The 72,089-nt window shown below is 41.1% G+C and overlaps 1 protein-coding gene and 1 long non-coding RNA gene across 8 annotated transcripts; one reads left to right on the top strand and one right to left on the bottom strand.

Annotated features, from left to right (window-relative positions):
• The first annotated feature begins 19,255 nt into the window (after positions 1-19,255).
• LOC131237113 (uncharacterized) lies at positions 19,256-32,931 on the top strand. Of its 7 annotated transcripts, XR_009167045.1 has the most exons (8): positions 19,256-19,506; positions 19,596-19,843; positions 20,670-20,806; positions 20,892-20,931; positions 21,633-22,384; positions 22,517-22,628; positions 23,717-23,789; positions 32,857-32,931. It is a non-coding gene; the product is annotated as an uncharacterized LOC131237113 (long non-coding RNA). The 7 variants fall into 7 exon arrangements; XR_009167043.1 differs by lacking the exon at positions 32,857-32,931 and having other exon boundaries at positions 19,596-19,813; positions 23,717-23,995; XR_009167047.1 differs by lacking the exon at positions 32,857-32,931 and having other exon boundaries at positions 22,568-22,628; positions 23,717-23,995.
• Positions 32,932-54,721: 21,790 nt separating this feature from the next.
• LOC131237112 (acetylserotonin O-methyltransferase-like) lies at positions 54,722-58,745 on the bottom strand. The gene is made up of 2 exons (XM_058234769.1): positions 57,915-58,745; positions 54,722-55,308 (listed from the first exon to the last, which is right to left on the bottom strand). The coding sequence occupies exons 1-2, from the start codon at positions 58,671-58,673 to the stop codon at positions 55,012-55,014; spliced, it is 1,056 nt and encodes a 351-aa protein (XP_058090752.1). The 5' UTR covers positions 58,674-58,745; the 3' UTR covers positions 54,722-55,011.
• Between the last annotated feature and the right edge of the window lie 13,344 nt (positions 58,746-72,089).

The following is a 72,089-nucleotide window of genomic DNA, read 5'->3' as shown; positions in this document are numbered from 1 at the left end:
CCATATTGCATAAATCTCTAGTGAGCATCTGTTTTTCTGATTCAGAGGGTTTTTCAGATAATGCATGAATAGGAATACCCTCATCATTAACAAGGATTTCCATGAGACCAGCTATTAAATGTCGATCTACTTCAAATAGACCTTCTCTAGTATCAATTTTAAACGTTAAATTCTCATATGAAAAATCAGAGATGTATGCTAACATGGATTGAGCAATAGACTGGTATGCAGGCCCACCCCAATGTAACATGTTATCCCAACCTACAGATTGGAGTAGAGGTAGGATACCAAATTGAGCAATGTGGTTAAGATCAACTGGACGTTCAATGATGACATTGCGCATACGCAAATCCTGTACATCGGATGGATCATTTTCGGGAGACCGAAGATGGCGTTGTGTGATAGGAGTTGATCTAAAAGAAGATGGACCACGGGAAGATTTCTTTTTTCCTTTGGGATCTATTTGCAACACCAGATACAAGAAAACAACTAGATTCAAAAAATATGAAATGGGTTTTGATAGATCAGATTTTTGAAAAGAAAAACCTCAATCTTGCACTAAAAGACCAAATAAAGTGCACAAGAGTGAAAAATGAGATACAATAAGCAAGATTCTACAAGAAAAATGCAAAAGAACCACTAACCTTGAAGGAAAATGATGGTGGGTTCGACCGGTCGGGCTTAAGCTCATTGGAGAGTGAAATGGAAATGAAGAAGAAGAAGCTTTTCCCCAATTTAAAGTGATTTCACAAGTTTCACGACTGGTCTTGGATATACACGACCTGTCGTACCAAGACTGGTCGTGTATACTCACGACTAGTCGAGTACCGGCCAAAAATTGCATTTTACAACTAATTTTAAAATTCAACCAAAAAGATAAATAAACATATATATAATATGATACAATAATGCAAGAATATTCAATTTAAATTCCACATACCAAGATCAAACTTTAATTTGTTAAACCTACTTTTGTGAAGCGATTTAGTGAAAATATCCGCAAGTTAAGTCTCGGTAGGAATATATTCCAAAGAAATTATTTTTTCTTCCACTAATTCACGAATGTAATGATACCTAATGTCAATGTGATTGGTACGTGAATGCTGGATTAGATTTTTAGAAATATTTATTGCACTAAAATTATCGCAATATAAAACCATTGAGTCCTGTGTAATTCCATAATCGCTTAACATACGTTTCATCCAAACAAGCTGAGTATATGCATTTCCAGCTACAATGTATTCAGCCTCAGCAGTTGAGAGCGATATAGAACTTTGCTTCTTGCTAAACCAAGAAACCAAGCAATTTCCAATATAAAAACAACCACCACTGATTGATTTTCTATCATCAATATTACCAGCCCAATCAGCATCTGAGTACCCAGCCAACTGGACACTAGTATCATATGGATACCAAAGACCCAAATGCACAGAACTTACAACATATCTAATAATCCTCTTAACAGCAGTTAAATGAGATTCTTTAGGATTAGACTGATATCTAGCCCAAATACCAACACTGAAAGCTATATCAGGTCTACTAGCAGTTAAATAAAGCAAATTGTCAATCATGCTACGATACAATTTAGGATCTACATCTTTACCTGTAGAGTCTTTTGAGAGTCTTAAAGATGTACTCATGGGAGTATCAAAATTCTTACCATTCTCAAATTCGAACCTTTTAATCAAGTTCAAAGCATACTTGGTTTGAGAAATAAAAATTCCATCAGGTTGTTATTTTCCTTGCAACCCTAGGAAATAATGTAATTCCCCAACCATGCTCATCTCGAACTTAGATTTCATTAAATCTGCAAACTCAATAGTCATGTTAGTACAAGTTGATCCATAAATAATGTCATCAACATAGATTTAAACCATTAAAATATCATTATTGTGTTTCTTAACAAAAAGAGTCTTATCGACACTGCCCATTTGAAAATTATGACTGAGTAAAAACTTAGTCAATTTCTCATACCATGCTCTGGGAGCTTGTTTTAGACCATAGAGAGCCTTTTTAAGATGGTATACATGATCAGTAAACTTAGGGTCTTCAAACCTTGTAGGTTGTTCAACATATACCTCTTCATGTAAATTGCCATTCAAAAAAGCACTCTTTATATCCATTTGATAAATCTTAAATTTTCTATAGCATGCAATGGATATAAAAAGTCTGATTGATTCAAGGCATGCAACTGGGGCAAAGGTTTCATCGTAATCGATGCCTTCAATTCGAGTTTACCCTTGTACAACCAGTCTTGCCTTGTTTCGAATTATATTTCCAAGTTCATCAGACTTATTTTTGAAAATCCACTTCGTTCTTATAATATGTTTATCTTTAGGTCTAGGAACGAGATACTAGACATCATTACGAACAAATTGATTAAGTTCTTCCTGCATGGTAACTATCCAGTTTTCATCAGAAAGAGCTTCTTTTACGTTAGCCGGTTCAATTTGGGATGTAAAACACACATAGTTACATATGTCTTCTAATTGTCTACGAGTGTGCACACCAGTGAGAGGGTTTTCAAGAATCTGAGTACTTGGATGACCTTTAACAGTCCTTAATTCAGAATTTACTTGATTTAATGAAGTATCAGGTTTGTTAATGAAAAGAACTTCATCATAATCTGGACTAGGGGCAGGTGTATTCAATTGATCATCAATGACCACATTAATGGACTCTTGAATCACACTGGTCTTGTTGTTCAGTACACGATATGCACATCTATTTAAAGAGTATCCTAAAAAGATCTCTTCATCACTCTTAGTGTCAAACTTTCCTAAATTTTCACAGTCACGTAAAATATAGCACTTGCTGCCAAAAACTCAAAAGTATTTGACAGTAGGCTTCTTATCAAACCAAAGTTCATAAGCTGTTTTATTATTAGATTTACAAGTATAAACCTGGTTAATAATATAGCAGGCAGTATTCACTGCTTCAACCCAAAGAATTCTAGGGAGCTTCATACTATTTAACATTACGTTTCCCATTTCTTGAAGCACTCTATTTTTCCTCTCCACAATTCCATTTTGTTGTGGTGTTTTGGGCGCAGAGAATTCATGCGATATTCCTTGATCGCTACAGAACTTTTTAAAACTACTATTTTCGAACTCAGATCCATAATCACCACAGATCTTAGTGACATGAGAACCTTTTTCAATTTGGATTCGTTTAATGATCTTTTTCACTTCATCAAGGGTTTCTGATTTGTCCCTTAAAAACGTAACCCAAGTGAATCTGATATAATCATCTACGATAACCAAGATGTATTTTTTGTTACCTCGACTCTCCATTCTGGTTGGTCCTACAAGATCCATGTGAAGCAGCTCGAGTGGTCCTGATGTGGCATTGGAGTTCACCTTTTTGTGAGAGCTCCTAGTTTATTTACTATACTGGCATTTACCACATATTTTGTCTACTCTTTGCAACTTTGATAGACCTCTAATTAGTTCTCCTTTGCTCAATCTGTACAAATAACGGTAGTGTACATGTCCAAGGCATTTTTGCCATAATTCTGTCTCATCGGTATGGACCATGTAGCACTGTTGATTAGATGAGCTACCATCGCTTATAATATAGTAGTTTTCAGAAGTTCTGCGACCAGTTATTATTACAGAACTCTTTTTGTTTGTGATTTCACAACCTTGATTGGAAAATTTCACACTATGGTTGTTATCGCATATTTGGGATATGCTTAACAAGTTGTGTTTTAGCCCTTCAACATATAAAATGTTCTTAAATAAGGAAAGATTATATAGTTGAACCGTACCTTGGCCAATTATCTTGCAATTGCTTCCATCACCAAAAGTGACTGATCCATCAGTCATATCTTTAAGATCGGTGAATAAAGCCTTGTCACTTGTCATATGCCTGGAGTATCCACTTTCTAGGTACCACTTTGAATGGCTTTTAGCTTTGAAAGCAGTGTGGGCAACCAAGCAGGCAACCTTAGGAACCCATTTCTGTTTTGGGTTTGGGAATATAGTTGGTCTTCTTCTGTTTGTTGTTGTAAGAATGACCTACTAAGTTAGATTTTAAGAGCTCCTTGAGTAAATCAACTATCTTTTCAGCTAGTGGGTTTCTGTTCTAATTTTTAAAGTTGACATAGCTGCTTTTAGGTTTTTGAAAAGTTTTTGTATTTTTAGAAAAACCTTGACTGGTATTTTTTCCTTTTGAGTTAGAGGATTGTCCTTTCACAAACTTAGGAGGAGTATACTTTTGTTTAGGAGGAACATTTTTATCATAGCCCAACCTAGATCTGTCGCCACATTTTCTAAATCCGGATAAAAGTTTTTCTAACTTTGGATCTCCTTGGGCATACCTCCATGTATCCTTTAAACTCAGAAGAGAAGATACTTCATTTTTAAGTTTCTCATTTTCAGATTTCAGATTTTCAATCAGGGAGGTTTTAAATTCTAAATCGCATTTTGATTTTTCAAAACAATCTGAAATTTGAGATTTTTCTAAAATAAGAGATTCAAAACATTCTTTGAGTTTAAAAAACTTTTCTTTTTGAAGTTTAATTTTGACAGCAATTTTATAACTTTCCTTGTATAGCGTATTCGAAGCATCTTAAGGATCATATTCATTTTCATAATTACTATTCAGATTTTCTTCACTAGTTGAATCATCATGATCTGAAAAAGTGAATTTAGCTAGAGTCATAAGGGCTTTAACTTTACTGCCCGACTCGGTTTCAGAATCTTCTGATTCAGAATAAGCTTCAGAATCAAACGATTCATCCCAAGTAGCCAACATACCCTTCTTTTTGGATTTGTCCTTTTTAGGACATTTGTTTGCTAAATGCCCATATTCTTGGCAGTTGTAACATTGACTATCTTTTAAAGACTTCCAATTTTTAGATTTAGGTTTTGATCTTTTCTTATCATTTGATTTTTGAAAAGCAACCCTCTTTTTACTCTTGAAAATCTTGTAAAACTTTTTCGCTAAAAGAGCCATATCATCTTCAGAATAAGAGTTTTCTTGAGAAATACATTTAGAAGATTTAAGAGCGATAGATTTACTTTTAGGAGCTTTAAAGTTTAACTCATAGGTTTGTAAAGAACCAACTAGTTCTTCTACCCTCATATTATCCGTATCACGAAGTTCCTGGATCGCGGTTACCTTAGAGTTGAACCGTTCAGGAAGTGAGCGTAGTATCTTTGCACACACTTTACTTTCTGGGATTTTATCACCAAGACCCCACATTGAGTTTACAATGTCATTTAATCTTGTGTAAAAGTCCATAAACATTTCATTTTCCTCCATATGAATTTCCTCAAATTTGGTTGTAAGGAGTTGGACCTTAGATTTCTTAACAATTGATGTACCCTCGAGTGTCATTTCTAAAATATCTCAAGCTTGCTTTGCAGTATCACAAGATATAATTCTTTTGAACTCATCCGATGATAATACGCAAGTGATTGCATTTAGTGCTTTTGCATTGGCACTACTCTCATTTTTCTGAAGAGTGGTCCATGAGAAATACGGTGTTACTCTCATTGATTTTGAACCATCGATACCAGTCACTTCAGTGGTAGATGGGTTTCATTCAGTCACTATGGCTTGCCACACACTCTCATCCAATGATTTGAGGAAGATCCTCATCCTGGCTTTCCAATAAGCATAGTTGGACCCATCAAAGGGTGGAGGCCTAGTGACTGATAGGCTCTTAAAATTTGACATCTTTTAAATAACTTAGATCGTTAGCTCGGGAAATAAATCCAAATAAAAAGTAATAAGAGCGAGCTATTAGGCTCTAATACCACTTAAAATGACCTAGCTATACATCCTAGAGGGGGGGTGAATAGGACGATGCCAAAATAAAACTTTAACAGCAGAATAAAAGAATATGATAGCCAAATAAAATAAATCAATTCACAATGCTGAAATAAAAGCAACCTCAATAAACAAGAATTGAGAGGTTGTTAGGAATTCAGTTCTAAGGACAACCTTACACCATAAAAACTAAGGGTTTATGGCAGGACAACCTTATTTCTAAAACATCCTTTGTATCAATAACTCAAATTGGAGAGGAATAAATAAATAGCAAGGAATTAAAATAAATTACAGGAATTTAAATCTAAATTATTACAACATTCCCACTGTGCTTTGAAATGTAAATTTTACAACATTCACATCCAAACATACATTCCACAAATCTGAATGATAAAAGATATAAAACTTAAGCAAGCATTCAAACCACAAGACAAAGAATTATAGTGGTTCACCTGTGTGTACATCAACTATTCAACAACAGCTACACAGAATGCTACTCCACTCCTAATATCCTCACATAGGGGATATTAGTGTTCACTAACAAAATAGGTTTCACAGGTTCACCTAAAACCTTCACAATTGTGTCTTTTTAACTTGGGCTTACACAATCCAAAAACCCATACTATCTGAGTTTTCTGGCTCTCCTCAGATAACCACATAATGAGATTTTTCTGGCGAATCTCAAACAAAAACCAAAAGAATAGAAATTTTACATAAACATAAAATACTTGGATTTCTCCTTTCGTAACAACCCGGAAGAACTAATCAGAGTAGAAGTTCGAATCAACGTTTAATGTCCAATATACACTTAAAATGGTTCTAAGTTCTAATTAATTTTAAATTAAATCAAATGGGCATAGCTATATTTGATTTTGATTCCAAGAAGAAGGAATACAACAATTCCTCTTTTCAAATAAGATTGAAATATATGAATAAAATCAAATAAACAAGCTAACAAAAAGAGAATATTAATTATGCACAACGTAGCTTAAAATGAACACTAACTTATCTCAGAATGGAGCTTTGATTTTCTTGAAGTGAGTTATCAAACTTTGAGATTCGTGTTCAATTTATAGTTGCAGAAATCACGTCTACGACTGGTCTTGAGAAAGCTTCGACTGGTCGTAGCAACAACGGCATTTTGAAATTTTAAGCGCGATCTTAAAAAAAACCGTTCTATGACTAGTCGTAGGGATTCTACAACTGGTCGTGGACCACCTACGACCAGTCGTAGCTGACCTAGGATGGGTCGTAAGAAACAAGATTTGCACGCTGTAGTTCGAGTCGTAGATACATGACTGGTCGAAGGTCGAGTCATGACCCTCCTATGACCGGTCGACTAGTTCTCAGGACTGGTCGAAGCTTAACCAAAAAATTCTAAAAATCTTCAACAACTTAGGACTGGACAAGGAATTTCTTGGATTGGACGAACTAGTGCTAGGACTAGTCGAACAAGGTCCAGGACTAATCTTAGAACAGACCAAAATCATATATAAAGATTCATCTTGAATTATATAACCAAAATGACCTACCCTAAGGTCAATCTAAGGTCTATCATACCTGGATCATTAAGTATAAACATTGAACTTCATTCTTTTCAGATAATGTTTGACCTTTGAACCTTATGAAGCTTGAGATCTCTACTTGATGTAGCTTGATCTTCAAATCTTCTAAAGCTTGAAATTAAACTTCATCTTGAGTTGCACTTGAGTTATGAAATGTACTTATGTCTTGAAGTGTTTATCGATGTAGCTCTGAACATTGATGTTTACTGAAGTTGACAAAGTACATGGCTTGACTTGGCTTGAAGTAGTTTGTCGTTCTTGACAGAAGCAATGTCTTTATAGAGTCGATGCGATATCTTAAACAATGTCTTGAACATATGTATATCATCATACAAACACAAGACATAGAGTTTTGGCACAATAAAATTTGACAACCAAAGAAGCATAAGACCATAACACTTACATAAGGTAATTGGAAGAATTTAAACATTTGTTCGTTAGGGAACATATCATTTATCGTTGTTAGCTTAAGGGAATCGGGGAATTGAAGTCTTGAAAGATGGTTAGCCACTACATTCTCTACTCCTTTTTTGCTTCGTATGTCTATTTCGAATTCCTGGAGTAGAAGGATCCATCTTATCAGGTGAGACTTGGCATTATTCTTAATTAAAAAGAAGGTATTTCAACGTCACATGGTCAGTGTAAATGATGATCTTGGATCCGATCAAGCAGGACCTAAATTTGTCCGAAGCGAATATTACGGCTAAGAGTTCTTTCTCTATAGTAGAATAGTTCACTTAAACAAAATTTAGAGTTCTACTCGCATAGTGAATCACATAGGGCTTCTTCTCTTTTCTCTGGCCTAACACCGCCCCAATAGCATAATCAGATGCATCACACATAATCTCAAAAGGGATGTTTAAATCGGGTAGTTGCATGATAAGAGTGGTAGTTAACATCCCCTTAAGCTTAGAAAAAGCTTTCTGGCATTCTTCACTCCACTCAAATGGGGTATCCTTTTGGAGAAGATCACATAAAGGACGAGAGATGTGACTAAAGTCCTTTATGAATCGTCTATAAAATCTAGTATGTCCTAAGAACGATCGCACGTCACATGTGCTCTTGGGTGGAGGTAGGTTAGAGATAAGATCAATTTTAGCCTCGTCTACCTTAATTCCCTTAGATGAAATTATGTGTCAAAGAACTATTCCCTTAGGAACCATGAAATGACAATTCTCGCAATTCAAAATCAAATTCTTTTCTTCGCATCCCTTCAACACATTTTTTAGATTTTTCAGACACTCGCTGAAGAATGGACTAAAAACAGAAAAGTCATCCATAAAAGCATTTAAATATTGCCCCACCATGTCAGAAAATATACTCAACATGCATCGCTAAAAGGTGGCGGGAGCATTACACAGTCCGAATGGTATCCTTCGATAAGCAAAAGTGCCAAAGGGACCTGTGAATGTTGTCTTTTCTTTATCTTTAAGGGAGATCTCTATCTGATTGTAGCTCGAATATCCATTAAGGAAATAGTAGTAAGAGTGACCAGCTAGCCTTTCCAAAATTTGATCAATGAAGGGTAAATGAAAGTGGTCCTTTCTTGTGACAGTATTTAATTTTCTGTAGTCAATACACATTCTCCAACCGATAGTGACTCTAGCTGGCACGAGTTCATTGTTGGCATTGGCTATGATGGTGAATCCAGACTTCCTAGGAACCACCTGTGTCACGCCCCAAACTCGGGAACCGGGCTCACAAAATTTTCGATTGCCGAATCCGGCGCCGACAGCCTTCGTAATATCCCATTCTCGGCTCCCGACATCTATACACCAAGTTCCGATCCTGGGATCCTACAAGGAGGATTTCAAGCATGATTTTGATTCAGTATAGGCATAACCATAAGTATAACCCACGAACAATAACCACGAGAACACCATCACAAAATCCACTATGATCAAAAACTTTGAATACAGTGCGTATGAAGGGAAATACAAGATAATGATAATAATAGAAACTCCAAAAGCTCAGCTGCCCACTCCAACTGCGACAAGGTTACGGCTGCGTCTTGGCGTCACCTGCACGCATCAATCATGCATAAGCTTATAGAAATCTTAGAGGGTGATGTAAGTGTGTGCGCAATATGAGCGTGCTTAGAATGCGAGGTCAGAGTAATGCAGAATCATATTGATGAGTACATAAATGCAAGCAGTCGTACCAAGGCTATGCGGTACAAGATATGAATGCTATCGGCCATATCAAGACGATGCGATGCATGATGCAACTCAAGCATACCAATCCTCATCCAAATCCACATATAGCTCATTAGATATCAGTACAGTTCTCATTCTGGATAATCACCGGCGTCTAGTACACTCTAAGTCAGCTTGCCGCCCCTATCCGAACGTACAACTGGGAGAGTGGAAGAAACCTCACTATCCGCCTACCAATATTGGGCCCGGCTTCTCGATAGCGGACTGATTCTTCAAGCTGGTCAAACTCAACCTAGAAATTGCTCCCTCACTCGGGCGGGTAAGGTCACACCCCTTTCCAACCGACCATAACACAGTGGAAGATGCAGCCTACTAGTATACGGTCCTCGCGCGCTCATGTATCCACTCAGTCTCGACATTGAAGTCATCCTCTGGTACCATCAGGTTTAGGGATTTTCACCCAGGGACATCTATGGCGCCCCAATGCTAAAGATAATATTTTCGGCATCCAATCCAGCCACCCACGATGTGTCTGTGGAGGCAATGGCCCTGATGTCGCTAGGGCATACAGTAATCATGTCATACAAATGTGAAGTGCATGAATCACACTACCAGTCATGCAACAATCCTGCGTGTACCGCGCGCTCGTGAAGGGCGACTCCGCCTATCAGGGAGCCCATAAACAATCTGCCCGAAGGCATATGCTATGATCAGTCACTCCTCATATCAAGCATACATATGATGCGTATGAGCATGAATCATGGATCTATACTAAACATATTATATGGTGATGGACTTTGCTCATAACGAAGATGGGCCTAGACGGCCTACACGCTACAAGTATAGGCCTATCAATGGGCCCTAGGGAGAGTGACAATGCGGATATTTAACCAACATCATCCTTACAATGTGGACATCAAACCATCATTTATCCCCAAGGCACGGCCTGCCATGAACATCATTACATAAACCATGGAGGAATCACATATTGCAATGGGCCTTATGTACATCTTATTGGGCCTCGACCCAAGGGCTCCAAATACATCAAATGGGCCGCTTCACATAGGCCTTATATTCATCAAGTGGGCCGCATCCATGGGCCGCACTAATGAGCCTTATGTACATTACAATGGGCCATAACCCATGGGTCTTGAATACATCAAATGGGCCCTCATATGGCAAGTGGGCCACATCACATAGGACATACGTACATCAAATGGGCTACGCCAATAGGCCCTATGTATATCAAATGGGCCACATCCAAATATAAGTGGTGATAATGATTTCCACCATTAAAATTCCCAAGACCCACCATAACATTTATTTCCCATCCAATCCGATCATAGGGTCACACAGTCCTGAATTTAGAGGAAAAATAAATTTCTTACTAATCTAAAACTTTGACATTCCCAAGGGATTCCAATGGTAGACGTTCAATCCTCATTGTGCAGTGTGGTCCACTTGACAAATAGATCTATCTTATTTTTGTCTCAAGCCTTAAAATTATCTTTCAAAAATGGTTGGACGGTTTGGATGCAACACATGCACTATGGTGGGTCCCATAGGGATGGACGGCATAGATGAATCACATACCTCATGGTGGAGATCCACATTAATGAGAGGTGTGGATAAAATACATACATCAATGGGTCCCATGTGGGGCCCACTATAATGTTTATTTTCCACCCAACCTGTGGATAAGGTCACACAGACCTGGGGCCCATCGTAATGTTTATTTTCCACCTATCCTATTGATAAGGTCACACAGACTCGGGGCCCACCATAATGTTTATCTATCATCCAATCTGTTGATAGGGTCACATGTACCCTGAAGAAGAGGAAAAACAAATTTCAAAATGATCCAAAACTTCTATGATAACCCAAAAGGGTTTCAACGGCAGACATTTAATCCTCATTGTTCCCTATGATGTGGGCCACCTAAACTATGTACACGGCTAATTTTTATGGCGGCCCGCTGCCCTGAGGGGGGCCCACCAAATGCAAGGTGTTGATGTACGGCACATATCACGGTGGGGCCTACGAATGGAACCCCTGCCTGTCCATCTGTTAGTGGCGCAGGACGCCGTTGGCATCCTCTGTTGTAGCAGCAACAGACGCTGCTGTTGTTGATTTTTTTTAAAATCATGTATTTTTAGGGTTTTTCATACGTGGGGCCCGCATCAGTTGAATCCACTCCAGCCATTACATTCCATGGCTCAAGACCGACAAGACTAGCCCAATATTAGGTATGTTTCAGTGTGTGGAATCATCAGGTGGGTTTTAACGGTAGAAAACATTATTTCTTATGCTATGGCCCGCCAAATAGTCGGATTGAGTTCATTTTTTCAGCTCAACGTCTAAAATGAGCTGAGGAATGAGATGGACGGTGTGGATCAGCCCCATACATCAAGGTGGGTCATACATGGGTGGCCCACCCCAAACGAATATAAATCCTCTTTTTTTTTTGCTCGTTAGTACATACCCATGTCAGTACACGCACTCCATGTTAGCCACCACACCCTGTCCAGCGTCCAGGACACTGGACGGCATGGATAAACACATCATTATGGTGGGTCCCACATGGACGTGGCCCACACATCAAGGTGGGTCCCACATGAATGTGGCCCACCTAATTGGAACCAATCTGATACTTGTGTTTTTCCCTCATCTTGACCATCCAATAGACCTGCTATAAGGTGGGCCTCACGATCGGACAGCCAAGATCGTCTTGCACATGGTGGCCACAAGACATCACACCAAAGAAAAAGAAGGAGAGAGTGAGAGAGAGAGAAAGAGAAGACTGGTGCGATAGAGGGACCCCGCCACTATGGGCCCCTCACTACATTACATACGTCATTGTGGGTCCCACAACAAGTGGTCTCTAAATAAAATGAAATCTAACAGTCGATCACCCACTTTATTGGCCTCCTTCTTGCTCCCTTAGGCTTGTATGCTCCTATGCCCAACTTTTAATGGTGGTTGATGGGTTTTTGATAGTGGGGATGAGAGATGAGAGGGTGGGCCACACTTGTTGTTTGGGAGAGGGAGAGCTTGGACGTGGGATGTTGTTGCTTGGGAGAGTGTTTAAGAAAATGAAAGAAAGAGAATAATAAGAGGGATGGATGGAATGGTGGGTGTAAGGAAAAGGGATGGGGAAGTAAGGTGTTGTTTGAAATTTATAAAAAGAGTGATGGTTAGGGGAGAGAGAGAGAGTTGACTTATGGAAAAGGAGAGATGCGTTGTTATACTTAGGGTATGGTGTGTACTTGACTTGGGTGACTGATTGATTGATGGAACATGATGTAGAGATTCTATTGAAATTCGCAACGCTCGGTGTTTCTTTGGAGTGAATGCAGGCCGACAACTTCTAGCCTGGGTATCGGATTGGTGCGCGAGTCACAACGTTAGAACCGCGGTGACGGCGCGCTTGCTAAGGTACAAGTTTCAGTTCAAGCCGACTTCGGTATGCGGGACCCGGCTTAGGATCGCACGCAAACGTCGGATACAGGTCGAGGATTGTCGAAATTCGACCAGAAGGATCGCGAAAACCTACAGAACGATACGTACTAGGATACAGGTCATACAACCTAAGTTGGATCCATCCATTAACTATCGAATATAGAGTATATGATACCCATATCCAACAACTTAAGGACCTCTCCTTTAATCACTTCTTCATATTTGGATTTAACTGACTTTGTGATTGTTGGGAGGTCTTCACATTATCCTCAAGATGAATGCGATGAGTACAAATCAAAGGGTCAATTCCCTTAAGGTCCACAATCGACCATCCAAGGGCTCCTTTATGCTCAATGAGAGTAAAAATAAGCATACTCTCTTGTTCTTTCTCAAGGTGGGAAGAAATAACCACCGGGTATGTCTCATCTTGACATAAGTAGGCATATTTAAGATTAGCGAGCAAAGGTTTTGAAGTCAAGCTTTAATGCTTTGAGGTTAGATGGTAGATGCAATACATCAATTTGGGGCAAAGTTTCAAATTGTGGCCCCCACCGATTAACTTCAAGTAGGGCGTAGGATCAAGCAAGGCATCCATCTCCCTAATCATGTCATCATCTAAATCAGGGGCGTGGGCCAAGCACGTCTTTAGAGGGTCAAAGTATAGAGTCAAGAGTGCTCTATCTTCCACGAAAGAATCGATCGTGTTAATGTTGTGGGTATCGTCAACATCCTCTGACTGTTTACTCATGTTGAAAAAAGATATTGAGCTCCAACGTCATATTTTCGAAAGATAAATTTATGACTCCATTCCTACAATTAATTATGGCATTTGACATAGCAAGGAATAGACGACAAAGAATGAAGGGAATCTGAGTGCTCACATCTATGATAAGTTGAGTATCCAGGACAATAGAATCTATTGGATAATAGAATTTATCAACTTAGACCAACACATCCTCAATCATCCCTCTCGGTACATAAACCGAATGATTAGCCAGTTGTAATGTGGTCCGGGTGGGTTTTAATTCACCTGAACCTAATTGTTCATATATCGAGAAAGGAATCAAATTAACACTCGCTGCCAAGTCAAGAAGTGTGTGCTCAATCTGGTTATTGCCGATTATACAAGTGATAATTAGGCTACTAGGATCTTCATATTTTTGTAGCACATCTTGCTTGAGGATGGCACTCACTTTTTCTGTCAGAAAATTTTTCTTTTAAATACTCTGCCATCTCTTGGTTGTACATAAATCGTTCAAAAATTTGGCAGAAGAGGGGATTTGTTTCACATCGTCCAACAGAGTGATATTGACTTTCACTTATTTCAGCACCTTTAGAATATCCTGTGAGTTAGTTAGAGGTTTTGGTGCAATCAACCATTGGGGGAATGACGCAATCGACTTAATCACTTTTTCTGGTTCTTCCTCATATGGGGCATTGCTAGTCTATCATTCTCAGTTTCTTCCGGGTCCTTAGGCTTTTAAGCCCTCGCCATAATAGTTTTGTCAATGATCCTCCCACTCCTAAGAGTGGTGATAGACTTAGTATAATACCCTAAACTTTTCAATACCCAAGTATTGAAAGTTCTCGAGTGTTACCATGAAATTTAACTTATTATGCACATGTGTACAATACCAATCTAGTTATCCTAACCTTACATCCATTCTCTAACACGAATATGACCGTTGGGAATAATCTCCATTCATAGATCAAGTCATCTGACCATTGATTTTAAGATAAGATCATCATATACCTAAGTATTTTCACTTGTCCATCATAACCAACTATTTAATCAATTATTCACCGCTAAGTAAAGATATCTGACCATCCACTCTGAGTTTGGACCACTTGATCATAGTAAATTAGCTATGTAAACTCAGCATCCACTCGAACACATCAAATTGAGATTTTGATCCGTTCATCTTGTTCACCACTTATGAATATGATTAACCTACCATCAAAACTACAATCTAAGAAACTTTTACATGTGAACAAGTCACTTGAACCTAACGGTATACACGTTATACATCTTGATCACTCAAAAAATTCACTTATGATTATCCGTTTACAAAACTAATCATACACTCACTTATATACATGATCAAAGTACTAACCATCAAGTATTTCTATTTTTAACATGTCATCTGACCATTTATTATGTTGGTTGATATATCTACATTCCCTTAATTAGTTTGGTGAATAATTCCTTATTCATAATGATTTAGATATAAATTCATCTATAAGAATTACTTAGAAAGGTGCCTACAACCATATAGAACTATTAGATTTTTCAAAACTCTGATATCAGCAATAATTACGAAAATGTCATTAATCTAGACCCTTGAATTCTAGATCATATGATTCCCATGATCTGTTTGATATAAAATTTTATACCATGCTTATGTATCATAAGTTAACCATACATGTCAAATTTTGGCCCTTAGATCATTATAAAAGTAACCCAATTGACAAATCAGTTCCTTAACCATTAATTTTAATGTCTATCAAGTGAAGAAACCTCGTGAGTAGTCATAGTAGGATATTTCCTTTCATATGAACGACTTGAATTGCCCATCATATAGACCAAGTGTGAAATATAAAGACTCAACTTTAATAGGCTTTTCCATAGGCACGAGAATTTTCGATTTAACCACGTCCTTCCATCCATCGCAACTCAAATTTGGACCACGCTCTGGTCTCATATGACTACGAGTTTATACAAAATTTAGACACTGATCTATGATCCTACACTGTTGAAGGTTAAAGTCAGTTCCCTCCTTTTAGTACAAAAGGTAAAATTTTAAATTTAGGCTTTTTCCACCATCGATCAACCACCAATTTTTGCCCAACCGTTTGCCTATCCTGACTACATATTTCCCCCCAAAATTAGACTCTAATCATTAAATGTAGACCATTAATTGAGATCGAGTTCGTTTTAGCACCCGTCAGGAGAATTTTCAAGATAGATCAATTTAAATTTCCGATCACTAAGAAAATCATATACTCTGGCTCTATTCGACGACCCTGACACAATGGACGAATTAGATTTAAAGAAAGATCGTCAAAAAAGAGAAAATTGAAGAAACTCAATCCAAGTGGGATGTGAAACACACCCCTCTCACGTGCCCACCCCTTTTAAAAAAGGTGTGCGTTTCCCTCCTCACACACGCCTAATCTCCCAACGCCCAAAGAGAGAGAGAGAGAGAGAGAGAGAGAGAGAGAGAAAGAAAAAGAAAAATAAATAAAGAGAATGAGAATGAGAAGCCTAGACGCCATCTTCCTTCTCCATATATATGGTGTCTCCCTCTTGCTCAAGAGATATCGTGATTCATGTGGAAGCTTTTCATATAGAAGCTTTCTTACATGGATATCTACCTAGGGTTTAGATATAAGGCTAAGGTAAGGGATTCCTTTAAGCTTACATTAATTTAAGTTAATATGATTTATCTTGCCTTTTACATGCTTTCATATTATTATGATTCTCTCCCTGTAATTATTTAATTTACCACTAACAATTATTTATCATTTGGGAATTACGGTATGATGTTAATTCGTGTGATCTTTATTAATTTATGTGGGGTGATGATACAATCATTGCCCTTGCCTTTACTAAATTTATGGATATCTACCTAGGGTTTAGCCATTGCTACTATTTGTTTTGTTGAGTTAGCAATTGCTACTCTCCTTTTTTGTTGAGTTGGTCATTGCTATTGTTCTCTTTTGTTAAGTTGACTTATTACTACTCTTATCTTTTATTATGTTAACCATGTGTTACCTTCCTTTATGACTTGGGTATGTGTCTTGAAATTTCAAAACTCTCATGATACAAATTATTGATGCAAGTGATGTATTAAAGGTATCATAACTAGTGATTCAAATATTTATCGTAGACGTAATTCGTTACGGGTAGCGGCCCTTTTGGTCGGCACGTAATTCCGTAGGTTGGTTGGTGTGGTACACAATCGATGTAAGTAAATCGTTATACGTATTACATTACTTCTCAAGATTGGATGTCGCAAATAATCGCTCAATGAACATATCATGTTACGTAAATCCCTCAATCGTGTTGTTGTGTTACCTTGAGATGTTCGCATAAATCCACGTTAATGTTGGATATATCGGTGAATCTTCGTAGTATGAGAATGCGGGGCGAGTCGAATATTTTGAACTACTTTCCACATTGTAATAATGATCACCACGTATGATGAGCTGCACACACTTTGTTAGGCATGCATTCATATATATTGGTTGCGCATATTGATACCCTACGTGGTAGTGGAGTACGAGGCGTATCAGAACTCTTACATTACTTTTATGAGTAGGGCATTGACCATTTCCAACTGTACCGATGATGCAAGTGATGTATAGATTGAAGACCTCGAGGACCATCTCCGTATAGAAGATTATACTGAATGAATAAGAAGATAGTTTTATGATTTAGTTTTATATTTTCGATTTAAACTTGATAATGTAATAAGCTCCCATTGAGAGAGCATTTGATAATTTGTTGAATTCTTTTACTCTAATGGAATGATAAATACAATTAATTTACTCTCGTGAATGGTTACCATCGTGAATGTATCTGGATGTGTTCTAAATGAAAAAAATAGGGTGCAATTTCGAAGTATCCGATTCATTCAATTATTAACACTCGATTTTCTCGGGCATGAGTATAAACTCTGACCGTGAAAATTTGGGATGTTGCACTTAGCCTATTCCATCTGATTTGAAGAGCTTGAGTCATTTATTTCATATTGCGGTTTTGGGTTGGGGAGAGACTGGCCCAGAAGGATCATTTTCTCCCCAATCGAATTGTTTGCCCAAGCCTTTGTATGGCCTTTGTAAGGACTTAAATGGTTTGCAGCATACCCTGATTAAAAAAACTCTTAATTTTGAATATGTTTTAAGACCAGATCCTCTTGAAGTTTCCTTTTGATCCAGAAATTGGTTCAGGATCTCTTGAGTAGCAGTTTATCCGTTCCTCCAACTGAAATTTGGATGATTCCTTTAACTTTAGTTATATTTATTTAGGTGGGTCCACTAAAAGGTCTTTAGTAGTTGTTTATGGCATTTGATTGCTCATTCAATATCTCTTGAAAAGCAGAAATAATTGAGTAATTTTCAGTTGTATGTATGTTGCAAATACAAATATCACAAACAACTTCCATAGCCTTGTCGGATTTGATAGATATTGCCTTCTTAAGTTCCATGACCTCGATTTTCCTTACCAGATTGACCACTTTAGCATTTATATCATCTTCCTCTTTCAAAATATATATTTCGCCCATTTCCTTTGATTGAGTAAGCTTAGAAGTGGTATTAAGTCTTGAGGAGATGTCCCATGATTATGCATTTTGAGCAAGTTTGTCAAAGTTATCCCACATATTGTTGACATTCACTACAAAAAAAAAAAAAGACACCAAAGTTGATAGTCGTGCGGTGGTTTTTCCGACAGCTAAAAGCCATCGACGAATAAGAAAAAGCCGTCGGTAAAAGCAAGGGATTATAAAACCCTATCTCAATGTAGAAAATAATAGAAATTTGTCTACCATCGATATATGGTGTGGTCCACTTGGAGCTTCAATCAACCTCTTTTATGGGATCATGCCCAAAATTGAACTGTCAAAATGAATATATTGAGCGAATAAACCACATACATCACGATGGGCCCCACAAGCCCCTACCAGGACCGTCCGTCTCTGTTTGTGCCCCAACAAAAAAAAGAGCGCAATATTTTTTTTTCATTGTGGGCTCGAAGCAAATTGGCTGGTGTACTATCTTGCTACTGTGTTGACTTCAGCAAATTCTGTGGGTCCCATTATAAAGTATGTGTTATATCCAAGCTGTCCATCCATTTTCTGCGATTGTCTTAAGGCTTGAGCCGAAAAATAAGACAAATCTCAAGATCAAGTGAACCACACTGCAAAAGGTAGTGGGGGATTAAACATCTACATTGAAACCATTTCGGGGGTCACAGAAGTCATGGATCAATATAATATTTGTATTTCCTCTTTATTCAAGTCTTCATGAACATATTGGATGGAAAATAGACGTTATGGTGGCCATATGATTGTTTTAAGGTGAAAATCATTCGCTAGCTGTTATTTGTGGTGTGGTCCAATTGACCTTTGAATATAATTCAGTATTTGGCTCATGCTCTAAAATGATCTCGAAAAATGGATGAACGGTGTGGATATTATAAATACATCATTTTGGGCCCAAGTAACTTTGATCTCATTTGAACCGTTCGTATAACTCGGAGTGCGAGGAGCGTCAGCGCTCATCTTCGCACGACACGTACCCACGGCGGCTAATCCGCTTCTGCGGGCTCGAAGGTCTCTCTCTTTCACAGCTGTAACACGCTCTCCTCTCCTCAATTCTAACCTTCCAAATCGTAAAAAATCGCATTCTTTGGCTGGAATTTCTCGAGGGCTTCTTTCATTTCAGCGGTTCTGCTTCTTATCATCTTCGATCCATAAGGAGTTCGACAAGCTAGAAAGGATTTCCGCAATCCGTTATGAATTTGATGGATAGGGAAGGATTTTGAGGTATTTTATGGTTTATTCATCTTATTTTCTATTCTAGGGGTTGTTGTCGGATTCAAGATTGAAATCCATTGGGATTTTGGTATTTTCAGGAATTTTGGATTGATTTCTGGGATTACAACTCTGATCCGTCAGGATTTGAGGGATTCTTAGGTTTTCTCCCACAGATCTAGTGAATTTCTGAAGAGAAAGCTTGAGTTTATAGCTTTTCGTGAGGGATTCGAGGAAAAGGGAAGGGATTTTTGCTTCCCTATGTTCGATCTGCAAGACAAAGGATTCTAGGGTTTCAATTTGAATGGGGAGGTTTTAAGTGAGTCGTGGCAGCAACTGTTTAACTAATGTAGTTCCTGATGTTCTCTCTTTTTTTTTTTTTCTTTTTTTTTTTTTTTTCATTATTTCTTCGTATCCATGTGCTGTTATTCTGTATCTAATGGCATGTAGCAATGATGTCAGCTTTTCTCTGTTCTGTTGATTTAGTGAAATGCTTCAGCTTCATTCAGTAGAAGTAAAAGGTAGGCTGGTTGTGTATGCACCAGAATTTTGATAGAAAAACCATCTCGGATTGTACTGGTAGGACAACTTAGCTTATGTATGCAAACTTAATCAAGGTTTGATGGTGAAGACCAAAGACAAGCTTACATTGTGGCTCACTTGCACCAAGAACTAGACATGCCAATTGTATTTCGCCTTAACGTTAATTACTGGCCTTTTAAATCTTGGAGCAGCTTCTTGATGGTCCTTTGCCTCTTTATACAGTGGTGTTTAAATAATTGCTAGAACTAAGTATATAGTTGTGTGGCGAATTTGATCTGTTTACTTTGAATACTTTGAAAATCAATTGATCTAATGTCAAGAAAAAATGCAAATGATCAGAGAAAGACTGTTGTTTGCAATTCATGTCTCGAAGCGTGGGCTTGCGTTGGCATGTATACCACCATTACCATCGCTTCTGCCAGTGAGGCAATGGGCATGCCGCTTCCCTACATGTAGAAATTATGTCTTAGCTGAATATTGAAGCATTGGGACATGCAAACAGCATTAATATACACTGACAAGCAACATTGCTCTCTGCAATTTTCAAAGTTTATTTGAGATTCGAGCTGTCAATGTCATGTGATATCTTCCCTTTTTTTTTTCTCTCTGATATTTTTCCATATATTGAAAAGCTCCTCAACACCAGCAAAGGACCCATTGTTTGGTTGGGAAATACCTTTTGTGGTTACTAAAACTAGACCATGATGGTGATTGTTATGGCCCTTGATGGGTCTACCAATGTTGTGTTGCATTTGGTTTCCATTGCTAGGTGAGGATACATTACAATTGTTCCATGTATTTTTATACAAAAACATATGTTTTGTGGCAATTTTTACTGGTTTCACCCTTGGCAGGTCTGGTGGTTGGTAGTTGACTCTTGATGACTTTCAAAAGGTTTGATAAATACAAGTGCTTGATATGTTTATTCATCTAAAGCTGACGATCGTGTTTGATTGATATTGGACTGAATTTTCTCAATCCAGTTTGCTTGTGCATCCAAATGTGGCTGAATCATGATTAATAATTTGGAAGCATGTTATCTTATTGCTCTTGTATTGTTTTGCCAGAATGTATCTACTTTCATCTGTGACTGTCATGCATTCTTTTATTAGTTTTGCAAGTTAACATAAATTTAACTCTAATCAATGCCTATACAACATGTTAGGTGCCATGCTCTGAAAATCATTTGATCTATAGTTTGGACCCTGAATGTGTCTGCTGATATATACAATATGTTAGGTGCCATGCTCAGGATTCTCTTGTATTCTAATATCTTCATTTGCATTTCTTTTATGATTTATCCATTTCGTTTGCATCTTTAGGATTCTCTCGTCTTTTCAATTGTTTCTTGTGGGTATGCTTGCAATGGAATAAAATTTAGGCCTGCGTCAAATCAACTCAGTTTTGGCGGTCTGCAAACCAAGTCAACCCTAAAACACATGTATTCATCCTAGCGTGAGTTGTAATGGTTTTGGTATTTGGGCAAGTTGCACTCTGAAACTGAGTTTCGATTCCTTGATGCTGGCATTCAATCCCTGACAATAAAACTCGTAGCGTTTTGCTAGTTTCATTCAACTTTGCTTCTTTCTGCATAGGAAAACAACTTCGTACAGAGAGTTGGACATTAAAAAGAAGAGACTTAACCACCTGGAAAAAGCTGTATATGGACATGACCTTGCAGAAGGAACTACAGGTGTTTAAATCTTAAAATTCATCCTCTTCCCTTTTTCCTAGGGACATAGCTCAGGCGGGATGGGTTGGATTGAGGGTCAACCCCAACCTGAAGGGGATTGAACCTGCAAACCTGGCTCGCCCCGAATTCCAATCTGAAATATAGCCGATGTCCTTTATTCTTGACCTAACCCGACATCAACCCAACCCAAACATGTGATTATTCCCAACCCGACCTAACCTGACACAAATTTGCTCAACGTGAACCCAACCTGATGATAACCTTGACAACCCGACCCAAACTTTGTTGCTTCAATCGGATCTGGGTTGACCTGAACCTGAGTTGCAGCCTTACTTCTACCTCTTTTCTTATTTCATTGGTAATTTCCTAGATGGCTATTATCATGTAGTAATTGCATAGCATTTATTTATTGAAAACACAAAAAGGGTCAGAAGCGGAAGCTCCGTGAACACAAACTTGCATACCTGACTACCTGACCCATCCACAAATGGCGTACAGAGCGGAAGCGGTGATCAGGTATGGACATGTTTCTGAGTGCAAGTTCCAGAGAGCTGTTTTTGTACATTTGGAGAATTTGAAAACTGATAGATGTAGCAAGAAAAATCTGGCTGAATTGAAGAATGTGCTAAAACTGCATGCAGAATTCTGCTCTAGGTACTTGCCATCACTCCTCAATCTTTTGGGATTTCCATGTAATTCCAAAAATTACATTTGTACCAAGTAATTCTAAAAATTACGTGTATGATTATGGAAGAAACTTGAACAGATGAGTTTTTTTATGGGCAGGAATTTTTTTGGGTCTTCATTGAAAATTACATTGTCTTTATTCATATTAAGGGAGTAAGGCCAAATTGCAATGTCGATACTCTAGGTGTGCATGCTCATCCTGAATACTAAGGTAACTGCAATTTAATCATTTGCTTTTGGTTCATTTGTTTATCAAAGACAGCCTTACTCAGTTGGTTAAACACTTCTTAAACCTTTGATATTCCATGCGTGTATGATAAATCTCAACTAGATGTTGCTACTTAATGCCAATGTTTTATTTCAAAATCTTGAAATTGAATTTCACAAGGTCAGTACTATAGCATTCTCTAGATAATATTTGTTCCCAAATATATTCACTTTCATGCCTATGTTCCTAGAATCGAGCATTTCTTCTATTGGAGAATACTTGTGTTGCTGGCACTTAGTAGGCTTATATTCAGTTAGAGATAGGACTAAATTGTTTTGAACCTCCTTGGTCTTCACTGTAGGTTTGCTCCCTACAGGTGAGGGTCCGATTCCCCTCTTTGGCTTTACCCAATACACATGGTTGTGGGTGATTGCGTGTATCCATGTGGAGTAGTCTCACTTCAAAAAGAGGTGGGGACACTCTGTGTCTTCAAAAAAAAAAAAAAAAATGTTTTGAACCTCTATGTATTCTAATCTCAATGATATCTTCCTTTTCATTAAACGTGCTCTAGCAGGAAGAACGAGTGTCCATCTGAATGGAATTAACAGCAATGAAACCCTCTGTTCGAAAAGGACACTAAAATTGAGGTGGGGGCACATGAAACCCTCAGTTTTTAAAAAAATAAAATTGGATCCTTGTTATCTTCTACTCTAGTAAGAAGAACAAGTGTCCATCTGAATGGTTATGCTTATGAGTTGTAACTCGTCCTTGTATACCTATATTCCAAGAATTTGGGCTTAGAGGAACACCATTCCCTATACCTGCACATTATCATCATTAACATCTAAAGCCATATCCCAAATAAATGTTTCAAGCTACATGAATCCTGTTACGCCATTCCACTCTACCACATACCATATCCTTAGTTAAATTGTGAGTCCTCAAGTCTCGATTGTTTCTACAAATAGCTTTAGATCAAGACCTTAATCAATGACAATTTTTGTTTTTTTTTTGTTTTATTTGATTTTTTTTTTTTTTTTTAAAAGTTTATTGATTTGATTTTATCTTTCCTCTCTTGTCATTGATTTCAGGTAATTCATTGAGAATTCAGAGGTTTGCTCGCTGGTTTTGAAGCTTCGGATTCAACTGCAGTAATCATTTCAGGTAGTTTAATCTAAACTACCTAAAGTTTATTTCGTGATCAAACTTTGGCTTATACGTTAGTTTGAATGTAATTATTATCGTCATTAAGAATGTGAGAATTAGCTTATAGCTTGAAAGATTTACCTCATGATTTGTGAGAATTGAGATATATATTTTTTGTTAGCATAGATTTAATTATTGTATCAACGTTCTTAAGATTGCTTTTAGATGGAGTTGTCATAATCCGTCATGGTCATGTGGCAATCTGGGATTGGGTAATATATAATCAATTTTTATTTTTATTTTTTTAAAATTTATGGAAATACAAATTTTATATGTTTGGGATTTGGATGATAGATCTGATATTGATTTCTTCCTTTTCTTGTGTAGACTTATCTTTTCAAATAGGTTGGTTGGTTTGGGGCTTTGGAGAAGTAGGTATAGCTAGTTTTGAAGGTGTACATTGATTAGCCAGTTTTTTTTTTTTTTTTTTCAAATTTAATAAGAAACGCCGGCCATCGAAAATGCCAATGGTTTTGATTGTCGAAATTAGTTGTTGAAAAAGACGACGGTCTTAGCCATCGGAAACGCTGACAGATTCTAACCGTCGGCGAGCAATGCCAACGCTCCCTTTCTTGACGGCCTGTTTAATGGCTTGAAGTCGTTGTGGAAGGTCAATGCCGATGGTTTTTAGCAGTCAGCGTTGCCCTGTTTGTTGGTAGTGATTCTTGTTCATGAATTCCCCATTACACCATCTTGACCAATTGACGCATAGGAAATGTCAGTCCATCATAAAAGAATTTTGTTATGCGCCACGTTTTAAATCCATGTTGTGGGCATGAACTGACAAGATCCTTGAACCGTTCCCAACATTGGAAGAAAGTCTCATCTTCCTTTTGGGCGTAGTTCATGATTGACTTCCTTATGGTGTTCATCTTATGATATGGAAAGAATTTCTTTATGAATTGCCTTGTCATGTCGTTCTATCAAGCAATGGATTGTGGTTGTAGTGACTGCAGTCATGTCTTAGCTTTCTCTTTTAAGGAGAAGGGTAAGAGTTTCAACTTGATTGTGTCCTCGGACACAAAGGAGGTGTAGAGTGGCTATTATCTTATCAAACTCTCTCATGTGTAAATATAGATTTTTAGATTCAAGTCCATGGAACTTTGGAAGGAGTTAGATCATTCATGGTGTAATATCCATACTACATGTCTGGAAAAATTATGTAGAAAGGTGTGCTCACCCCCGCCGGTTGTAAATAATCTCATAGATTATGAGGCGTGGGTGCATTGTGCACCTCATTCTCATCATGGGCTTCCTCAACTGGGTGTTGAGGTTGATATGCAGTCATCACTCATATTAACTTAGAGGATCTCAAGTGGTGACTAATCCGGTGATGGATAGGCAACCCTTCGATTAATCCTCCTTCACTCAAAAGACGTAAAGTGTTATTACGAACCTACTTGGGCATGAAACACTCTCAGCCCACAAATTCTAAACAATTAAAACTTAAGGAAAACAGAACTAAAACTAAACTAAAGCAATTTAGAATTATGAAACTTGAGAAGAGTTGGAACAAAGTTACCGATTATTAGAGCTCCTATATTAAGATAAAGTCCTACAAAACAAAACAAGTTAGTTCTTGAAATAAATTCTTAAAACCTAATACAAGAACACAAAAGAAGAACTAATCATAATCCTAAACTAATTCCAAAACTAATTAATCTCCGAAAAACGCAACCGTAGTCCTCGATAATGGTGCCAAAAACTTGTTCACAACCCTAAGTGTAGGGTCGCAATGTAGTAATAACTCAGTGAGACTAAGGTTGAATCCACAGGTACTAAACTTGTACGTTTTCTGAAAGTAACTAGAAGTAGAACTAGAATAAAAAACTAATCTAAAATTTGGAATAGTTGGAGTAAGTGTGAATGATATTAACTTAAACTATCAATTAAAATGTAGGAACTAGAGTGCCAAGGATCCACTTGTAGCTATCAAGATGTTACCTTGATTTAAGTAACACAACTAGAATTGGAGTTATATCCTATCCAGTGGAATATAAACTATTTAAACATAATCTGAACTTTCATTAAGATAGTTCACACATGATGTAACGTCCCGGATTTTCACTGTTTTGAATTTTCAAAAATCCTTAATTTTTTTTATATAATTAAATTATATTATCACTTACTGACTATTAGCATTCAATGTTAATTTATACACGGGTGGTACCAGTAAAAAACCGCACAAGTCCGATTAATCAACCGTAGGAAGCTAACGAATCTGCCTGATCACTTAAACACCGAGTTTAGCCATATGATTTGCTCATACAAATCCTAGATTTAACCGACCTACCACTAATTAATCAAGACAATCGTAACTAAATTAAAAGATCTACCCGAAGCTGAGTCAGATAAGGCCTGAATCTTGACTAATAGACCAAATCAACCCCATTATTCTTTTAGCCTAAAACCGACGGTTTAGAGTAATCATAACTAAATCTTAAGTTTCACTAATTTTAAATAGGCCACACTATGAACATAGTTAATCCAAACCCTAATCATTGCTCATGAGAAATTTTAATACATAATTCATTTTAGAAATGCCCCGATTTTCTAAACAAGCTCTACACTGCTCGTTAGTGGGCCACTAGTTTTGAAACTAAAGAATAATGTCCGTCTCACTGGGCTTGACGCTCATCACGGGTGGCGAACTAAGAAAGTGTCTAGAACGACTCAGCTTGGGCCAGAAGCTAAGTGCTTACAATGCGCGAATCTCTTAGGCCGAAATTTGAAACTTAAGTGAAATAAACCTTTCGCTCTTTCATGAAGTTGTGGCTTTCCGACCGTGAGATCACAATCAAACTCGAGTCATGAGTTAATGATATTTCCCTGCTCATATCCGTATAGCCGTGACCCCGATCGACTATCGGTGACTGTTAAACAGACTTCTGATCATATCCGTTAATTGACGCATCCAAATGGCGGGCCGATCATATTCATATGTAGATCACCATTTATACCAAATCTGGCATTATATAAGGGCTTCATTTGGGCACACCATCTCTCCATACGAATTTGCATTTTTTAAAGGAGAGAGAGAAGAAGAATAGTAGGAGTAGGAGTGGGAGGTTTTGGTGCTTCCTTTCATCGGTCTCCTCCAACCAAGGCTGTAACCTCGATCATTTTCTTCCACCAAATCTACCCTACTTGCGATTGGGAAGTAAGAAACAAATTCTACTTCATAACCTAGGTTTTTCTAAAATGAATTCTATAAATCTCATGTAGTTTTTAGTGTTTATATAGGAATTTATAATTTTCCCCAAATCCTTAACCCTAGGAGCTAAAAATCGATTATTCCTTCTTAAGGTGCGGACCATTATTTCTAAGTTTCCATTTATCGACCATCGAGGGTCTCAGTTAATGATTAAAAATGCTTGTAGATGAATTTGTGTATGTTAATATATTGACATTTTGATTTTGATTATATATATAAATATAATATGTTATTGGTTGCATATGGATGCTTACATGTTTGATAAAATGTATAGGTGATTGAATATATTGTTTTATGGATGCTCATATGCTTGATTGAATGCCCAACTGAATGTGTTGTTCCATTGATGCTTACATGTTCGATGAAATGCATAGGTCGTTGCGTAGTAGTATATATGTTATAAATTGCATGATGTATTGTTTAGTTCACAATGATGCTTGAGATTCCTACGATGTTGGATCAGTCGGTAAATCGCCTAAATCAACGGGTGGCCCGAGTTAGGGTAGCCACCCTAAGCTTATTTAATCGACCCAGGTTGAACACGGATGACCGACAGTAGCTGGACTACATGGGCTGCTTGCACCCAATGCCGGTTATGTCTTAGTTCTTCAAGGTCAATCAAATTAGCTTACTAGCCGACTGATCATGTATGTTCACAATGTATGACACGATTAAATGAAATATAAGATATCTCGTTCCTGATGGATGTGTCCATTCATAACTGTTAGTGCATTATGATCCCACTAAGATTTATGAGTCAGGTATGGTGGTATGGGACACCGTGTTTGAGCTGTCGGCCTACGCTGGGGTAATGGGCCTCCCCGTAGTGACCAGTGAGTAACTAAGACTCATGAGTTGGGCATAGTGGTATGTGACACTATGTTCGAGCTGTTGGCCTATGCTGAGGTGACGAGCCTCCTCATAGTGACCAGTGAGCATTGATGGAGGTGATAAACCATTGTTCGATTGACCCCATCAAATTACCTGGCTGATGTTTGCGTGCTAGAGTATCGTTTGAACGACTCGGGCGTTAATGGAATTGGGTGACGAGCCCCTTTCCTTTATGTATTTTTTTATTTTATGTGACAAGCCCACACATCGAAACTAAGTGATCATACTCAGTTTGGGTGATGATCCATATCGGGTTGATCCTCATACAGTTAGGTATTATACTATAACATCCTGGATTTTTGCCAACTTGGAAATAGACGTCCTTGGGCAATGGATCGATCATAACATCTTATTAACTTCTTAGAACTCAATCCCAAAGCGTCAAATCTCTTTTTAACCCATTTCCTTCGAAATCTCACCATTCACCATCTTATTCTTCAAATATCTCTAAGTACTATTATATTAGACATGAATCTTAAAGTTTAGGTGATGAAGAATAATACTTAAACTAAAATTTACTATAAATAGTAGTTAAATAAATAAAATGGGTTTTTGACCCTAACCTTTTGGAATCTCACGAAATACATGGGTTCTTTGGATAAATCAGCTTCTCCTACCCTAAAATCATATATTGCACGTTAAACAACTCATTCCGGTTTACAAAAAGGACCCGAAAACACATCAAACGGACTCGGTGGGCAAACGATGCAAATCAGGGGGATCCGAGGTGGGCCTCGCATTTTTCCGGCACCCCCCCGCGGCGGGGGGGGAAGGACCTTGCCCCACTGGCGACCCCTCGCTGGAAGGTCCAGAGACCGACGAGGACCTCGCCGGTTCTGTGAGGCCTCGTCGGCCAACGGGCCGCAGCGGGTCGGGTGGCTTGTTTTCTGCCCCATTTTCACTTTTCGTTTAATTTCGAAAAGTCATATCTCCCTCGTTATAACTCCGATTTAGGTGATTCAAGAGCCACATTGAAGCTTGATAAGTCTAGTTTCATATAAAAATAAGTGAAAAATATAATAATATAGTTATGATAGTTAAATATATGTCGTTGGGGCAACTGTCTGAAAATCATTAGTTTGGATAGCTGCTGCTTCTGGAATTTTTAGAATTTTTCTACAACAGGAAATCTAATGAAATTTGGTAGGGATGAAGTAGATTTGATGACGAACTACTAAAAAAATAATTAAAATAATATACTAACTAAAAGTGCCAGAAAGGGACGTAAAACTGCCCTAGGACCTTATTCTATCATAATTAGGGCACGATTAAGTTAAGTGTTAAATTGAACAATCAATAGAATTAGCTCGAACCACTTTAAACACGAACTGCAAGACTCAAAACGTGTAAAATCATTAATGCTACATTATCTTAAAACTAAGGATCCATCTCAAAACCCAGTTACTCTCAGGAGCACCTTGAAACTTCGTATCGGACCTGGACTGCACGTCGAAAGTCCGGTTACTACGAAACCATACGGTTAGAGCTGCCTCACTGGACTTAACATCCATCTCGGAAATCAAGTCCTAATGATACCCAGAAATGCACAACTTAAGTCCGGATCGAAGTGTGTGAGAAATGCGAATATCTTTAGAAAACGAACTGAAACTTAAGTTAATTGAGTCGGTTCACTTGGAGGCCAAATTTAAGGATTCTGACCGTCAGAATCTGACCCAACTACACCCTCGGATTAGGAAAAATTTTCAACACATGTCAGTACACCTGTGGCCGTAATCGAGTACCGGTGACCGTTGAACTGAAACTGGTCCGCCACGGTCGATTTGTAAATCCGATTAGACCGAAAACTTAGCTTGACCTAGATCCAATGTCAAGGAGTTTAAGTCTGACCGCACGCAGAAAAGGGGCTTCCAGAAGTACTCCGTTGGACTGAAATACCCATTATTTGGCTATAACATAAGTATACCATGGCCCTGGGGCCATTGACATCGATTCTGGGCTTATAAAAAGCCCTTAAACCCGCCTCTCTCTCTCTCTCTCTCTCTCTCCCATATGAATTTCTCCAAACCCTAGGAGAGGAGAGAAATTGAGAGAAAAGAGTGAAGATCGAAGGGAGATCTTTGAAGTTTGCTATCGTCTTTCTGTTCTGCTACTCCATGCCTCGATTCACCCTCCCACATCGCTACACCGTTGATTTTAACTCCATTTTTGGGTAAGAAATCATAATCTTAAACTGATATAAATATCCAAATAGAGCAATAGGCAAAATAGCTAACTTATTTCATGAATCAGGTAGCCGTTGTGCCGTAGACAAAGACTTAGCTTTTAAACTGATTTCGATATGAGTCTACTGGTGAAAGGTGCGGACTATAAACGTTTAGGTTATGGTTTTCAAGGCTTTTAATGTCAGTAATGATGTATGACTGACTTGATTGTTATCTCATATGCTTAGATACGATGTTTCCCGTATATTACACATGTAAACTATGTTGATTTTAATGTATTCTAAGTGTTTGTTGAAATGTTTGAATGAGTATGGAATTATGATTTGTGTTTGCCATGATTTATGTTTGAGGTTACATGATGGTTGTACGTGTGACAATTCTTATGTGGAAGGATTTGCTACGATATGTGTTTTAGCTAATTTATTTCAAGTATGTAATATGTGTAGTTTAAGTGTTTGTTAAAATGCTTGAATGAGAATATGCTTATTGAAATGTCTTTAATTAGGGTGTTGAGATATGATTCTCAATTCTCTTATCTATAGTTACAATTCCCTTCATATAACCTATTTTACTACTATGTGTTTTATGGATGAATGTCTATATATGTTAACTTGTACTCCAGGTGCTCGTTTAAATGCTTATATGAGATTTATATTTGAATTTGTTGCTACATACTGTTTTGACTAGTACATATGAATGCCTATTGTATTTGAAGTGTGATTGGGGCTATGATGTAGTCCAGGCAATCGGTAATGGTTTACGATCGGTGACTGAATTGATTTATCCACGATGGATACGTTCGACGAATCCGAGTCGTACGTTATTTGACGGCAGTGGTTAGGCCACGCGGAATGCTTACGCACTCCATGTCGATCAAGTCAACGTGCACTCATACCAGTCGAGCTTGTCAAGTAACCCGATTGACCCGATGTATGTTCACCATGTATGGACGCTACTGCTTGAATGTAAGGTACCAAACTCACTAGTGGAAAATCCCTTTAATCTTGTTACCTCGATCCGCTAAGACTTATGAGCCGGGCATGGTGGTATGGGACACCGTGGTCGAGCTGTCGGCCTACATTGGGGTGACGAGCCTCCCCGTAGTGACCAGTGAGCAACCCAAACTCGTAAGCCGAATACGGTGGTATGGGACACTGTATTTGAGCTGTTGGCCTACCCTTGCGTGGCCTGGCTGTGGTCCCCAGTCGGGTTGGTGACGAGCCTTCGAAAATAGACTGCTAGTTGGTAGGGTGTAGGTGGTAGTGATCTCGAGTGTAATCTGAGACTGCGTTGAGGCGACGAGTCTTTCCGTAGCAACCAGAGTACAAACTAGGCCTACACTGATCAGGTGACGAGCCCTTTGTAGTGACTTAGAACTGCAACATCGTATGAGATTTGTTAAGATTGACGACCCTAGAATGGATCATTGTTTGGGAATTGATATAAGGTAGGTACCTTAGCTTCCCAATCCTGCTGTATGAAAAGGACTAATAAGAACTTGGTAATCACGCTCATGCACTACATTACATGTGCGTTTGGCGTAGCAGGTCAAGAACTGAGGAAGTGTTTCATGCGCAATCGTGAGATGAAGTCGCTGAGGGAGCGCAGGCGAGGGTATACATCATTATTTCATATCATTCTTGCATTAACAAGAGTACTTAGGACCTGATTGTTGTATTGCGTTATCATTACTGCTTGACTGAATTGATAACATGTTAACCTTTGCTTTATTGTTCCACTGAGTTGATCACTCACTCTCACGTTATGGGACGGTGTTTTAAACACTCACAAGACCCTGTTTTAGTTTCAGATGATGGTGATGCGTATGAGGCAGAGCCGGACTTTTATGATGATGATGAGGGTTTCTCCTATATACAGCTATCAGGCGGATCTATGAAGACCTTGTTCTAATTCGACGAGATTATATGGATATATGATTTAGTTAAACACTTACATTTTGGTATTTTATATAGTTTGACACAAAGTATGTATATATTTAGCCCTGTTGCGTATTCATACTGAGGGGATTTAAAATCACTCATATACTTTATAAATCTATCACAGTCTTCCGCTTACTTAATTTAGTTATCCCTGGAATATAATATGCTGTTTTAGTATAATCCCACTTATGTTCGAATGCACTCATAATAATCATCATAATCTATGTTGCATAAGTGATGCGTTGGAACTCGAGAGTTGGGCTTTGCTCGACTCCTGATTTTCAGGGCGTAACATATACCGTATCTTTGGAATTACTGATTTGTGATATAAACAAGTGGTACCTAAATTTGGGCTAAGGGACATTGGTAAGGAGCCACTACGTGCGGCCACGAGCCACGTGATCTGGACAAGCACTCGTGATATAACGTCCGTATCTTAGCTTCGTCAATATGCTGGATGAATTGAATTTAATAATTACTCGGCTAACATGACCATTCACCGCATTACATTAGCTTAGAGTGTGGCGAACAGGCGTGGTTGTCACGTGATGAGGAAGTGTTGTCATTTGCGAAACAGGTGGTCGGAGTCGCGTGTGAGGGAGTGTTGTTTGGAAAGGGCATGCATCATGTCATATCTTCATATATACATTTAACAAGAGTATTTAGGAAATGTTTGATTTCTTGTTTTATCATTACCCGCACTGATTGGATTGATAGCATGTGTAACTTAGAACTAATGGAACCACTGAGTTAGCTATTCACTCCCACCTGTGACGATGTTTTAAAACACCAACCAGGCATATCATTGATACAGGTACTAGTAAAACCTCAAACAGGTAGGCTTATATCGGGTTGTGCCAACGTGGTCATGTTTTGAAAAATTTAAAGAAAACTGAAAACTTTACACTTTAATAATCTTGGGTATGTATATTGTGGGTTGTATAATCCTATTTTGGACGATCATCACGATTAAAATTGTATCTTTAACTCTTAGCCTCATATTTCTGAATATATTATCGTATTTAGCTCGCTTTAGATTCGCTAATTCGAATTGCCCTACTTTGATTATCTGTGTGTGAAATGAATTTGAATCTGAATAAGGACACGTGTTTTCATTTGGTTAACACCTAGGAACTCGGGATTGGAGTGTATGTACTTGGGTGCCGATTTTCGGAGCGTTACATAGGAAAACCCATTTCATTGATTAGAAGGGATTCCATCATCCTACCATGCCCAGGAGACAATGGTGAACAATAGGATTTACCGATCTCCACAATTCCAAATAGATTAAGAAATTAAAAGCCTCCACATAATCTACTATAATTGAAGTCACAATAAGTCATAGAAAACTAGAAATATTCCTCAAATCGAACTAGAACTCAATGATTGTTCAGCATAAATAAGAATCAAAGAAAAATAATCATTTCAACACGTTACAAGCTTCACCTTTTAGCCCTAGCTTAGATGTTTAGTTTACCATAGACATGATTGAAACTAAATCTCTCCAATAAAATATGAAAAATAAACTAGGGAAGAAGAAAAACTCTTGGGAGGTTGCTCCACCCTTTGGCTCTGCTCCTTGTAACCTAATTCATGTTTAGAACTCCTCAAAGAACCCGTATTTATAGCCTTTGTCTGGCCGACTTTGAAAACCGCCTCAAATTTACACAGCAGATTTATGCTTCAGTCGAACTGAAGTCGAGTTCAAGTAGTGATCGGATTCTGTTTCAGCAGTTGCTCGATTTCGTTCAGACCGGACTTGGGTTCGGTCAGACCGAACTTAAGTTTTGGTTGGACTGAATTAGCTTTCGGTCGGATCGAATTAACTCCTTTTACAATGGAGCTTTTTGTGCACTTTTGGTCGTACCAAATCCTTCATTCGATCAGATTGAACTTGGTTTTGGTCAAACCGAATTAGCCCTGAATTTCATTGTTGGTTGCTGGATTGTTTTGTGTGATTTAGATCGGACCAAACTGGTTGTTTTTTGGCTGCAAGCTTTGTAATCTTCTCCAGTCTTTTCTTTATCCTTTGTACTTAGTTTCCTTAGATCTTGAGGTCATAAAATCTTTAATCTTGGTCTCCTAAGATCCACTTCTTGCTTTGGTGATTCTTGAGCATCAAATCCATGTTTTTGACATTCTTTTCAATCCAAGCTCTCAGATTCACCCTGCAATACAAACATGTATAAAATATAACAATTAAGCATTATCATTTATGAAACCAAGATATAAACAGAAGGAAATATGCAATATTTGACACTCAACACAAATCCATGCTTTTAGTATTCTTTTCACGTTAAGCTCTCAAAATCACATTGTAGGACAAAACATGTATAAATAGAATGATTAAGCATTATCATGTTCATAAAACCAAGGTACAACTAGAGGATGCAATATTTCACACTCAACTCTAGAATTTGCGGCTATCTGATAGCACAATGGGTTGTGTAAAGAATAATGTTATGTGTTATCCGGTCTGTGGACTCGCAATACGGTTGTGCGATCGCGCAACATGTATAGAAATGATTTTTGCATGGATAAAGGATCGATCTCCCGTTTGATATTGTAAACAAAAATCAAAGGAGGATCAAGGGGGCATCTATTGGAGCACAAAAAAGAATTAAATTTGTTTTGTTGTGTGACCGTGTAATAGAGATGGGTTGCACTGTCGCATAACTGAAGGTGAATTACTAGTATAACTGGCAAAGAGAAAATATGACTGGCTCGCACAAAAGCCTATTGCGTGACTGTGCAATAGGGATATGTTGTGTGACTACGCAACATCACTTTGTTGCATAGATTGGATAGCTCACACGTGTGAAGGCCTATAAATACTCGTTCTCCCTCTCAATTGAGGGACACTAGAGAGAAATGAGCATCAAAGAGATCAGGGAAACATTCAAGAGCTTTCAGAGTCAAGAGTTACAGTAGTCAGCTATCTCATAGGACGTACCATGAGAGAAAGGAAGGGGGAAGATGCGAGAAGCAGAAGGCTGGCCTGTCGCGTGACTGCACAATAGGAGTTGCTTGCGCGTCCATGTAACATGGGTCCTTGATAGCCCATATGTTATGCGACTTTGCAATTCACCAGGGATTCATTCTCCCATGCTCATGTCCTATGCATACTGACGCGAAGCAAGGGTTTCAAACCCTTGCAACTCTATTCTCATTACGTCGAATGCTATGCAAGCCTAAATGTTGCCGAAATTATTAGTAAATAAGTTTTATTTGCACTAATCAAGTATACTTTTTTATTATTATATATAATCAAGGACAATGTGAGGGATATAATAATGATTCAGATTAATGAAATAAAATGATTATTATTGTTCTTTAGTCTTTCTTTTGTTATTATTTAATGTGGATATTCCAATCTCTAGCATATGTTTCTGATCGAAACACTACCTTACTATATAGTTAGCATCTTCTTAAGTTCACCCCAGGTCTAGACATCTCTCTCTAGGTGGTAACTTAAGCGAAGTATCAGTATATAATTAGTTCTTTCCATTGTTACATTTTTATATATTGTATTTTACATTGTTGTCTTTTCTTCATTCCTATTATGTCACGCCTCAAACTCGGGAACTGGGCTCATAGAATTTTCGATCGCCGAATCCAATGCCGACAGCCTCCGTAGTGCTCCATTCTTTACTCCTGGCACCCATATATCAGATTCCGATCCTGAGATCTTACAAGGAGGATTTTCAATATAATTTTTTTAAAAAGGGTAATGGAGTATAACCAAGTCACAAAACAACATCACCACATATCTACTATATCAGAAATTTTAAGTACAATGCGGAAAGGGAAATACAAATATAGATATTGGAACTCCAAAAGCTCAGCAACACGCTCCTACCTCAATGCTGCTGCAATTTAACGTCACCTGCACGCAACGGTCGTGCATAAGCTTACGAAAAGCTTGGAGGGTGGTGTAAGTGTGTCATAAGGCAAGTGTTAAGTATGCAATATCAGAGTAATGTGGAAATATGTTGGTAAGTACATGAATACTATTAGCCATACAAAGGCTATGCGATGCAAGGCATGAATACTATTGGCCATACCAAGGTTATGCGATGCGAGGTGTACGTAGCCAAATGTCATATGTGAGATGCAACACAAGCATGTCAGTCCTCATTAAGTACATATATCAGTATAGTTTCTCTCTGTGATATCATCGGGTTCTAGTACACTCCACACTGATTGCCGCCTCCCTAGCTGCACAGCCCAGGGAGTGGAAGAGACTATACTATTCTCCTAACCAGTAGTCTGCCAATACCTACCCGGCTTGTTGATAGTAGATCCATTTACGAGCTGGTCAAACTTAGCCTAGCTTACAGCCCCCTCACTTGGGAGGATAAGGCCACACCCCCTTTTAACTGACCATGACACAGTGGGAGACGCGGTCTACTAGTATTCGGCACTCATGCGCTCATGTATCCACTCAATATAGATGTTGGAGCATCTCTTGGTACCAAAAAAGTTCTGAGACTTTCACCTAAGGACATCCTATGTGCCCACATTGCTAAAGTCAATATTTTCGGTATCCAATTCGGCCATCCACGATGTGCGTGTGGAGGCCACAACCCTGATGTCGCTAGGGCATATAGTAATCATGTCACACAAATGCGAGATGCATGAATCACACTGTCCAGTCATGCAGCAATCCTGCGCATACTGCGCGCTCATGTGGGCAACTCCTAACAGTGAGTCCCATAAACAATTTGCCTAAAGGCATATGCTATGATAAGTCACTCCTCATATCAAGCATACATATGATGCGTATGGGCATGATTATGGAGTTATACTAAGCATGTTAAATGGTGATCAATTATCTTCATAATGAAGATGGGCCTAGACGGCCTACACACAATGAGTATGAGCCTAACAATGAGCCCTAGAGAGAGTTACAATGCGGACATTTAACCATCATTACTCTTACAATGTGGACGTCAAACCATCATTGCTCCTAAGGCATGGCCCGCCGTAAACATCATTATATGCATCATGGTGGAATCACACATCGTAATAGACCTCATATTCATCACATTTGGCCCCACACAAAGGCCTCGCATACGTCTTATTGGGCCTCACTCATGATTGTTATATACATCAAATTGGGCCTCAACTCATGAGCCTCAAATACATCACAATGGGCCTCATATACATCAAGTGGGCCGCACCACTGGGCCTCATATACATCAAGTGGGCTGCACTAATGGGCCTCGTATACATCAAGTGGGCTGCACCAATGGGCCTCATATACATCAAATGGGCCGCATTAATAGGCCGCACTAATGGGCCTCATATACACCAAGTGGGCCGTATCACATGGGCCGCACCAATGGGCCTCATATACATCAAGATGGGCCACAACAATGGGTCGCACCATCTACACCATTCATCTATTTTAGAGCATTACCCAAAAATGAATCACATCGGAAGATCATCTAGATCATACCACAAGTAATAATGGAGATAATGATTTCCACCCAAAAAATTACCAGGGCCCCCTATAACAATTATTTTCCATCTAATCCGTTCATACGGTCACAAAGACCTGAATCAAGAGGAAAAACAAATATCATATTGATCCAGAACTTCTGCGATCCCTAAAGGATTTCAATGGTATGCATTCAACTCTCCACCATTTTCTGCGGTGCGGTCCACTTGATAGATTTGCCTCATTTTTAGTCTCAGGCCTTGAGACGAGCTTGCCAATTAGATGGATGGTTTAGATATAATACATGCCTCATGATTAGGACCCACAGAACTATTGATATACATACAGCAGGTATATAGCCTGTGGGTCCCCATCATCTAGATGGATGACTGGGATATAATACATACAACATGGTGGCCCACGACCACGTCCAGACCGCTGGACGGTCTGGATGAAATAGATGGACAACGTTTATGAAACACATATCACGGTGGGGTCCACCCTCCCTGTAGGACGGTGCTGTACTCCGCACGTGTGGGTCCCACCGTCCAGCCAGGTGGACAGTGTAGATACAACACATACGGGTTGGGTCCCACCCGTCCAGGATGATGGACAGTGTGGATAAGACCCTTACATCACGGTGGGGTCCACTTGCTGGCTGCAATATAACAATTATATATCTGGTGTGAGACGCACCATCCAATCTGCTTTCAATTTATGTGGGTCCCACATGGGGCCCACCATCATATATAATATAATATATTATTATAATAATATTATTTTTTTAAAGAACATGTCAACGTCTAGTCTAGGCCCTGGACGGCCTGGACCATGTGGATGGACGGGTTGGATGCGTCATGCATCAAGGTGGGGTCCACGTCAGCGTGGCCCACCTGATGAATCAAGTTGATATTTGTGTTTCCCCATCATCCAAACCTTCCTAAAGGGGCAGTAAGGTGGCTGCAATGTGGGCCCTGGTTGGGTCCACTTAGTGCTCAATATGGATGAAATGCATACATCATAAGCGGGCCATAAAATCAGGAGAAGAGAGAGAGAGAGAGAGAAATGCGTGTCATGCCTCAAACTTGGAAACCGAGCTCATAGAATTTCTGATCGCTGAATCCGATGCTGACAGCCTCCGTAGTATCCCGTTCTCGGCTTCCGGCACCCATATGCCAGATTCCAATCCTAGGATCCTACAAGGAGGATTTTCAATAAAAAAAATTTGTAATAGAGTATAACCACAAGCATAACCAAGTCACAAAACAACATCACCACATATCCACTATATCAAAAACTTTAAGTACAATGAGGAAAGAGAAATACAAGATGATTAAAAGAACTCCAAAATAATCTGTCACGTGCTTCTGCCACAGCGCTGCTACGATCCAATGTCACCTGCAAGCAACGGTCATGCATAAGCTTACAAAAAGCTTAAAGGGTGGTGTAAGTGTGTGCGCAAGGCAAGTGCCAAGTATGAAATATCAGAGTAATGCGAAAATATACCGGTAAGTCCATGAATACTATCAGTCATACTAAAGCTATGCGATGTAAGACATAAATGTTATCGGTCATACCAAGGCCATGCAATGTAAGGCATGAATGCTGTCGGCCATACCGAGGCCATGTGATGCAAGACTTACGTAGCCAAATGTCATATGCGAGATGCAACGCAAGCATGCCGGTTCTCATCTGAATCCACATAGCAATACAACTCATTTCTGGAATATTACTAGGGCACTCCACATTGACGGCCGCCTCCCTAGCTGCACTGCCCAGCGAGTGGAAAAGACCACACTATCTCTCTGACTAGTAGTCTGTCAATACCTACCCGGCTTGTTAATAGCGAACCCATTTGCGAGTTAGTCAAACTCAGCCTAGCTTACAGCCCTCTCACTCGAGCGGATAAAGTCACACCCTCTTCCAACCAATCACTACATAGTGGGAGAGGCAACCTACTGGTATTCGGCACTCGTGCACTCATGTATCCATTCGATTTAAACGTTGCAGCATCTCCTGGTACCAAAAAGGTTTTGAGACTTTTACCCAATGACATCCTATATGCCGATAGTGCTAGAGCCAATATTTTCGGTATCCAATCCAGCCATCCACGATGTGCCTGTGGAGGTCACGACCCTGATGTTGCTAGGGCGTACAGTCATCATGTCATATAAATGTGAAATGTATGAGTCATACTATCCAGTCATGCATCAATCTTGTGCGTACTGCGCGATCATGTGGGGCACTTCGTCTCATAAGGAGTCCCGTAAATGTGTCAGCCCAACGACATATGCTATGATCAAACACTCATATCAAGCATACATATGATGCGTATGGGCATGAATCATGAAGTTATACTAAGCATGTTATATGGTGATGAATTATCTTCATAACGAATATGGGCCTAGACAGCCTACACACAACAAGTATGGGCTTAACAATGGGCCCTAGGGAGAGTTACATTGCGAACATTTAACCATCATTGCTCTTACAATGTGGACGTCAAACCATCATTGCTCCCAAGGCATGGCCTGATATAAACATCATTACATACATCATGGTGGAATTTAACATCGCAATGGGCCTCATATACATCGCATTCGGCCTCACACAAAGGCCTCACATAGGTCTCATTGGGCCTCACTCATTGTCCTTATATACATCACATTGGGCCTCAAATACATCGCAATGGGCCTCATATACATCAAGTGGGCCACATCACATGGGCTGCACCAATGGACCTCATGTACATCAAGTGGGCCACATCCACAAGCCGCGCCAATGGGCTTCATATACATCAAGTGGGTCGCACAATGGGCTGCACATCAAGTGGGCTGCATTAATGGGCCACACCAATGGGCCTCATATACATTAAGTGGGCCACATCCACGGGCCACACTAATGGACCTCATAAACATTAAGTGGACCTCATAAACATTAAGTGGGCCTCATACACATGGGCCTCATGCATTCCAAAAAAAAAAATAATGAATCATATCGAAGGATCATCTGAACCAAGCTACAACTACCAGTGGAGATAATGATTTTCGTTGTTAAACTTCATCAGGCCCACCATCACGTTTATTTTCCATCCAATCTGCTCATATGGTCACAAAGACCTGAATTAAGAGGAAAAACAATTTCATATTGATCCAAAACTTCCATGACCCCAAATAGTTTCAATGGTGGACGTTCAATCTCCACTAATATTTGCAGTGTGGTCCACCTGTTAGACGGTTGGATATAACATATACATCACAGTGGATTTCCACCGTCCAGGCAATGGACGGTGAGGATAAAACCCATATATCATGGTGGGTACCATGCCCCAAGATGGTACAGGTATGACACATCATCACGGGGACCCCCCCCCCCCCCCCAACACACGTCCTGCTTCTGGATGGTGTGGATAACGCGCACACATCGTTATGAGACCCACGTCCATGCATCTGGATGGTTGGAGTAACACATACCTGACTGTGGGACCCACAAAACTTACAAATGTCAATACAGCAGCTATGTAGCTGTTGTGACCCAACAGATGGACGGTTGGATGAAACACATCCATCTGGTGGGTCCACACATGTGGCTCACCAGCTTGTACCAAGCTGATATCCATGTTTTCATTTCATCCAGGCCAGCGGACAGATGGCCTGGATGATACACGGCTGTCAGGTGGGTCCCATCCAGATGGGCGTACGACGTGGATTAAGGACATGCATCAGTGTGTGGGCCACCGTCCCTCAGATGGACAGTGTGGATACAACAGATACATCGTGAGAGGGCCCCACCTATAGCACAGTCTAATGCTGCTGTGTACACACCAGCCAATCCTCGGCCAGAAAGGGTGGGTCTCACGTAGGGGCCATCCTCTCTCTCTCTCTCTATATATATATATAATATTAAAAAAAAACATGCTAGTGTGCTTGCTGATATCAGTCCAGCAGGCGCTGGCTGCTGGCCCACCATATGGACGATCTAGATATACATAGACCTCATGATCATGGCCCACCTGCTGATGTCCTATAGCAGCTATATAGCTGGTGTGCACTAGCTAACCACGTCCAAGGAGGTGGGTCCCATCGCCTGGATGAGCGGTGTGGATAATAATACATACATGAACGTGGGTCAATGTCCTTGGACAGTGGCATGGATATAACATATATATCAGGTGGGTCCCACATGTGTGGACGGTGGATGAAACACTTACATTAAGTGGTCCCACGTGTGGACAACATGGATAAAATACATATATTCTTCGAGTGAGCCATCAAACAGGGGAGAGAGAGAGAGAGAGAGAGAGAGAGAGAGAGAGAGAGAGAGAGAGAGAGAGAGAATCATATGATGGAGGGGCCACGCCACTATGATTCCCTCAATACATGATACAAAGCATACGTCAAGATGGGTCCCAATAGAATCCATACCATCAATCGGTTAGCCCCACTTGGTCCATCATCAAAAACAAAATCTAACCTACAAATCACCCACCTACGGTTCTCTTCTTTAGCTCCTTGGAATGTTAAGCTCCTAAGCTCACCCTTTAAGATTGGATGATGAAGTTTAAAGGGTTGGATTAGGAGGTTTTGGGGTAGGAAGTGGGCCACACACTTATCTTATTTCCTCTCCTTAGGATTTTTCTCTCATGGTTGCTTGGGAAATGGTAGAGAATGGTATAAAACGAGAGTGAGGTTGTGTAAGAAGGATGAATGAGAGGAATGGGTAGTGTAAGAGAGAGGATGAGTGTGTGTAAGAGAGAGTTGACTTATGAGGGGTGAGGTGGCATGGGGTATGGGTTGCTTGTCTTTGTTCGTAAGAAAGGGATGAGAGAGGCATGGGTTGAGTACTTGACTTTTGATTGATTGATTAATGTGATAGGTTGTAGAGATTTTCTCGGAATTGGCAACGTGCAGTGTTTCTTTGGAATATACATAGGCCCACAACTCTTAGCCTGGGTATTGCATCGGTGCCCAAGTCACAGGTTGCCAGAATTCGATAGGGAGGATCGTGTGAGTCTATGGAACTGTACGGACTAGGATAGAAGCCTTACAGCTCTCCCCTTCTAATAAAAATTTCATCCTCAAAATTTACACTCTTATCGCAACTAAACATAACTTATAAAATGAGAGAAATCATGACATCATATATAATCAGAAATAATATAAAATACAATTAATCATCAAAGAGATAGGGATAACGCTCGCGAATCTCAGCCTCTGCTCACAAGACTCCTCGTCCATACTATGATAACCCCACTGCACCTTCACCAAGGGAATGACCTTGGTCCGGAGGACCTGCTCCTTTCGATCAAGTTTATGAACTGACTGCTTAATCTTAGAAGCGTCCTCACGAACCTCCAACGGCTACTAATCAATAAGAGGAATGATGTCTGACCCACACTTCCTCAATATAGAGACATGAAAAACGTTGTGGATGCCAGACAACTGATATGGCAAGGCAAGCCTATATAGGCCACGGCCCCAACACGCCCAGTGATCTCGAAAGGTCCAATAAATCTTGGGGCAAGCTTGCCCTTCGCTCCAAAAAGAACCACTCCCTTAATGGGTGAGACCTTGAGATACACATGGTCCCCAACGACAAACTCTAAGGGACGATACCGACAATCAATAAAACTCTTCTGCCAGCTCTGAGTTGTGTGCATCCTTTTCCTGATGATGTCGATAACCTCTAATGTCTCCTACACAAGCTCGGGACCTAAGAGACGCCGCTCTCCAACCTCGGTCCAACAATTCCGAGATCTACACGGTCTGTCATATAATGCTTCAAAAGGAGCCATGCCAATCGCAGGTGCTGGTCCCAGCTACCCGAAAAGTCAATCACACAAGCCTGAAGTATATCCTCAAGGATATGGTTGACCCTCTCGATCTGACCATCCATTTGCGGATGATACGCGGTGCTAAGCTGCAAATCAGACTCCATCGCCAAATGGAAGCTCCTCCAAAATTGAGACGTGAACCTCAGGTCTTGGTCAGGAACGATCGAAATTGGAACGTCTTATAGTCTCACAATCTCATCGATGAATAACCTCGCAAGCCGGTCCAAAGTCCAGGTCGTACGAATCGCAAGAAAATGCGTCAACTTCGTCAGAAGATCAACGACAACCTAGATAGCGTCGTGACTACGCTAAGTCCTCCACAATCCTATGATTAAATCGGTGGATACGTGCTCCCACTTCCACAATGGGACACTTAACGACTCCAAGGGGCTAAGGGGTCTCTGATGATCGGCCTTGACACGCTGACATGTGTTACACTCGGCCACAAAACTGATTATCTGATGCTTCATCCTTACCCAAAAGTACTGACGCCTCATATCACGATACATTTTCGTCGAGCCAGGGTGGATAGAGAACCGCGATCGATGTGTCTCGACCATAAGATCTCTGCGCAACTCAGGAATATTTGGGACACATAATCGGCCTCCGAAGCGTAGTCCACCATCAAAACCAATCTGCCAATCTGACTAACTCTCAAATGTTGTTTCTGCCTGATAATTCTATAATGACTCAACTATCTACTTAGCCTCATTCACCCTTGCGACAAGAGCGTTGAATCGACAGGCTTGATAACTGCAAAATAGAAGACTGCAAACCGATCCCAAAGTTAAATGATGACACATCCTCAGGCATCTTCTACTCCTAAATCATCATGTGTGTCACTAAGGCTCATGGCTAACGGCTGAGGGCATCCACCACCATGTTCACATTGCCCGAGTGGTACTGAAGATCAAAATCATAGTCCTTCAAGAGCTTCATCTAACGCCTCTGCCTCGTGTTCAGCTCGGACTGAGAGAATAGATACTTCAAGCACATATGATCTGAGAAGAGTTCGAACTTAACCCCATAGAGATAGTGCCTCCACACCTTTTGTGCGAAGACAACTGCTACCAGCTCCAAATCGTGCGTAGGGTAATTTAGCTCATGGACCTTGAGCTAGTGAGACGCATAAACCATTGTCTTCACGTGCTGCATCAGGACAACACCCAAGCCAACTCGCGAGACATCGGTAAATATAACAAATCCATCACTCACACAAGGAAGAGTGAGGACAGGAGCGGATGTGAGGTAGTCCTTCAGCTCCATAAATGCTTACTCACATGCGTCGCCCCAAACGAACTTGGCGCCCTTACGGGTTAACCTGGCCAACGAGGCTGCAATATGGGAAAAAATCTCTTAATGAAACATCGGTAGTAGCCTACCAAACCAAGAAAATTGCAAATCTCGAATGCATTTGTGGGCTGGCCCCACTGACACGCGACATCAATCTTCAAGGGGTCCACTACAATACCCTACCTCATCACCACATGACCGAGGAACTTCACCTCCTCCTGCTAGAACTCGCACTTCTCCAACTTCACGTAAAGTCGGTGTGCGCAGAGGGTCTGTAAAGTAATCTCCAGATGCCGCTCATGCTCCTCATGGGTCCTCGAATATATCAGAATGTCATCGATGAACACCTCAACAAATCTTTCGAGATACAAACAGAAGACCTCGTTCATCAACTACATGAATACTGCAGGCGCATTGGTCAGTCCAAAGGACATGACCCGGAACTCAAAATAACCATAGCACGTCCTGAATGCTGTTTTCGGGATATTTTCCTCACGGACCCGAATTTAATGATAACTGAAACGCAGATCAATCTTCGAAAAGAACTATGCACCCTTCAACTAATTAAACAAATCATCGATCCTTAAGAGCAGATACCTGTTCTTAATCGTGACCTTGTTGAGCTCGCGGTAATCCACGCAAAGCCTCAACCAGCCATCCTTATTCTTCATAAAGAGTACCGGCATTCTCCACGGCGAACTGCTCTTACGGATAAAGCCTTACTTGTGTAACTAGTCTAACTGCTTCTGCAGTTCCCACAACTCCAACGGTGCCATACGATACAGGGTCTTCGAAATAGGCACGGTACCGAGCATGAGATCAATCTGGAACTCGGTGTACCGATGAAGTGGTAACCCTGGAATCTACTGGAACACTTCGAGAAAACCACAAACGACCTGTAGCTGGTCGATACTCAAAACAACTGAGTCCTCGACGACACATAACAATGGGAAGGAAAGTTGGTCTCCTCTGGGCTCGACAACAAATTGGAACTACGGCATGCCAGGTATACAAAACATGACTGTCCTCGCGGAGCAGTTCAATATGGCATGGTACTGGTAAGCCAATCCATACTGAGGATGACATCAAACTTGGACATCGATAATGCAAGCAGATTGGTAGGCAAAAAGATATCCCCAACCAGAATGTGGCAAGATGAGCAAAATCGACCCAACACTATAGTCTTCCCTAAGGGAGTCGATACTGATAAACCCTCACGGGTAAACTCCAACAATAAACTGGTCGATCGACAGAAATCCTTGGCCACAAAGGAATGTGATGCACTGGAATCAAACAATACACGTGCTATGCATGCAGAAACGGGGAGGATACCCTCGACGACCCCTCCTTATGACTGAGGGTCCTACTAAGCAGCATAAAATCTACCTTGAGCCTGTTGGGGAGGTGCATGTCCCCTCTGAGGTCTCTACTTCTGCTGGTGCCACTGTGGCAGCCTGATCTACTGCCTCTGCTGCTGCAGGAGGGTCTCAGAGGCTAGTGTTGTAGTCGTTGTTACTGCTGTGGGGTTTGTTGAAGAGGCTAATGCAGTGCCCTTGGTTGTTGCTACTCCTGCGGATGGGGACACTCGTGCCTACAATATCCTGTCCTACTGCATCCAAAGCAAGCACCTGAGAACAGTCCCAAAGGTGGTGCGAGAGGTGCCACTAGTGCTCGAAATGCTAGGCGGGTTGTTCATTGCTGTTGTGGACGATGCTGCTGGTGTTGGGAGCTACCGAAGGGCGCCTTCTTCTTTTGGTCTCCTCTTTAGTCACAGGCCCTCTGAAAACTGGCTCATTCTGCCTCGTAGACCTGGGCCCTCTACACATCTACTCAAACATCGGAAGCATGTGTCCGACCACATGGCTCATGAGGGCAAGACGTAGGCCGTTTTCGAAATGACGGGTCTTCCGCCCCTCATCATCGACAAGATACGTCGCAACCTCGATAGCTCGACGAAACGTGCCTCATACTGGGACACTGTTATGTCTCCCTAGACCAGAGTCTTAAACTCTAATGCGCGCTGTTGTCAAACATGCTCGAGAAAGAACTTCTGGTCGAACCAATCAACAAAATCCTCCCATGTTCACTCGAAATCGGCCGCTGCCGCTCGGGTGACTGATGCCCACTAGTGCTGAGCCTCGCCCTGAAGAGCCTTGCCCTAGAGAAGAAATACAACTAACGAAACCTATTGCTGGGTAGTACATCTCATAGTGTCGAATATCTTCTCCACCTCGGAGCACCATATCTCTAGTGTAGTAGGGTTTGGCTCACCCCGGAAGTGCAGGGGATCGTGTTGTCGGAAGTCTCTAAGAAGGGCGCTCATGCGCTCCTACTCTACCTGGGCTGGCGTAACAGTGGGCCGCCTGCCCTGCCCTAAAGGATAGTAGTCATCGCCTGTAGCATCTGCTAAAGTTGATCTGCATTCACATGTGCTGTCGAGGCTACGCTGGTTTGAAACGGGGGAGCGGGAGTCGCTCGGGTCGCTCTCCTAGGCGGCATGTCCTATAGGAAGGAAAAAAGGGCCTATCGGTCTTGAGAACTCTTGAAGGCAAAGACATTAATGGTCTATATCCGCAAATTGCTAGGTTATTCAAACCCAGAACCTATCATTCTAAATTCATAGTAGATATGTGATGTTATCCTCAGGTATTTTCAAGTTATGCTCTAATACCAACTGCTGTCACGCCCCAAAGTTGGAAACTGTGCTCACAGAATTCTCAATCGCCGAATTTGGCGCCAACAGCTTCCATAGTACCCTATTCTCGGCTTCCGGCACCTATATGTCAAATTTCAATCCTGAGATCCTACAAGGAGGATTTTCAATATATAAAAAAAATTATAATGGAGCATAACCACAAGCATAACCAAGTCATAAAACAACATCACTGCATATTTACTATATCAAAAACTTTAAGTCTAGTGTGGAAAGAGAAATACAAGATGATCAAAAGAACTCCAAAATAATCTACCATGTGCTCCTGCCTCAGCGCTACTGCGATTCAACATCACCTGCATGCAACGGTCGTGCATAAGCTTACGAAAAGCTTAGAGGGTGGTGTAAGTGTGTGCGTAAGGCAAGTGCCAAGTATACAATATCAGAGTAATGCGAAAATATGCTGGTAAGTTCATGGATACTATTAGCCATACCAATGCTATGCGATGCAAGGCATGAATGCTATCGGTCATACCAAGGTCATGTGGTGTAAGGCATAAATGTTGTCGGATATACCGAGGCCATGCGATGCGAGGTCTATGTAGCCAAATGTCACATGCGAGATGCAAGCAAGCATGCTGGTCTTAATCTGAATCCACATAGCAATACAACTCATCTCCGAATTATGACTGGGGTTTAGTACACTTACACTGACTGCTGCCTCCCTAGCCGCACATTTCAGCAAGTGGAAGAGACCACACTATCCGCTTGACCAGTAGTCTGCCAATACCTACCCGACTTGTCGATAGTGGATCCATTTGCGAGCTGGTTAAGCTCAGCCTAGCTTACAGCTCCCTCACTCAGGAGGATAAGGCCACACCCCCTTCCAACCGACAACGACACAGTGGGAGACGCGGCCTACTGGTATTCAGCACTCTTGCGCTCGTGTATCCACTTGGTCTAGATGTTGGATCATCTCCTAGTACCAAAAAGGTTCTGAGACTTTCACCTAAGGACATCCTATGTGCCCACAGTGCTAGAGCCAATATTTCGGTACCCAATCCGGTCATCCACGATGTGCCTATCGAGGCCACGGCCCTGATGTCGATAGGGCGTACAATGATCATGTCATACAAATGCGAGATGCATGAGTCGTATCATCCAGTCATGCATCAGTCATGAGTATACCGCGTGATCATCTGGGGCACTCCGTCTCATAAGGAGTCCCGTAAATGTCTCAGCCTAACAACATATGCTATGATCAAACATTCCTCATATCAAGCATACATATAATGCTTATGCGCATGAATCATGGAGTTATACTAAGCATGTTATATAGTGATAAACTATCTTCATAACGAAGATGGGCCTAGACGACCTACACACAACAAGTATGAGTCTAATAATGGGCCATAGGGAGAGTTACAATGCAGACACTTAACCATCATTGCTCTTACAATGTGGATGTCAAACCACCATTGCTCCCAAGGCAGGACCCACTATAAACATCATTACATACATCATGATGGAATCTGACATTGCAATGTGCCTCATAAACATCACATTCGGCCCTACACAAAGGTCTCACATACGTCTCATTGGGCCTCACTCATTGTCCTTATATACATCACATTGGGCCTCAACCCATGGGCCTTAAATATATCGCAATGGGCCGCACCAATGGGCCTTATATACATCAAGTGGGCCACATCCACGGGCCGCGCCAATGGGCGTCATACACATCAATTGGGTCGCATCAATGGCCTACACCAATGGGCCTTATATACATCAAGTGGGCCGCATTAATGGGCCGCACTAATGGGCCTCATATACATCAAGTGGGCCGCATCAATGGGCCGCACCAATGGGCCTCATATACATCAAGTGGGCCTCATATACATGGGCCTCATGCATTCCAAAAAAAAAAATGAATCATATCGAAGGATCATCTGGACCAAGCTACAACTAGCAGTGGAGATAATTATTTTCACTATTAAACTTCATCGGGCTCACCATCACGTTTATTTTCCATCCAATCTGCTCATACGGTTATAAAGACTTGAATTAAGAGGAAAAACAATTTCATATTGATCTAGAACTTCCGTGACCCCAAATAATTTCAATGGTGGACGTTCAATCTACACTGATTTTTGCAATGTGGTCCACCTGTTGGACGGTTGGATATAACATATACATCACGGTGGATTCCCACTATTTAGGCAATGGACGGTGAGGATAAAACCCATATATCACGGTGGGTACCAAGCCTCAGAACGGTGCAGGTACAACACATCATCACGGTGGCCCTCCACACGTCCTGCTTCTGGATAGTGCGGGTAACACACACATCGTTGTGGGACCCACGTCCATGCATCTGGACGGTTGGATGTAACATGTACTTGACGGTGGGGCCCACAAAACTTACAATTGTCAGTACAACAACTATGTAGCTATTGTGACCTAGCAGATGGATGGTTGGATGAAACACATCCATCTGGTGGGTCCATACGTGTGGCCCACTAGCTTGTACCAAGCTAATCTCTGTGTTTTCATTTCATCTAGGCCTGCGGATGGATGGCCTAGATGATACACAGCTATCAGGTGGGTCCCATCCAGATGGGCGTACGGGGTGGATTAAGCATATGCATCAGCGTGTGGCCCACCGTCCCTTAGATGGATGGTGTGGATATAATAGATACATCGTGAGAGGGCCTCACGTACAGCACAGTTCGATCCTCAGGACCTACTAACGCTGCTGTGTACACACCAGCCAATCCTTGGCCAGAAAGGGTGAGTCCCATGTAGGGCCCATCCTATATATATATATATATATATATATAATATTTTACAAAAATGCCAGTGTCCTTGCTGATATCAGTCCAGCAGGCGCTGGCTGCTGGCCCACCGTATGATGGTCTGGATGTACATAGACCTCATGATCATGGCCCACCTGCTAACGTCCCACAGTGCCTATATAGTTAGTGTGCACTAGCCAACCACGTCCAGGAAGGTGGGTCCCATCGCTTGGATGAGCGGTGTGGATAATAATACATACATGAACGTGGGGTCCACATCCTTGGACAATGGCATGGATATAACATATATATCAGGTGGGTCCCACATGTGTGGACGGTGGATGAAACACTTACATCAAGTGGTCCCACATGTGGACTACATGGATAAAATACATACATTCACTAGGTGGGCCATTAAATAGGGGATAGAGAGAGAGAGAGAGAGAGAGAGAGAGAGAGAGAGAGAGAGAGAGAGATATTGAGAATCGTGTGATGGAGGGGCCCCGTCACTATGGGTCCCTCAATACATGATACAAAACATGCATCAAGATGGGTCTCAATAAGATCCATACCATCAATCTGTAGGCCCCACTTGGTCCATCATCTAAAATAAAATCTAACCTACAAATCACCCACCTAAGGTCCTCTTCTTGAGCTCCTTGGAATGCTAAGCTCCTAAGCTCACCTTTTAAGGGTGTATGATGAAGTTTGAAGGGTTGGATTGGGAGGTTTTGGGGTAGGAAGTGGGTCACACACTTATCTTATTTCCTCTCCTTAGGATTTTTCTCTCATGGTTGTTTGGGAAATGGTAGAGAATGGTGTAAAATGAGAGAGGAGTGAGGTTGTATAAGAAGGATAAGATGAGAGGAATGGGTAGTGTAAGAGAGGGGATGGGTGTGTGTAAGAGAGAGTGGACTTATGGGGGGTGAGATGGCATGGGGTATGGCTTGCTTGTCTTTGTTGGTAAGAAAGGGATGGGAGAGGCATGGGTTGTGTACTTGATTTGTGATTGATTGATTAATGTAATGGGTTGTAGAGATTTTCTCGGAATTCGTAACATGTGGCATTTCTTTAGAATATACGCGAGCCCACAACGGTACAAGTTTCGAGTCGAGCTGCCTCAGAATCACAGGATGTGACTCAAGGTCACGCGTTAATGCCAATTATAGGTCGCGGGTTGTCGGAATTCGATAGGAAAGATCGTGGGAGTCTATAGAATGGTACGGACTAAGATACAAGCCTTATAACGCATGTGATGGGGGACCCCGACACTATAGGTCCTCCTTTGTGTTACAAAACATACATCAAGTGGGTCCCATTACATGTGGGCCTACCAATCAAAATCAATGGTGGAGATCCCTTCTCCCCCAAAATGCAAGGTCTAGATGACCTCTTTCAAACTAAGAAAGTAAACATCATAATGGGGTCCATAAAGAATGGCCCCATCATGGGATGAATATATGAATCATGGTGGGCCATTGGCCACACCTAGGGTATAAAATGAGATCCGTACCATCAATCGGTAGGCCCCACTTAGCCCATCATCAAAAATAAAATCTAAACCTATAAGAACACCCACCATTCGATCTACTTGGTCCGATGGAATGCTAAACTCCTTGGATCTCTCTTTGATGGAAGATGATGAAGGTTGAAGGGCTAAGACAAGGGATTTTGGGGTAGGAAGTGGGCCACACACTCAGTTTATTTTCTCTCCTTAGGATTCTTCTTTCATGGTTATTTGGGAAATGGTAGAGAATGGAGTGAAATGAGAGAAGAGTGGGGTTGTGTAAGAAGGATGAGATGAGAGGAATGGGCAGTGTAAGAGAGAGATGGGTGTGTGTAAGAGAGAGTTGACTTATGGAGGGTGAGGTAGCATGAGTATGGGTTGCTTGTCTTTGTTGGTAAGAAAGGGATGAGAGAGGCATGGGTTGTGTACTTGATTAGTTGATGTGATGGGTTGTAGAGATTCTCTAGGAATTCGCAACGCGTGACGTTCCTTCAAAATATACGCGGGCCCACAACTCTTGGTATGGGTATTGCATCGGTGCGAAAGACGCGGAGTTGGAACCGCGACGACGGTGCGGTCGTAATGGTATAAGTTTCGAGTCGAGCTGACTCAGAATCATAGGATGCGACTTAAGGTCGCACACAAACGCCGATTACAGGTCGCGGGTTGTCGAAATTCGACAGAAAGGATCGCGGGAGTCTATGGAATGGTACAGACTAGGATACGGGCCTTACATATTATCTTTCCCAACATGTGGTCTCCTTGGTAGTTGTTTAAGGAATTTATGACCTCTTAGCTGGCTTCTGACCTCTCGGTAACCAGGCTAGACTTTTGATATAAGGCCTTCTTAAAACCTTAAAAAAATTTCGAAAAAATCTTAAACCCTGTAAAGTAGAAACCGCGCATAAGAGAGGATAGTTGAGGGTACCTAATCCCTTCTCTCACCATCACCGACGTCCTTACCTAGAATTTTCGGTTGCAGATCTTATCTATGAGTCATCTTGAGTTGGGAAGTCTTTTATTTTTTCACTTTGATAATTATATGGGTTTAGCTAACCATAATTTGCAGTCCTTTCTTGTATAGTGGCGACTCCAAGTATTTCAAACATACTATTCTGAGTGCTCATCATATCCATCCAAAAGCTAAGCTACAACATCACAAGATGCATCGGAGCACGTGTGCATGCTCGTGGGATGGTGACCACAAAAATGGCCAGTGTACACTCGAATACAAGAGCAAGCGAGAAGGTAAATGGACCGGTGTGCACTAAAATGCAGGATGTAAGTGAGAAAGTAAATGGACTGTGTGCACTGGAATACAAAATGCAAGTAAGAAAGTAAATGAACTAGTGTGCACTAGAATACAGGATGCAATGAGAAAGTAAATGGATTAGTGTGCTCTGGAAGGTTAGCAGGTTAATAGGTTAGTAAGGGATTAACCAGTGTTCACTAGAGTACAAGAGTGTGAATTCGGGAAGGTAAATGAACTAGTATTTTACTAGAGTAGATGGAGTTAAGGAATAAAAAAATGAAACATTCTATGTTTCAAGTCAAGCCTAGTAGCTAACACCTCCTTAGTGGAATCACCAATTCCGTGAACACTGTGGGAAGCGTGAGCGCAATATCTCATTTCATGTCATATTGCTTGGTTAGATTAATGGGGTGTGATATTGCCTTAAATGTTAAGTGCGTTTAAACTGGAGTTGTCACTAGCGAAGTAAAATCATAAAATCAACGACCGGCTATAAACCATAAAATCACTCATTGATTAGAGAGTGGCAAGGTTGTCATTCCACATGACTCCTATGGTTGATTTGTACCATAGATTCTAGGTAAGTACCTCAATAACAGGAAATGAAGACACTCTTTTCCACCCATATGATGTGTGATTTTTAAGTTTTTTTTTTTTATATATATATTTTAAAACTTCAATATTACTACATTAAGCCATACTTTGCAAGGTGTTATAATCCCTAGTAGAAAAAATAAAAAAAGAACTAATGTATAGAAAACTAAGGAAAGTGTGTGTATGTATGAGCTTTATGAGTGTCTTAGGATATATAGAGTAAAACGCAGCTTGATATGAGATGTGAGAAAGAAAAAAGGGAAACCCCTTCCACATGACTCCTATGGTTGATTTGTACCATAGATTCTAGGTAAGTACCTCAATTAAAGGAAAGGAAGATGCTCTTTTCCACCCATATGATGTGTAATTTTTAACTTTATAATTTTTTTTTTAGTTTTTTTAATTAACGAAACTTCAATATTACTACATTAAGCCATACTTTGCAAGGTGTTATAATCCCTAGTAGAAAAAATAAAAAAAGAAGAACTAAAGTATAGAAAACTGAGGAAAGTGTGTGTATGTGTGAGCTTTATGAGTGTCTTGGATATACATATTAAAACGCAATTGATATGAGATGTGAGAAAGAAAAAAGGGAAAGCCAGTACTCTTTTTTTAGCAAAAAGGGATCCCCAATTCCAAACGTGCTCCTTTGATTTCAATCAATTATTCTAATTCGATGGAGCAAACATTTCAATTGGACAGATGAACAATGCCGTCAAGATTTTTGGATTAAAGCAAAAAATAGCATGTGTAGCAGCCTTGGTAGTTGCATGCTTACAGTTTAAATAAACTTTCCACATGTGCCTTACGCATGGCTGAAGACCCATGCCCATGCTTTTTGCGCCTTTGGCAGGCTCTCGTGAGGAGGCTATTATTTGTGTGGGTGAGTTACGTTGCATCTCATGGCTCGTACGTCAGGTACCTACTGTAGAATTTTTTTATTATTATTTCTTTTATCACATGGCTATTGTATTTGGAGTTTCCGACGGTTCATCTGTCACCAAACTTATATGTCTCGTCTTCCGAAGGTGCAGAGGACACTTTCGCCCCGAGTTTCATAAATTTTCAATATCATTGGCATCTAGGAAATGTCCTTTGATCATCATTGTACATCCTTAAAACGTCCAATCGTCTTGAGAGATCGGTTGTTATCTGATTTGGATGGGCAACAAGCTTGCCAATCAGACCATTAATCATCTTTCTAGCTGGATCATAAGTGCCTCTTTGATGCTTTTTGGGCCACCCAGAGATGGATCTATCTATGTTATGCATTTTCAAGTTTCCAAAGGACCTTGGCTGAAACACATCATGCTAGGGTTTATTTTTTATTATAATATGACGTGCATCATACAAGTGGGCCTATGGCCCAAGACTAGACAAATACTGGGCCCAAGGCCCATAACTACATTTCCTGCAACGTACGAGGGCCAAGAGGCCAAAACCAGATAAATACTAGGCCCCAGGCCCATAATTACATTTCTTAAGACCTATAGGTCATTAATCCACTTCAAACGATATTGTTGTTTATTAGAAACCACGCAATTCAAAAGCATAATAACATGAGTTGTGATCGACAATGTGATTAAGGAAAAACTTCGATTACAGATTGTATGGCTGGAATGGGCTTTATAGTGTATTCACGGAATCCGGTGCTGGTGATAATGTTCTTCCATTCAGCTTCAGTCCTCTCCTTCCCCTTGGTGTGGGCCAACATAAATAGGTCCAGCATTAATCTTGCATCCCTGAGGCCTCCCTCTTCGGCGTCTTCTGTGAGCACGGCCTCTACTATGATCACCTTGCCTTTGTCCGCAGGAATGGCCTCTTTGCATTTCCTCAAGATCTTGATGCAATCCTCATCGCCCCAGTCATGTAGGACCCACTGCAATGCGGATAGTAAAGAAATTAGTGGATGGTCATGATCGATGATTGTGCATTTGGCATGCAAGAATTGAGAACATAGGGTAGTAGGTAGCTAAATCTTCTCAACATGCACCAATGTGGCATGTATTACGGGAACATCACATGGGGCACTGCTCGGGACTTTATATGGCCCAAAACTCTGGATGGTCGGGTCATCATCGGGTGGGCCATATTGTGTTGAATGTGAACTATTGGTAGCGACACGTCCAGTCGCCCTGCATGTTAACAACTCCAACCCCAACTTCTGAGGCAGGTTGGTTCAGACTATAAAATGTGGTCGATTTAAGTAAATGGGTTGGGCTTGGGTTGAACCTTACCCGATCCCACCATTACCTGATGTACCCCACACGACCATACCAAAAAAAAAAGAAGAAGAAGAAGAAGAAGAGTAGTACAGTTACCATGATGAAAGAATCGGCGACTTAACCTAACTCATTCTTAGCTGAGTCGACTCATGGCTCACCCAAGTCGGGGCTGAATCAGCTGAGTTAGGGTGACTCTTGGTTGGATATGACCAAGTCCAGATTGACTTAGACGAGTCGCGGTAGACTCATCCAAGTCTATATGTATGTGATGTATGCATGTATGTATGTGTGTAAATGCTAATTGGGTCATGCTTACGCACATAGTAGGTGTAGTAGGTGTGTAACTTTGGTGACTCGATCCCAATCCGACCTCAAGAGGACCCAACCGGAACTTCATTCCAACGCAAGGCCCCTAACCCAAACCTAATCAGCCAACCCTAATTTCATTGTGCTTAACCCTAAACCGACTCAACTCAATCCATATACATGTGATTATTCCCAACCCGACCTAACTAAACCTAAATTTGCTCAAACTGAACCTAAACCGATTTCAAATCTTGTTGGATTGTTCCCACCATATCCCAACCCAACAGTCGGTTTCAGGTTTACCTAAGCCCTTGCAGCCATGCCATGTGATCTCAATATTCCCTTCTTAAACGTGAGTTGGGTCGTGTCTAGTCATGTCAGGTTGGCTGAGCATGGTTCAGTACAATTGAATGGGTGGTCAGAATCAGATTGGGCTAGATGAATTTTAAGAAGGTCATGTCGCACCACAAGATGTGGGTGGCCGGATGGGCTGAGTTGTGACCAAAATTCTTGACCCATTGAGTAAACAAGCTGACCCAAATCGGCCAAAACTCACCCATTGTCTCCCTTGGCGTTGGCCAAATATTTAGAGCGGCATGTTTTTATGCACGTGTGGCCCCACCCGATGCTAGACCAGCCTCATCTTTGGGGCTTGTTAAATGAACGGTGGAGTTCACACATGTGCCACACGTTGGCATGTATGGTGAGAGTAGGATTCATATGGCATCTTTGCCTTCTATATTATACATATGCTCAAAGCCTTCTATATTAACATTAATTTCTTAAATATTATTAATTAAGGCGATATTTTCACAAATTTCTGGATTGAGAAATTGCCCAAGGAGATTTATGACTGTGGTTAGATAAGTTAACGTCCACCCCCAGCTGATAATTTCCAACCAATCACGTGCGCATGACATCCAACCCGTCCAATAAGTTGGGCCCACCACGAGGGATCATCTTGTGTAAAAGTTAACCCTATCTACTCATCAAGCTGACCACTCTTGTATTTTGTTAATAATCAGAAACTATACCTTCTATCATGTAGATGTCTCATCCACATCCACGTGATTGACTGTAATTTATCCACCGAACCATTCAATTATTATTATTTTTTTTAAAAAAAACTTAATTTAGAGTATTTCAACTCTTTTTTACCTTTTTTTTTTTATTTTTATTTTTATTTTTTTAAACTGATCTTCACCATAAAAATCCCTAAAAAAATTAAAACTTACTAGATAATTTCTCAATGAGGTGCTTTTTGAGAAAGTTAAAAATAATAATAATAAATAAATAAATAAAATTCACTTATCTAATTAATTTTTTTTATAGTGAAACTGGAAAATTGTAAAGCCCACATGGTATGTGTATAACATCCAAACCATCCAACATATGCACTCCACCATAGTGATTACATGAACCAAAAAAATAGGCCAATCAAGCATCACATGGCCTACACTTGAATTTGGATGTTTTTGAGTGATGTATATTATTATTTTTTATGTATTGACCTACCCAATAATTGAATCCCAGATATTTTTGGTGGAAATCATGTTGGTATGCACCATGTGGGCCCAGAAATTATAGATTCTCTGCTTTGTAAATATAAATAAATAAATAAATAAAATAGGACAGAGGTATAATTTTTCCTTTGAAAAAGGACTACCTTGAGAATATGAACTCCTTTAGTAGGGTCTGTACTCATAGGTTGGTGATGAACCGTTAGTTTTAACATTGAGGTCATGGGTTCGAGTGCTCATTATGGCACGTGTGTGTGGGTTATTTTTCTTTTCTTTTCGTTTTTCTTTTCGTTTTTCTTTCTTATTTTTTTTTTTTATATATATTTTTTAACTGCCTTGACCCGGGCTAGCTGGTTATGGGACTAGGCCAGAGTAGGGTTGCACAAGGCCATCGACTGTAGGGTGGTTCACCCTCAGTAGAGAAAGTAAGATACCTTGATGAAGACAACATCAGCTTTAGGTATAGCAGCGAACATATCACCTCCAACGTGCACAACACCATTGCACTCAGGTGCACCCCCTACAACCAGTGGAAGGTCGAAATTGATGGCCTTGATCCAAGGACATGCCTTCACTAACGTGCGCATTGCTGTCCCATTACCCCCTCCCACATCCACCACCGTACTCACCCCTTCAAACAACCCAGGACACCCGCCCACAATGGCAGGCACCACTGTCTGAGCATTACAAGCCATCGCATTATTAAGGAGCTCCCTTTGAACGGGGTGTTTATCCATATAACTCCACTCGTGCTCTCCAAAGACAATCTCAAAGGGCAACCGTTGATCGCCCTGAATATGGGCAGTCAACGAATGCATTGGAAGAAGCATGTCTGAGTCGCTGTGAAAGAGCAGGAGAGCCACCTTGCTACCATCAACACGCTTCAGTAGGCGGTGCGAGATTGGCGTTAGGACGTAGCTGGGCTGGCCAGCCTCGTCACGTTTCTCTCCAAAGACGCGGCGTTGCACCAACAACCTCATTATGCGGTGGAGGGGGGATGGTTGCAACCCGAGCGCATCTGATAGCTCGGCGAGCGTCATCGGATGCCCGTTAGCATCAATCGTGTCAGCTATGCCTAGCTCAATGGCGCACTTCACAGCGGCCAAGTCAGAGAAGCCAAAAACATACCTCCAGATCTCAAGCTCAGCTTTTGCTTCTTCGTCGCTCATTTTTATTTCTCTATCTGTGTTCATCGAGTTGCTAGATGGAGCTACAACACAAGTGCTACACGGAGAATTGGAATGGGGTATGTTGGGACTTTAGCCGTTGGAACGGATCCTTTATAATGACCCAAACGGTTCCTATGATGGCCCACTCCTAGAAAAGGAACAAATCGATAAATAAATAAAAATTTTAGAGCTAAATAATTCAGCTGATTGGATACCTTTCATATCCCAAGAAAAACAGCATGTTACCAAAATGTTGAAATATTCCTTCTCTTTCAATTATTTAAAAAGAGTCACCTCGCTGTAAAAAAAAGTTGGACACCCTAAAAACACATCACGAGTTCAAATATTTCATCACTTTGATTTCTACAAGAGAGCTTTGCTAATAGCTAATGCACATGCCACTGTATGTTCTGATATCTGAGACATCCATCATATGGGTACCACTTTCTAAATTCCCTATCATAAGAATCACGTTAGTCCACTAGTCAAGTGAGCCAGATGAACTAAACATATGTGTAATTGTGAAAAAATCAGCCAAGATTTTCTAATCTATTGACTAATTTCTAATATCATCACTCGGCTACAAAACTGACCACCTTTATAACTTTTGGGCTGTAATATTCGAACAGTCACATGATCAACATTTCGTATTTTTTCTTTATCCTCCAATTTCGACACATAATATAAATTGTCTAGACCGTCGAAATATAACCATATTTATCTAAAGGCTAAAATTCCAAGATATCACATGGCAATACATGGCCTAAAAATAATAATAAATAAATATTTAACAAAAAGATGGATTAAGGGAGATATTCAATGGCATATTTGCATAACTTTCTTTACAAGCTTCAATCAAGCCTGACCTGCAAGGTGAAACTTAGGTCTAAGCCTAGCCTGATCATGTGACAGAACAAAATTAATAGGTGAGCCTGGCTCTTGGAATCATAAACAGGTCAGGCCCAAACTTGAGGGGCTCTAAATGAAAGGTTGAACCCGGTACGGTTATTAGATGAGCTTAAATTTTAGGATCATCCTAGCCTTTGGATTGGTATTCCAGCTTAAGCCCAGTTCAAAGAGACTCGAAAGCCTTGCTTGTAGGCAGCCTCAAAGCATAATATCAAAGAACCATTCTTTGTACACGTGGCATATAAAGTAGATCGTGAGTTGGATACTGACACCGCTGGCTACTTAGATGGTGCTCTGTAAGCCCGACCATGATGTATGTATTAGAACCCTTCTTTGTACACGTGGCACATTTATGTACAACACGGGTTGCATACTGATAGGGCTAGCTACTGGATGGTGCTCCCTGGGGCTTACCATGATGTATATATTAAAAATCATTCTTTATACACGTGGCACGTTTATGTAGAATAAAGGTTGCATACTGACACGACTAGCTGATGGATGGTGCTCTGTGAGCCCCACCATGATGTATGTATTAGAACCATTCTTCGTAGATGTGGCACATTTATGTAGAACATGGGTTGCATACCGACACCGCTGGCTACCGGATAGTGCTATATGGCCCCATCATGGTTTATGTATTTTATTCACGCTGTCGATCCATTTTAGATTATTACTTTAGGTCATATGCTGAAAACTGAGGCGGAACCGAAATCTCAACTGAAGTACATCATAGAAAGATGGTAATAATTAAACATCCATCATTAAAAACTGCTTAGGATTCATTGTAATGTTTATTTGCCATTCAACCTGTTCATTAGATTATACAAACCTGAACGAAGGGAAAACACAAATAACAGCTTAATCCAAAACTTGTGGCCCCCAAAAAGTTTCTAATAGTGGGAGTTTCATCACCACTTTTTCCTGTGTTGTGGTCCACCTAAGATTTAATCTGCCTCATTTTTAGGTTCATACCCTAAAATCTAGGGTCAAAATGGATAAAACACATACATCATGGTGGGGCTCACAGAACACCATCTTGTAGCGAGTTGCTACTTACGCTATTAATCAATCCACGTCCTCTTATGTACTAATATGATTCATCAATTTATTGGGCCCTGACAGCAATGGGAAGTCGATTGGGTGGTAAGGGTGCTGCGGGGCTTAACATGATGTCTGTGTTTTATATGCATGCCATCTATCCATTTTGTCAGATCATTAAAAGGCATGAGTCCAAAAATAAAGCACATCCTAATTAAGCTCAAGAAGACCCTCTTAGGAGAAGGGGATAATGACACCTACCATTAAACCTTTACTAAGGCTCGTGATGTTATTTGTTTGATATCCAACTTATTCCTAATGTCACACAAACATGGACAAAATATCTCAGCTTAATCCAAAACTTCTATAGCTCCAAAAAGTTTTCATGTGTAGGCATTCAATCCCCACTAGACATGCATTGTGGCCTCCAAACAACAGTGACCATAATGGCACTCACTGCTGGAGCCTTACTAGGGCCCATCGTCCAACATGCTCATAATGTCACATAGATATGATACATCAGCTTGATTTTAAACTTTCCATGACCCTCCCAAGAAGTTGTATCAGCTTGATTTTAAACTTTCCATGATCCTCCCAAGAAGTTTTTAAGGGCAAGTTTGGGAGCGTGGATTCGGAATCCTTTGGATTTGAAACCCCTTGGTTTTGGAATCCTCCCATTGTGTTTGACACCCTGAATTTAGAATACCATCTAATCCAAAAGTAACTATGCATAGTATATTTTATAGGAGTTTGAATTTAATTACTAAATCAACTTTAATATCTTTAATTAGTGTATGTATATAATGTTTGACACAATGGTTGTAACAAGCTAGTTGAAATATATACCTTGCCTGAAAATGATAGAATTCTAAGTCTTAAATGGGTCACAAGACAAAGATCACATCCGAGTGACTAGCCAATGATTTTTAACTATTGATTTACATTGATAATGTTTGGACAGCGTGGATCATCATATTAAAATAATTATAGTGATACAATTGATAATCTAATTGTTTTGGGATATCATCAATGGGTCATGTGCCCAGCAGATTAATAGTCTAATTACACACATGTTGCACATGCAACTCTTGGTGGGATTTTAGATGTAATCCAAGCTTTCACAATGGATTTTAAATCCCCCTTACTCCACCGTGCTTGCACAATGGATTTTAAATCCCCCCTCCCCCCCCATCCAGGGCACCTGGATTAGGTACTACCCCCCTATTTAGAGCTAGGGATAGGCGAAGGCTCTGAGGGCTGTTGAAGGTCCACCGTGATGTATTAACTTTATCCACACCATCCATCCATTTTTTCATATTATTTTAGAAAATTATCCCATAAAAAAGAAGATATAAGTCTTAAATGGGCCACACGGTAGATATTAAATTTTTACTGTTGAAAAAATCTTAGGGACCACAAAAGTTTTGGATCAAGACTATATTTGTTTTTTCACTTCATCCAGGTGCATATGAACGTAACAAGGAGTTGGATAGAAAATAAATGACAAAGTGGCCCATAAGAAGTTTTCAATAGAAGGCATCCTAAGCACAGTTGCTTCCTATAGTGTGATACACTTAAGCATTGTATCTGACTTATTTTTTGGTTAAGTACTCTATATTGATATGAAGAGAGAGATGGACGGTGTGGATAAGAGTCTTACATCAGGGTGGCCCCTCAGCGGCCCTTGGAGCCTCTGTCTGTCCGGGGGTAATACCTAATCCCCGCCCAAATCCACGGTGCCAAATGACCCCTAATGGTAGGCTCATCTTGTACGCTGCTTCCCTGCAAGCTGTGGCTCACATCACACCATGGAATCCGAGTCCAATGGAAAACGAGTGAACGGTCTACATTAGAAAGATTTGACAAATCTTAATATTTCGTGTAAACAAAAAGATGTCACTAACATGATGTATGGTGAATGAGACACCAGTCCACGTGTAGCATTGTCTAAGTAAGGGAACTCCACGAAAAGATTACCTAATTAAGATGAAATCTAGATTTCAGATTATTTTTTAAAAAAAATTAATGCTTTAAAAGAGCTACATCTAATTACCATTTTTAAATAGCAGGTTAGGTAGCGTCGCTACATGGGTGAGCCCCACCAGCATGTTTATGTAAAATCTATTTCAATCACCAGCCGTGTCACCTCCTTTTAGACCAAAGGCCCAAAAGTCACTCACACCCATGATTCAGTGGACCACATGATTGGAAATAGTGTATAAAGTCATAATTGCCATTCAAACTATTTCCCTTGATATGGCCCAATGGTCCAAAAGTCACTCACACCCATGATTCAGTGGACCACATGATTGGAAATAGTGTATAAAGTCATAATTGCCATTCAAACTATTTCCCTTAATATGGCCCAGTTAAATCACTAATGGACCTGACATTTAGGGACAGGACTAAATTTTGGCATGTTATATAATCTCGAAATGAATTTCATATAATCATTCAATCATTCAAACTATTTCCCTTAATATGGCCAAGTTAAATCACTAATGGACCTGCCATTTAGGCTCGGGACTAAATTTTGGCATGTCATATAATCACGAAATGAATTTCATATAATCATCACAATGGGTTGTAAAAATCAAAGGTCAGCTTTAGCTTATGGTTCTAGCCTAAAATGGAACTACACATGTAATTGTAACGTCCTGAAATTCGGGGGTCAAGCATAACTCAGCTCCCGAGTTTCAAAACATCACTTATGCAACATAATTAATGGTGGATGTATGTTGTCTAAATGAGTGTATAAAACATGGAATAGATTAAGCCAAACTGCAACACAATTCAGGGATAAGTGAAAGTAGCAAGCGGAAGACTTAAAGAAGTATAGATATCAGTATATGTCCCTGAGATATGCATAGCTTGCCAGGTTATAATTACATTCATGTGTGTCTCAAAATGCAAGTATCAAATGAAATAAACCATTACAAAATAGACCATGTATCCCCGAAGATCAGGACACGACTCACAGGAACCCGCTTAAGAACTGCATAAAAGAAAATGCGTCCTCATCATCCTCATACTCCTGCTCTGCCTCAGAGGTCGCGTCATCATCTGCATCTAAGACAGAGTCTGGTTGGTGTTGAAACATCATCCTAGAATGTGGGAGTGAGTGATCAACTCAGTGGAACTATACAGTAAAAGTTAGCATGATATCAAATCAATCAAGCAGTAATGATAAGGCAATACAATCAAACACGTCCTAAGTACTCTTATTAATGCAAGGATGTATAAAGGAATGATGCATGCCCTCGCCTGCACTCCCTCAGCGTCTTCATCTTATGGTACGCATAACAACCTCCCACAGTACCAACGACGCCAACGCACATGCAATGCGGTGCATGAACATGATTACCAAGTTGTTATTAGTCCTTTTCATACAGCAGAATTGGGAAGCTAAGGTACCTTCCTCATATTAACTCCCATAAAGTGATTCATTCTAAGGTCGTCAGTCCTAGGCAGTCTCATACGATCATATGGTTCTAGGTCGCTGCAAAGGACTCGTCACCAATCAATGCATGCCTATCATACCTTAGTTACTACCCTAAGGCTCGTCGTCTTAATGCAGTATCAAGGTATGCTCGAGGTCACTACAAAGGGCTCGTCACCAATCAATGTAGGCCGACAGCGCGAATATAGTGTCCCATACCATCATAATCGGCTCACGAGTCTGGTGTCTCACTGGTCACTACGGGGAGGCTCGTCACCCCAGCGTAGGACGACAGCTCGATCACGGTGTCCCATACCACCATGCCCGGCTCATGAGTCTTAGCGGATCAAGGTACAATGGTTAACGGAATTTGCATTGGTAAGTTTGGTACCCTAGATTCAAATAATAGCGTCCATACATGGTGTATATCCACCGGGACAATCAGGTTACTTGACGAGTTTGACTAGCACGAGCGCACGTTGTGTTGAACGACATAGAGTGCGCAAACACTCCGTGTGGCCAAACCACTGCCGACAACCCTAATACGACTCAGGTTCGTCAAACACGTCCTACGTGGCGAAAATAACCTCGGCCACAAACTCAAGGTTTGTTACCGATTTCCTAGACTATTTCATAGTCCCAAACACATTCAATTCTGACAGCTATTCATATTCACAATTTAGAACAGTAATGGAACAACAATTCAAATCATACAGTATGTGAGCATTTGAAGAATATCAACTTAACATGGGTTTACACATAAGTAGTGCTGGAATGTAGACAACAAAGAATGTAAATCACATGTAGGAAATCATACACACCAATAGGATAGTTGAGAATCTCTTCTCAACTTCCGTAAACAGGATAATATATTATAGACTGGATCATTCAGACATTTCTACAAATACTTAGACTACATATTCCAACATACATGACGTATGTTGGTGATAACACACATTTGGACAATTCCTTTTGCTAAGGAGTTGACACACATACAACTAGCACAAATACACGACAATTAATCATGGCAAACACATGTTCGTATTTCATACGTATACGATACCTTCTACATATACTAGGAATACACAAATCTCAATATATCTCATATATATTAGGAACGCAATATAAACATCGCATTTGGCATATGAAATTACACCCACAACCATAATAAACCATTATCTGACATTGAAAGTCTTGAAAACCATAACCTATATGAATATAGTCCGCACCTTAAACCAGAAAAAGCGCACCGATCTGATTCAAACGATAAGTCTTCGTCAACGGCGACTAGATAACCTAAGGCATGAATAGAAATGAGCTACATCAATACTTAGACTATTCTAAGCTCTAAAACAGACTAGGGTTTGATTGACTTACCCAAGAATAAACTTAGAATCGCCGGAATAACGATTCAGAAGTGATGGTTTAAGGATGCAGAGTAACAAGAAAGAATCTCAAGATGATTCACCAACTTCTCTCTCACTTTCTCTCTTTTCTCCTCTCTCTTAGCTAGGGTTAGAAAATTCGTATGGAATTGAGAGAGAGGGTTTTAAGGTTTATATATAGGCCTAAAATGGATGAAAATAGCCCCAGGGCCAAGGTATACTTAGGTTATAACCAAAACGGGCCTCTTTCAATCCAACAGAGCGCTTCTGGTGGTCCTTTTTCCACATGTGGTCGGACTTAAGCTCACTGACCATGGATCTAGGTCAGACTGAGTTTTTGTACCGATCGAATTTACAGATCAGCCGTGGCGGACCAATCTCAATTCAACGGTCACCGAAACTCGATCAGGTCCATAAGCACTATGACATGCTTAGGCCATCTTCCCTGATCCGAGGGTGAAATTAGGTTAGAATCCAACGGTCAGAAAGCTTAGAATCGGCGCGCAAGCGACACGACTCAGATTTCATAATTTCACATTTAATTTCTCAGCTTTGTCACACTCTTCACTCCGGACTCAAGCAAATCGACCCAGGACATCATCTGGACTTACTTTTTGAGGTGATAGTCAAGCCTAACCAGGAGATCATAAATGTTTAAGATCATCGCTGTCGGACTTTCGCCCGCGGTCTAGGTCCGATACAAAGATTCCAAGTACTCCCGAGAGCAACTGGATTTAGCGTTGAATCCCAGATTTCAGAGTAACATGGCGTTAACGATTCTACAGGTTTTGAGTCCTGCAAATCAAATTTAAAGTGATTGATGCTAATTTCACAAGCAATCGAGGTTAGCGCTAAATAACCCACATCAAACTTCTAAGGAATTTGAGGTAGTACTCGGGTCTTTGCACGAAATTTTTCGGGTCATTACAGTAATAGGTGGAGCAGATTTGGCATACACCTCACCGTATAGGCTCTCTCAAAATCTAGTCCCCTCATCCTTCTCTAACCTCAGAGTTATTATTCTGCGAGGAAAAAATATCTCTGAACTTAAGAGTTATTATTTAGAGAATATATATATATATATATATATATATATATATATATATATATATATATATATATGTTGATGTAGTTTTCGGCTTACCCCCTTTCTGGTACTTGAACACCTGCACAGGAAGAGGATAAAGGAGAACCTGGCTTATGCAGAGGACCCTTCAATGCCAAAGTCAGGCCTAGAATTTGGGTCTTGTAATTTGATAAGGGCTTAGGGGTGAAAATGTGTGTGTACCTTTCACCTTTAGGCGTCTCCTATTTATAAGAGAGATATGATCCCGTGGTTCTGGGATTCTTTCCTGGTTCGTAGGAGATTGGCTCTTATCCAAAATGATCACGAGATCTTAGATCTCCTAGATTTCTGGGAACGAGAATTATCTTCTGAGGATCTCTGAAGGCAGATCTTCAATATCAAGCCAAGTCCTTGGCTTGGTTCTGGGTTGGACGTGACGCTTGGTTCTGGATATCACTTCCTCATCGATGATTGCTCCCGCAGCGTTAGCTTGTCCAAGTGGCTCATGCTGACCGATACGCGCATCAACTATATTATGGTCGATCAATGATGGGCGACCCTTAATTGGTTGGGGTACAGCTGGCCTGTAATTAACCTAGTTGTTAACCAAATATTACCCTGTGGCCGACCTGAAAGTTAGGTCGGACTGGGGTTGAATCATGATATGATTGCTTCTGATTCGATCCTTAGCCGACCCATGGGTGCGATCGGCTTCATGTAGCCATTGTGGGGCTCCGAGTGTCCTTAAGGTTGTATCAGTCTCCTTGGAGGCCTCAGCTCTCGGCTCGGGATATGTAGGCCTCAGTCAGGCTCGACACCTATCGAAGGCCTCAGCTTCTTGGCTCGGGACATGTGGGCCTCGGTCAGGCTTGGCGCCTAGTGAGTCCCGGCCAAGTTAGTAGAATTGGTCCATTCCATAAGCCAACTTATCAACTTGTCATATTTTTCCCCATTAGTGAGCCCCCCTACTCCTTGTGTTGACCTATGGAGGCCGAAGAGTAGATCGGAATTGGGTCGGATTGTGACTGGACCGATTGTATGATGCAGCATTTATTACTAGTACGGTGGTTTGCACATACATAGGAGCACGTCATCATGCTTGAGCATGTGTCGATTCAGCGCCCGAGATCATGTGGGCTGTGAAGCCACCGTTTCAGAGGCGAGGCAATGGGAAGATGCCAGTGGCGGGACGCTTAATGGCAGACCCGAACGACAGGTGGTGTGGTTCCACGTGTCCATCCGGGGTGATTGAGGAGGCACCAGTTTGGCTTCCTCTTAAATGCAAGGGCCACGTGGCTGGGCTATAAAAAGGGGTGCCCTAGCCGGGGTTCCCTTTTATTTCACGATCTCTTCCTCCTTTGCTCTCTGTTTTCTCCGTTTCCTGTTCTTTTGCATTTTTCAGTGCCTGCGCTAGCTCCGGTGAGCCTTCTCTTCCTCCTTTTCTTTAATTTTAACAATGTCTGGCTCTATGAGCCCTCGGTAGGGAGTGGTCTCCGATGGCGAAGGTGATGTGAGTAGCCCTTGGGCCACCTCAGACTCACCTTCGTTGTTGGCAGTAATGGCGGCAAATGCCACATTTCAGCATTCATTGAGAGTGTTGGAATCTTCGACGTAAAGGCCGGTGACGCCTAACAGTGCATTGAACCTGTCTCCTGAGCGGGAGACAGCGATGAAAGCCGCTCCAGGCAGGTCTAATGCTCTTGAAGAGGGCGAATTCGAAGAGGCTGAGGTTGAGGGAAGGCCCAGGGGGCCAGTGCCCTTGGTCTTATCTGGTGAAGACTTAGTCTGGATCCGGTTTGGGTATCATATTCCTGACTCCATTATCTTACGTCTTCCCCTGCCGAATGAACTGCCCGATCAACCCCCTCCTAGGGCGGTCATGATTTTTTAAGTCGCTATGCAGTGCGGCCTTCGTCACCACTTCAGGAGGTCGCGATGCAGTGCGGCCTTCGTCACCACTTCAGGAGGTCGCTTGATGTCTCCTGGGTTACCTTGGTATGGCTTCGGGCCAAGTTACCCCGAACGGGTGGAGGGACCTGTTTGGTTGTGCGGTCCTGTGGGTTGAGATGGAGCAGCCTGATTTAAGCGTGGAGGAATTCCTCTAACTGTACTAAGTGTGGTTGAACCCTCAGCAGCCCGGCTGGTACTACTCTGCTCCTGGAGGAATACTGGTGGGGCTCTGATAACTGACCCTCCATCCTCCAATAAAAACTGGAGGGATCGGTGGTTCTGGGTGGTCGCTGGGAAACGACCGAGTCAGGACCCTTCATGCCCTTTGTCCCGCGAGCCTTCTCCGAGGTAGGTAATTCGAATAATAATTTGCTTGTAGCTTTAGTCGGTTGAGTCCTCTCTCTGTGTCTTCTAACTATCCATACTCTTCTTTTTCAATCGTCCCCAAGCAGCCGCTGAAGCTCGACCCTAGCTCTATAGCTTGGATCGAGGACTTATGAGCCCTGAGCCCGAAGAGGAGATCTTGGAGAAGGTTTCTCCAACTAGAGTGTCTTCTTTAGTCAGGCCTAGACACTACTTTGACAGGTAGCCAACGATCTCGACTTGGAAAATTTTTTGTGTTGTAGTGATGATAATTTTGCTGACATTGTTGTGTTTTCACTTTTAATGCAGAGATGTCTGAGGCTCGGCCTCCTCTTCGTCCTCCCTCTAAAGTCAGAGCTCCTCCTTGAAGCGACCCTCGGGCTTCGAAGAAGTAAAAGACGTCCTCCAAGGATAAGGGGAAGGCTGCCCCTCCTCACCCGACCATCATAGTCTTGGATAAGGGTACGGAGGTGGCGGAGGCGGTTCCCCCTGAGCCTCGGGAGGCTGCTGAGCTAGGACCTGTTGTAGAGTAGGTTCCCCCTAGGAGGGAGGAGGAGCCTCCAAGAGAGGAGGCAGTTGAGGAAGAGAGAGGGAGCTTCCTTTGGCATGTCGAAGGGATCCTCCCCTGGGCAAGTCATCAGGGGGTCGAGGAGGAGTTTGTTGGGCTCTTCGAGTCATCCTCCATGGAGCAGACACTCGCCAAGATGACGACGACGCTCCTTGAGGTAAGAGCACGACTGTCGCTATTTCTTGCTTATTCGGCTTCCTTCTTCGATATTGAACCCTTTAAAAAAAAAATTTCTTATGTACTTCACGTCATGCCCGTTGAAGGCTCGCACCGAGCTAGCCAGGGCTAATAGGTGGGTGGAGGAGGCTATGGCTCGGCTATCATCAGTTGAGGCTCGGGCCGCCTCTGTAGAGGCCAAGCTAGAGGCGACGAGGGTCGCCCTTGAGGAGTCTACAACAGAAAGAGCGCACCTGGCCTCGTGATTGGAAGAGGCCAGAAAGGCATATGATAAATGTCACAGGGAGTGTGCTGAGGCCTGTGACGCGGCCAATTGGATTAGGGCGAAAACAAAGGCTGCTCTCGCCGTTGCACGAACAGAGGCTGTGGCGGAATATCAGTCGTCCTAGGCCTTTGAGGATGAGAGGAACACTCTCTTTCCCCAACGTGATGCCGAGTGCATGAGGGGGATGAAGGAGAGCTTCCCGAGCTCGACCTCTCTAGCTTCGACAAGAGTGAGTCGGGATTCGACGGACCGGGCGGCGTGGAGGCTATCGAGGTGACTCCTAAGACAGCTCCCAAGGCGGCTTCTCCGGCTGTCCCTGATGCGATAGCTAAGCCTTGAAGTTAATTTTGCAGAGCAAAATTTCCTTCTGCTCCCTTTTTAAGCTTCCGGCACTTCAAGCGCACCAAGCACCCAAGCCAAAGAGCCTCTGATGAAGCGAGCATCATTTTTGTATTGTATATTTTATTTTCAGCCAATGTAAAACTGAAGTATACGCTGATGTAACTTCTCAATCTGATGAATGAAAACTTTTTCCATAGAAACTTTCTCATTCAATTGTCTGATTTACATACTTATAAATATATGCATGTCTAGCTCGGGCAATGGTAGTTCATCTACCAACTTAGGGATAATAGACCTTAAAATGCTCGACGTTCCATGGATGGGGCAGTAGTTGGTCAGCCAGATCTTCCAATCAGTACGTGCCGGGCCGAATGGTACTCGCGATCACGTAGGGTCCTTCCTAATTGGGCCCCAACGTACCTGCGCCGACCTCCTTGGTGTTCTAAAATGTCTTCTGGAGGACTAAGTCTCCCACTCGAAATTGTCTGACTTTGACTCGGGCGTTGTAGACCTGAGACACTTGCTGCTGACAGACGATCGTTCGAAGCCGAGCCTATTCTCTTTGCTCCTCCAGTAGGTCTAAGCCGAGTTTCAGAAGTTCTTCGTTGTTTTGCTCATCGAACTCACTCACTCGGGTAGTTGGTAGTGCAATCTCCACAGGGTGACTGCTTCCGACCCATATGCCAGGGAAAAGGGAGTTCTCATGTGGCGGTCTAGGCCGTTGTTAGGTATGCCCACAAAACTTTAGGAAGTTCCTCGGCCCAAGCTCCTTTAGCTCTATTAAGTTTAGTTCAGAGATGTTGCTTGATAATCTTGTTGACGGCCTCAACTTGCCCGTTTGCCCATGGATGGCATGGAGATGAGTATACACTTCTGATCTCGAGGTTTCTACACATCTCCTAGTACTGTTTATTGTCGAACTGCTTCCCATTGTCGGAGACAATAGTCCGAGGTATTCCGAAATGGCAAATAATGTTCTTCTAGACAAAATCTATGATCTTCTGCTCAGTTATTTTGGCCAATGGCTTGGCCTTTGCCCACTTGGTGAAGTAGTCTACCATGACAACGATGAATTTGGTCTAACCCTTTCTTATGGGGAAAGGTCCGATGATGTCAATCCCCCATTGAGCAAAGGGCCATGGCCCGACCATGGGAGTGGGCTCCTTTAGCAACTGCCAAGGAATGATCGTGAACCTCTAACATTTGTCATAGCTTTAGACGAGCTTCCGTACGTCATGCTGGATGGTCGGCCAGTAATAGCCCTGCCGTATAACCTTATGCACTAAGGATTATCCTCTAGAGTGATTTCCACAGATGCCTTTGTGAATTTCTCTTAGGACATAGTTAGCCTCACTGAGATGCAAGCATCTCAGGAAAGGTACGAAAAATCCTTTCTTGAACAGTATCCCGTTGAGCATAGTGTAACGGGCGACTCAGATCCTTAGTTGTTACGCCTCGGCTCGATCTTCGGGTAGCTCGCCAAGATAACAGATGATTGAGTCGGTCCAAGTGGGTCATCAGTCAATTGGGAGCACAGTTGTGGTGTCAATCTCATCGACGCTCGGCTTAGCCACAAACTCGACTGGAATGGATCTAGGGATATCATCCTCGTCGGTTTGTGGCAAGCCTCGCTAGTAGATTGGCTTTAGAGTTCTCAACTTGCGAGATCTGGATGATGGTGCAATGTTGAAAACTGCTGATAAACTCTTTAGCTTTGTGCAAATAGGCCTTCAAATTACTCTTTTCTAGTCTGATAAATGTCAGCTATCTGGTTGATAACTAGTTGCGAATTGTTGTATACATCGAGATGGGTGGCCCCCAAACTAGCTGTCACGCAAAGTCTAAGGAGCAAAGCTTCATATTTTATTATGTTGTTGGAGGTTTGAAATTCAAATCTTAAGGCATACTGCATGTACATGTGATAAGGAGTTTCCA

Source organism: Magnolia sinica, chromosome 2 (assembly GCF_029962835.1).
Source record: "Magnolia sinica isolate HGM2019 chromosome 2, MsV1, whole genome shotgun sequence".
NCBI lineage: Eukaryota > Viridiplantae > Streptophyta > Magnoliopsida > Magnoliales > Magnoliaceae > Magnolia > Magnolia sinica.
Note: the sequence above shows the minus strand (reverse complement) of the source record. Positions and strands in the feature narration are given on the sequence as shown.

Bases quoted from the DNA above. Each gene is read 5' to 3' on its own strand.
- LOC131237112 (XM_058234769.1), bottom strand. From the start codon at position 58,673: ATGAACACAGATAGAGAAATAAAAATGAGCGACGAAGAAGCAAAAGCT. The intron at 55,309-57,914 runs GTATCTTACTTT...TCCGCATTGCAG, and splicing joins CTGATGTTGTCTTCATCAAG to TGGGTCCTACATGACTGGGG.